This window comes from Camelina sativa, chromosome 14, assembly GCF_030686135.1.
Source record: "Camelina sativa cultivar CO46 ecotype springtype chromosome 14, ASM3068613v1".
Lineage (NCBI taxonomy): Eukaryota > Viridiplantae > Streptophyta > Magnoliopsida > Brassicales > Brassicaceae > Camelina > Camelina sativa.
Genome location: NC_141893.1, coordinates 15836900 through 15894289, shown reverse-complemented (window position 1 = coordinate 15894289; position 57390 = coordinate 15836900). Strand labels below are relative to the sequence as shown.

Genomic DNA, 57390 nt, shown 5'->3' with positions numbered 1-57390 from the left:
TTAAAGTAAAAACGTTATCACAGACATCATCAACATTCGAATGTACAGGAACAAAAATATAATTCATTAATTTGTAATGAGAGTTAACCGAATCGGGTAATTAATTTACCGTTCCGATTGACCTAATAATATTTAGTGTAGCTTGACATCGTTTTATATACTTTAAAGAGATTAGATAATAATAAGTAGCGGCGTTCTCTGAAAAAAAACTCATCCTAAGGTTAATTTTGTATCTTGTGGATAGTTTGTAATTTAATTTTCAAGTTTTGGAGTCGAAATCTTACTGTTTTGGAGATTTGTGTTTAGGAAAACATGTGATCATGTCGACTCCGGCTGATTCACGCTTTCAAGTGGCTCAACTAACTCCAATGGAAAGAAGAAGCATCTTGTATTCACCGTTTTAGAAATTCGATGACAATTGTTTTTTTTTTTGTTTTTTTCAGGGTTTTATCTTTTTTTGGCTTATTAGTTTTTGTTTTCTTTGGGTCTCTCTAAATAGAGTCGATTCGTCTGTGGTTTTTATTACTTCTTGGATACAGATTTCGAGATACTATGTGAGATTCAAAAAAATCAAATTCTCTGGGAACCGGGATAAAGTGAAGGCTGATGAGCCTTCATGCAACGTATGTCTGTATCATATTGCCTTGATTTTGTTCGATCTTTTACCATTGTTAAGTCATAATAAATTACAGTAATAGACGTTAAAGGTTTACATGTTTCTTTTCCAATCTTGTTTTAAGGATCAAAACAAGTTAGAGGTTAAAGAAAGTTTAGCTCTCGAGGCTGCAGAGGTTGCAAAGGAGGCTTTGAAGGATGACCATGATGCTGCATTCATGGATGTTATGGAAGAAGGCTAACACCTCGATACTTGAAGGAGGAGAAGACACAGAACATACAAATCTTGGAGGCGGCGGCTCATACATGTGCACGGTGCCAACATCATGAATGGTGTGGTTGAAAAAGTGTTATGGCAACACTAAAGGACAGTCGTACCCATAGTTCGAGCATCTTAGTTGAGAACTGTGTTTTTAATGGCGAGAGGCGAGGTGAGGCTACAAAAGTGTGGCTCTTGCCTTGAGCCTAGGCACCAATCGCTCCTCGCCTTTGCTGTATGAGGTGAGTCTACACAAAAAACCTTATAGGTTAGTCACTGATCCATTAGCTATATTAACACAATTTGTGAGTCTAAAATATAGATCATTTGGAACATATAGAAAGAGACAATCCAATAATAGTAAAACTGAGAATTGAAAACAAAACTAAGGAAAAGCCAATTCAACAAAGTTTTAAACTGAGAAATGAAAATAAAACAAAGAAACAACTAATCTAAACAAAATTTTAAACTTAATACTCTAAAAATCCATCTCATAATTCTCCTCATCATCATACTCAACATCTTCCACACCCGCTTGAGTGTCCTCATCTCCTCTGAAATCTTCTTCAATTTCATTCTCATCATCTTCATCAATCAGTCAGTGGAGTTGTAGATGACCTTTGAGATGGTCTTGGAGCTTGATTGGAGCATGATGCTATATTCTTCCCTTTCTCAGCTCTACTTACAGATTGTACTGATGCTTTTTGGGCTCTAGTAAGATGATTAGCCTCATTAGCTCCAGAAGCTTTGCTTACCACATCCCATGTTAAGTCACCATTTTCAAACACTAAATCATACTCAACAATAGACTCCTCATCCATTATTCCAACCAGCCACTCATTACAATCATCAATATCTTATAGGATGATCGGATCAATGGTGTCTTTCAGCTTGTAACGACGTTGTAAAGTGCGATTGTACTTAACAAACACCAAATCATTCAAACGTTCTTGAGCCAATTGATTCTTTTTCTTGGTATGGAGATGTTGAAACACGCTCCAGTTTCTCTCACAACCAGTTGCACTACATGTGAGACTAAGAACCTTTATGGCAAAGTCTCTAAGTGTTGGGGTAGATCCTCCATAAGAATATCACCACTCAACTGGTGCTTTTATTTTCCTTTGTCTTATCGTCATGGGTATCCCAAAGAGTCCTGAAGCATTTTTAAACAGCGTCAACTCTGTGTATATCTTATCTTGAGTTGCAATTTCAGGAACCAACTTTCCAATAACGTTGTAGAGACCTTTCACAACCTCTTCACAGTTCACCCCAGACTTTACATTATACTGAAATTTTAGATTCAAAAAGTAGCCAGCAGCATGCACAACCTCTTCGCAGTTCACCCCAAACTCTACATTATACTGAAATTTTGGATTCAAAAAGTAGCCAGCAACATGCAAAGGATGATGGAGTTGACAATCCCATCTTTTATCAATGATTGCAAATGCATCTTTGTACTGTTCGTCCTTCTCATTGAAGGTCCTAGCAATGACCTCTTTAGCCATATCCATCGCTTCATAAATTTACCCCATAGCCGGTTTTTTCTCTCCATCAACCAACCTAAGAACCTTAACTAGAGGCCCTGTCAACTTGAGTGCATACACCATGCTGTGCCAGAATCTGTCACTCATGATGAACTTTTTCACATTCATTGCTCCTAAATCCTTTGGCCACTTGGAATCATTTGTAACTTCTCAAGTTTTTCCTCTACTTGTGATACTGCGCAAGTGTGATGAATGATATAGCAAACCGAGTAACTGTTGGTCTATGTAGATTTGCTTGGTTTATGAATTTCCTCATCATATTCACAAGAAGTGTGACTATAGATGTAGTTGTTCATGTAGATGTAGTTGTTCATGTAGATGCAGTTCTTGATTACAGATTTCACCGAAGGAAGTTTTCCTATATCCTCCAACATGAGATCTATGCAATGGGATGCACAAGGAAGCCAATACATATGTGGTTGTTTCGTCATTAGCAATTGGCCTACAATAGTAATAAAACACAAAGACTTGTTAGTATCAATCTGAAAAAAAAATCAGAAAAAAAACATAACCTTATAAAGTAACAAACTCACCAACTTTTATATAGTTTGATGCATTGTCTGTTATCACTTGGACAACAGATTCCCCAACTTCTTCCACCATACGATCAAACTTATCAAACAACAAATTAGCATTTTCACATTTGTTGAAAAATCAATTGATTTGATGAAAATTGATCCCTTTGGCGAGTTAACAAGAAAGTTAATAATGTCCTTTTGGACATCATAATCATGCCATCCATCAGACATGATTGAACAACCTTTAGTTGACCATTCTGTTTTGTGCTCCACTATCAGATTTTCTGTTTCTTTTACTTCCTTCTTCAGTTCTTCAGAAAAGGAACCTGCAGCTCATACATAATTGGTGGTTTAAAATCATACCCATATTGACCAACTAACTCAAGAGTTTCTCTAAAACTATCAAAAGTAACTGCATTAAACGGAAGTCCTGCATCATAGAACCACCTTGCAATAGCAGCACATGCCTTGTCCCGAAGTTCCTTATTAGATTTTTCAAAAACTTCTTTTCTGTCATTTCTTCCTTTCAAGATATCATAAGGAGTTGAATGAACATACCTATTCATTGGACCCTTACGTTTCTTAGAAGGTGGCTGACTAGGGTGACCTTCATCCTCATCTTCACCTTCTACATCGTATATAGTGGCTTGTGGTGGCATCATTTGAGTAGTGGCTTTAACTTCAGCCTTGTTAAGCAGGAAAGTTTTCACTTCTTTCCTCACATTGTCATTAACTAGATTGCAAGCAGTAACATTCTTAAAACCACCAACGATATGCTGTTTTGCATGTTGAACTCCACCATTTGTGACTTTTTTACAAAAGATACACATAAAGCTACTATGTTTACCCGAAACTGGAGTCGTATATTTCCATACTGGATCTCTTGGCTTACTAGGATCAGACATGATGAGGAGTTTGAAGAAAGAATAGTAAGAATAAAGAGTAGGGAGAATGGAGAAAAAGCTAGTCGAAAAAAAGACTGGAGATGTGAGAAGAGGCTGGATACGTGAAAACTAGTCTATATGCAAGATTTCTAATAGGGTTTTTAATTTTTAGCAAGCAAATCACATATGCATATATTTCGGAACAGTATAAGACAAATAAATATAAACTTTTAACAATTCTCAATTGTCAAATAGTGTTTTTGCAGTGGTGACAATTTTTACCGCTTCAGTAATAATATTACTTCTGGATACGGCTTAAGAATTCCATGAGAGAATCAATTCAAAGTCTAGGAGCCTAGATAAGGTGAAGGATGAGCCTTTAGAGGTTCAACTTTTTTCACAGGTTAGCTTCTTGGAATTGAGAGTATGTTTGATTCTTCTAGTCCATAGTATGAGTATATTTCTAATGGTCAATGTTTTTGTCTGTACTAAACTTTTAACTGTTAACGATAGTATATGTAATCAGCTTTGATTACAGATGATGATTTAAAACACTTGATTTATGTATAGATGTTAAGCTAATTAAGATGAACAAAAGATTAGCAAAATGTGTATAGCTGTATTGTTGTGTGAAAGAGATTAATTAATCAAAGATTTGGTAGAGAGAGACTCATAATGTTTGTTTTTTCTCTTAGAGGTACTGTGTTTGTATTCTCTCTCTGTTCTGCTCCCACCATGTCTTTGCATGCACTTCCCCAAATCGTTCCCGGCTGTTAGATTTAACCAAAAAGCATATAGTCCAATTAGTTACCGTATGATTATCGAACAATCCAACCTAAATGCATAGTTTAGTAGATGTTTTTATTCATACCTGAATCTGACTCGACGTAGCTCTCTAGTCCCATCTGCTAATTGTCTGATGGTAATGTAAACACCGGGCTCGTCTTCTTCGATCCACTCAGCCTGCATTTCACTAGCATTGCTCATGGACGGTGGATCATCTCTGGAAGAAGTGGTGGTTCGTGCTGCATCCATTGGAGGTCCTCCTCCATGATAACTTCCTGGTCCATAGTTACTAGAGCCGCCATAGAAGTGATGCGGGACATTTCCTGGAGGTCTGAAGTTGTGTCTTGGAGTCCAGTCTTTGCTTTCTCTCGCTGAATCCATCTTAGAGTAAGTTGAATCTCTCTGTGACTGAAAAATAAACTTGTGTTACCTTCTTTGATGAATAAAAGACAAGATTCACAGAGGTTCTTGTCTGAAGAAAAAAGAAAGACCTGATCCTCGGATCTAGCAGGCGTTTGTAGAGCTTGGCGGTTAAATCTTTGTACATTGTAAAGCTCAACGATCTTGTCATAGTTCTCACCCCACCACCGTTGTGCTTGCCACTTATCGAACATCTCCCGGCTTTCAAAAGAAAACACAAGTAATGGTAAATTTCTATCTCATGTTTTAGCTGTAGAAGTCATGAAGTGAGATATATCTCTTAAGCACTTGGTGTCTCAAGCAATGTCCAACTAAACCCACCAACATACATATCGAAACAGGAGACAAGACATACTTAAGGAGAACACAGACATAGAGGTTGTTTTGAGTCGTTCAAATACCTGAAGCGGATCCGTTTGAGATCGTTTCCTCCAGTAGGAAGCGAAGCGAATGTAATATGAACACCAGGTTCTACCTGAGCCATCCACTCTTTAGGCCCTTCATCATCCAGTACCACATCACAAGACTGTGCAGAGATAGATTCCCGATTATTTCCACATATTGAGGTAAATTTTGAGTCTGACAGTCCAGCTGGATGGTGAGAAGAGTTTGTAAAGTCCCAAGCAGGAGTTGAACCAGCACTTCCACCCATGTAAGGATATGGAACACCTTCAGAAGCATTGTCATAATCCGGGAAATGTCTATGTCCTTTCTTTAAGGGGCTGCTAGAGGAACCAGTGCATGGCTTGCATTGTTTATAAGCACCAGAGAATTTTAAAGCCATATCTTTGATCTGCATAACATAATAGGCACCCAAAAAACACCAATTAGGCCTTTAACCATGACTAAGTATATTTTTTTTAGCCTAACGAAGTAAAAAGGAGGTCTAGTAATAGTATGATGATCATTCTTAAAAGACATAAAGCTATGAGATCTAACATATATATATAAAAGTACTTCATCTTGTCTTCTCAGTCTGCAAACACAATCATACCGGCCCACTTTTTTTAGTTTTGTTTTTTGTTCTTTTGATTTTACTAAAATAGTTACCCCACCCTCAAACCCTTTCTTTATTTCCTGTCTAGGTAAGTATCTACAAAAGCATGTATTTAGATCAGTCTTCATTAGCAATATTCATCAAAGCATGACCCCATCATAAGCTTTAATCAGCCACTACATAATCCTATAAATTTAAATTGTTTTCGTATAGTTGTTTTGACTTTCATGTCTAGTCACATAGGGGAGGAAACAAACACTGACATGAAAACTATTAAAAGAGAGATCTAGTGAAAGATTCCAAAGTGAAGTGAAGTTGCATCATTGTAAGATCTCTCAGTCGTAAAACAACAGTAACCTCTATCTATCCTTTGGTAAATAGAATCTCTAAGATAAAAGAAACGAATATGAGTCAATCTATGGACCGTACGTTACTTATATCTAAAGTTTGTTGTTTCACGAGCAAGGGAGAAAAAAAAGCAATAGAATAAAGTGAAAGAAAAAAAGCAGAGAAGGATCAACAAAGAAAGAAGATACTGAGATTGAGAGAGAGAGAGAGAGAGAGACCTGTATGGTTAGGCTTTTGACGGCTTCTTTAGTATTGGGAGTGGTGCCACCACGCGCTCCATGTTCAACTTCTTCACCTCCGTCTGCTTTGGTACAAGCTATACAAGAAAACATCTTTGCCCCTCTCTTTTTTCTTGTATGTGAGTTTCTCTCTGCCTTTTCAGCCCCTATAAAAACCAGAGTCTACTACTTAAAAAACACATCTCACAACCAAACCTCTACTACTCTACGCAAAATGAATAATTTTTTTTTTAAAAACGTAGAGTAGTGCTAAATCCACAATCCGACATTATAACACGGGTAGAGAGAGCTTATGTAATCATCATAGTACACATTTAAATAAATATAGGGAAACGATGAGAGTTGTCCTACAATAGTAACAAGACAATTGTAAACATTAGTTAGAGAAGTTGGAATATAAAAAGAGACCTTGGATTTTTAAAATTGTCGTTTTCTTATAACGCAACACACAAACAGAAAAGGACAAAGTTGTTGATGACATATCTCTCTAGTCAGGAAACAACTACTACTCATGTTATAAATAGAAAAATGAAACTTGATTGATAAATTGGTTGGTTAACTCTCATAAAGAACCAATGCTATAAATATCTCAAGAACTAAATCCATCTATGAAAAACAAAAAAAAAATGGAACCAATATATGTTTAAATTAGTGGAGTGATCTTGATAGAGACAAAAGTGTTAAAACTACAAGTTACACTTTTCTTTATTAAAAAAAAAAAGAAGAAGAAGTTATAATTAGAACCCAAAAAAAAAAGGGTTTGGGGATCAGAGGATAGGACCCCAGTGCAAGAAAAAAAAAATGTGCAAATCCAAACACCTGAAATGGTATATAAAACACATTATTTTACAAGTAATATAATATTCTAAAGAAGATCATAACAGAGACCAATGGTTCTTTATTCTACTTTAAATGTGGTGCAGCAAAGATCCGATCCCTCAACTAACAAAAAAGCTCTAAGTACAATTACATTTTAAATTTTTTTACAGTAGCCGAAATTTCTGACATTTTATCAAAAACTTAAATTATTATATGAGTCTACTCAAAATAATATGTTCTGATTCCCATCCCCGTGCTTAACACAATTTAGAACCGATGAATTAAAATAATAATAATAATAATAATTCGAATCAATGGAAAAGGAAAAATGAAATAAGTTTTTTAACAAGAAAAAGGAATATTGACAGTCACGTGTTAAGAAAAAGAAAAAGAGTTTTATTACCATATTTAGGGTTTATGAGTGATGATGGACCAATCTAAACCGTGTCGCGACATGAGAAGAGAAGAGCTCTATGTATATATATATATTCGAAAGTAAACAACAAAACAAAAATTGCAAAGACATTCACGAATCACGAAAAAAAATAAAAAAAACAACTCTGTTTTGATATATCAAAAGCAAAGGCAAACAAAAAAACTGATACAAAAGCCATTATTATTCTCACCTCAGAAAACGACTTCTTCTTCATGGAATATTTAAAAAAAAAATATTAAAAATCATTTCAATCAAAAATAAATACCCAAAACATTAAATCTTGATTAGAATGTAGAGTAGTACTAACCTTTTTTTTCGATATCTGATAAACAAAACAAGTTGATTGGAAGATTTATGTTTTGCTCTGTGGAAGGAAGGATTGGTCTATTTAGGACGCCGGCACGAGTGGGGTTCGGCTCTGTGTCTAAGCCTATAAATAGACCATCAATGGCTGCAGAGAGTAAAGAAAGAGAGAGAGATTAGTGTGTTGTGTTGTGTTACAGACAGTAGTTCTTGTAATAAATGAATACTAGAAAACAAAAGGACGTATACAATTTATGATTATTATTGTTTAGCAGCGTTTTATTTTCTCAAAAATAATAAAGTTAAAAGTAAAGGAACAAACAATAAATACCGGGAAATTTTTGAATTTATTTTTATTGAAATTGAAAGTTAACATTTTGTCCTGGAAAGTTTCTGATTGGGTTTAGTGAGAAAAAAATCTGAGGAAAAATATATGGAAACTTATTTGGTTTTTATCAGAGAGAAACGACGAATCGAATCTGTCAAAAAATCAAATCAATCAAAGTGTGTGACAGTGTAATTAAAAAAAAAAAACACTCTAAATCTTTCTTTTGTTTTTTTCCGGGAAAATTTTATGAAAAGATCGATCGGTAAAAATAAAATCAGTGACTAATCGTTTCTACAGAACAAGAAAAAACAAAACAGAAAAACAAAGTAACGAATCTCTCTGTTTTATTATTTTGCCAAGAAAATTTCTCATAACACCTCTGTGTAGTAGTACTGACCTGAACGTCTTCTTCTTCGTGTAAAAATGGAATCTGTATCTGAAGCTCCAAATCAAAATCTTTAGAAAGTAGAAACCTTCATCTTCTCGGAGATAAATAAATATGTAAAAAAACGAAAACGAACGAACGAACGAAACCGGGTTGAGAATTCGGGTTATCGGGTGACCCGGGAACTGCAACGGAGCTCCGAGTTTTTTTTGTTTTGTTGCGTTTCTTCTAACTAGGGAGGGACAAGAAAGAGAAGAGACAAAGAGGTTCGAAGAGTATTTATATTATCTATTTTTTAACGGCGTTAAATGTTTTAAAAAGACCGTGACTTAACGGAGTTTGTTTTTTTGGTGTGCCGATGAAAGGTTGGTCTCGGGGAGAGACGGCAGCGAGGGCCCATGTTGTCTACCCGGTGACGGAGATGGCTTACGTGTGCTGTAAGTTGCTTACGTGGCGGTTCACCATTGGTTTAAGACCAGCTGAAACCGGGTCGGGTTTTGGTCACGATATATTTGACAAGGCTTAGGGAACCGTCGCATCACCATTCGCTTTGCTTTGTTTTGTCATCTACATGTGTGTGTTGTTGTTGTGGGTTCTCTCGTCTCATCATCTCTCTCTCTCTCTCTCTCTCTCTCTCTCTCTCTTTTTTAGTTTTTAAGATTATTATATACATATTTTTTCATCGTTTTGTCTTGTTTTGGTTATGATCCATGTGTGTGTGACATATTTTTTTTATTTTGTTTTATCATGTTTCTACAAAATGAGTAAAGAAGCATACGCTTGTGATGAATATATAGAGAGAAACGATGAATCCATAGTGTGAAAGTGTTCCAAGTTGAAGTGTGTTTGCTTAGCTTAGATACTGTCCCCATCATGGATTAATGTTGGCATGGTGGATGAGAGAATTCAAGTATGGGATACATATACAACTATTTCTATTTATTTTCCACATGTGATGTGTTTTTTTTGTCATGTTTATTAGGCTAATGTTTATGGTACAGTTATGCATTGTAATGCTTTTTCGAGTGTTTCTTATTTATGTATTTTTCTTGATTGGTTAATCAAAACTTTCTCTAGCTAGTACACAAGAGCCATTTGCAAAATTGACGTTTAGTGATGTATTTTTTGCTATATCTCTCATATGTTATGTAATTTCAAAAATATATTAATTTGATACTTTCACTCAATTATGGGATTATGAAAAGGATCAAAATCTGTGAAATGAGTTTCTGGATAAGCATTCTTAATATTGGGGATAATGATGATTTATCTGGGATATAAAACAGTGATGGTGATTATGAACTGATCATCTAATGCAAAATACTAATCAAGAAATTACTTCAATTTCACTGAACGTTACAATTAACATAGCTAGCTAATCATAAAATTTTCGAGTAAAGTACACAATTGAACTGGAACTCTAAAATATATTTAAAAAGGCATATTAGTAAACAAACATAAAAGGTTAATCACCATGCATGAGAAGTTTCACATGTATAGCGTAAAAGTAAGTATGTATAGTTCGAATCGTTATAAAATTGTGAGATAATATGATGACGAACGAGCTTGGCTTTACTTAGTCGTGTTGTTCATCGATTTTTTTTTTCGTTCTTTTAGATAAAAATTGTAGAAAAAAAAAACTCACTTGATTCCGATAAAGATGCATGGTAAACTAAAACACAAACTTTTAATTATAAAATTACTAAATATTAGTAGGCATTAGGAGATCCTTCTCCAAAGTCTCATAGGTAGGCTTATGATATCGTTAACGTTAATTCGCGGTTAAGTAATAGGCATTACACTTCTCTGTAATAATATACAATTTATGATCACGTTAAATTTGTACATGAACTTGTGTAAATCCGTACACTAACTAAACTAATCTAGTTAATCCTTTTATATCAAATTTTGAATTACGCAAACACTGATTTAGCATCATAGTAAAAAAAATAATATCGTAGTCATTACTCATTAGTCAATTCCTCGAAAATTTTAACATAAAACCAAATAAATTTGTCAAGACTCAAGACCTACATAAAACTAATACACTATTTTATCAGAAAAAGAAACACATTAATGTAAATAATCAGTTTGATAATTTTAAAAATTGTTATTTTAGTTCGTGGTTGATATTTATTACATGGTCTGATAGTAAAATTATATAGAACGACGTTTTTTTTTTTGGATGGATCATTTAGCTAATTTTATGGTCAATTCGGTTTAAACCAAAGTTTGTTAGTTTGTCCTAATTAAGCAATTAAGTTTTGTATGTGAATCAAAACGAAAATTTAAAACACAATATTTAGTAGTGATTATTACTATACTTAATAAGTTGTAACAAGTACTAATATATATTTTACTAAAAGCATCTAACTATCTTTTTTATATGTATATTAATCGAACTGTAGTTCGATATATATGTTAATAGAAACATTGAAAAATATAAGGTGCAGTGTCTAAAAAAAGCATTTTAGTTTAAGTGCAACATGTTATTTTTTATTTTTTTTGGTAGTCTAAGTGCAACATGTTCGACGATGCTAAACTTTCTTAAAAAGAAATAAAATCAGAGATAAATATAAAATGTATCTCTTTAACCCAAAACGTTGGGGGTAGGAACTTGGCTTTATTCCTGGGGCTAACCTGTCTTTAAGCAAAGAATGCTTCGAACAGAGGGACAACAAAACTCCAAATAAAGATCCAAGACATATATATGATAATAACTGAAAAAAATTTAATCAGTTTCATATATATATATATATATATATTTATTTATTTATTAATGGAAAGTGGTTATTGTAAAAAACATTTTTGTGATTTAGGCTAATACCTTTGTATTTTTTTTAATCCTAACAAAACCTAAATTTATGATATTTTGGAAATGTTATGAATATCGTATAGGGTTCAAAACAAATATTTGTGGTATTTTCATTAATATATAGATCTTTTTAAGTCTAAAACATTTCTTATTATTAAAGAACTGCATCAATTTTGAATATATACTTTTTAAATTAGTCTTTTATATGAAGAAGAGATGTACGAGAGATCGGAAGATTTTGGAAACATATGGACTATATAAAAAAATTTTTAAAATTAATAAATTTTATACAAATTTTCCTAATGTTTATTATAGGCTTATAGCTAGTTAAATTTTAAATAATGTGTAAGAAAAGTATAGTAAATGTCCCCAAAACGACGTTTCCCATCTTGTCTTACATTATATTTTGTCTTTTGGAGTTGTTTTACTAATAAAATTTACAAACATGTTCTTCAGCTTTAGGGCTTTTATTTTATTTTTATATTCCTTTTAGACATCTTTTCACTGCATAGTTAGATAATTTTCCATTTATAGTTAGATCATATCCCATTTTTTTGTTTGGACAAACAGAAAATCATATCCCATTTATGTTTCAAAACTACCATCCAAATTTTAAATTTTCAATATATTTATACTACAATACGCTTTATATAGGTTATCCAAAACGATATTTTGCTAACCTCATACATTCTTTAATATAAGCAGTCTGCAAGTTCATATTGATATAATACAATATAATGAATAAATAAAGTAAGGACAATTTAAACACTTGATATGCTGAGCTTTCTTTAGAAACTAATCTGAATAACTAATTCTAAAATGATTTTTGTAACTGTAATAAATTTCTAAAACTTTAGGAATATTTTTTAAACATAAATCTTAAGAATCTCTATTAATTAAAATTTTTAAGTTTATTTAATAATTATATGGAGTGGACTTATATATTTTAGTTTGTAATTAAATTCTTTTACAGTAGTATTAAGTATTAACTAATGTTGCTCAGCTACTAGAACAATATTGAACGTTTACTCTAATTTAAAGGGTTTGTAATGAAGTCCACCAATTATGCATTTGAACCAATCAAACCAGATATATATATATATATATATATATATATATTCTGGTGCCTTTGGCAGTTCTTGATTGGGTTTGGTCTCAAAAACTTGCTTAGTTGACCGGAAGCGAGTGAGACACTATTGATTTGATAAAGTCATAAAACGTACAATGATTTAATAACTTTGACACTTTTCAATGATATTGTGAACGTTTGAATTGTGCACAAATGTAGTAAATAGCGGTGCTGCAAATTGTTGTACGTCCACAATGTTATATATTAAATGTAATGTTAGGATACTTCCAAATTTTTATTTAACTTCAACTACAAACTACAAAGTAAATTTGAGTGATGGACGTGACAATAGTGTGTACTGATATATATTAGTAAATGTGTCGCGACGACCGACAAACCAGTATTAATGTATAGATGTGTAACATCCAAAGCCTTAAACAATCAAGTTATCAAATGATCACCCGTTTTCATAAGTTTGGGAATGACTAAATAATATTAGTACATTAATTATCATAAATGTATACATGTGACAACAAGATATTGCACCCAAAAAAAAGTGACAACAAGACATGTAGAGTCTACTGATCTGTATTAGTCTTGTCTATTAGATAATTTTGATTTTTTTTTACTTTTAACACTGAAATGACTATGAATCAAACATTGTACTCTGTATGAAATTATGATTTCAATGTAGTTATAAAATCTTTTAGATGGAATAAACTAAAATATTAAACCAACTTAATCAAATAACCATAAGTCGATTGATGCACACTTTAGTTAGAAAATGACAATACCAATAAAATAAAATAGAAGTAAAAATATAGTCATCCATCAAGTCAAGCAGTCGTATTTTACCACAAAGCAATATATCAATTTTTGTTAGTTTGCCTATAATGTTTGTTTCTATCACGAACATGGACTATGGTGGACTGAATTTGGATAATGACACCATTAACTTGAAACTCTGTTCTTGGAGATATCATTTTAATGAGTTTGTACTTATAACCAGTTTGAAATTTTGATAAAGAGGAAAAGACCAGTTTCAAAACATGGGCAACGTACTTTCTTATGTCTCCCCTTTTCCTTTTAAGTACTAAAACAATGTTTAATTTGAACTGAAATCTTCTAAAGCAATGAGACTATAGTTTTATTTTATTTTACAATTTCAAAAATTCTAAGTACAGAAAATATAGTGAAAGTATTAAAGATAGAAATTTATCCGAAAATACATTATATAATTCTTTTTTTATCTTGTAATTTTTAATAAATTAATCGAAACTCAAAACAATGGACAAATTAAAAGTTATAATTTGTTGGGCTATGTATGAATGTATTATGTATATTACGCAGATTTCGTTTGGATAGCTACATACACCAACCTACACTTATAAATCGTGTTGATTATAAATTGATAAAGACCTTTTTTCATTTAAAACTTATATAATCGAAAAGAACAAGATTTAAAAACTTAAGATTTTGAAAATGAAACCACTTGAACTCCGATATTTACAATATTTGGATATGAAAATTAGTAGATTTAAGCAGTTATCAAATGAGTAATGAATAGTATAGTCCTACGTTAGAAAAGGTAAAAGCGTCATCAGGTGATCTTCTTTATCTCCCAATTCCTTTCCCTATTTCCCAGGTTTCCCTTAATCCTTTTCCTTTAATTTGGTTTTTCCTCATTTCTGTTTTAGGAAGTAAAGAAAACATACTCCTTGTTTACTAAGGAATAGAAGAAAATACAAAAAGAAAACAGTCAAAATAAAATCATCTCCCGTTCTCTTATGACTAGACAATCATAATACTAGATCCACGTCTTACAAATAAATTAGGTGTCCGTACATTCTTATTGAGAAGTGTTTGGAATTTTGCTGCCACTAATAACCAAAATCAGATAAAGTATAATAATTTCAAAACTATAACTTGGAAAAACTTTTTGCAACAAAACAACACAAAACATTAGGCTGGCCCTTATAAAGTTACCGAATCTACACTTTAGATTAACATGCATACACAAGTAACAACGATGGGTTCATCGTGTTTGATTTAACTTAAAACTTTTTGAACTTTTTTTTACTTCTATTTATTCTGTACTACTTCGATAGTGTTAGACTGTTAGTGTTACAGCTCGTTTAGATAACCAGAGAATAAAATTATAAATCCGAATAAACACTTGAGTGCGCTTTCTCGGACTGGTTCCTTACGTTACGTACCAACTGCATCAGACCGATCGTACAAGACTCAGGCCAAACTTTATATATGGTTATCTCACATTCCAAACCAGAATCAGAATTCCTCTAAACGGCTCAGTTATCGAACATATAGAACAAATACAAACCCAAACTTCCTCAGTTTAGAAAGGTTATCTCCTGAATTAAAGCCACATTTTGCCCAACAAAATCTTGATTCACATGTCTGCAACGGACCAGAGATAAGCCTCTATTTCTGTTGCTTTCTTCTCATTGGTCTTCTGAATCATTTTCTTCTCAGTTCCTGAACCATTACACCAGACAAAAATAACAGATCAGACAAATCACCTTCTAATGGAATGTATGAATGTGACTAATGAAAACAAATGTACCAGAGGATCTTACCGTTACTACGGTCGACCCCATCCCAGTGTCTACCCGGTTTAATTCCATACCGGTTTGTAGCAGCTTCTAGTCCTCTCGTCAACCAACTGTGTTTAGGCACAGCTTGTGGTATAATGAACCCAGATTCTTTCATCTTCTCATCGTCTCCTAGATCCACAAGAGTTGTCTCATGCCGCTTTTTCTGCCATATACAAAATTGGTAATACATTAGGATGTTACATTTTATGACAAGACAATCTTGGTTATTCATAATCATAGGTTTGTGGTAAGCAGAAGTAATTTCAATACCTTGACCAAATGAGCCATTGGATCTCCCCATCTAACTCTTTCTTTCATCATTTGATCAAGCTCGGGATCATCCCTGAAACGACAGATATAAAACCATATAAATAAACAACCAAGTACATAATAGCTCAACCTCGAGCTCAAAAAGAAGAATTAATAAAATACCTTGTCCGAGCAAATGGCTTCTCCTTCTCAAGCTCAAGTTCCTGTAGTCTAGCATCAGCTTCACGCATCTGAGCTAAACCTTTGCCCCATTCCAGTTTTATCTCCTACAAGAATTAGGCAATTACATTGGTAACTCTATTTGTCTCGGATTTAGATTACAATTATATGTTTTCAGGAGTAACGAGCAAACAGTACCTTTGGCTTCTCAATTACTTTTTTTTGCTTGGATTTAAGATATTCCTCCTTTGTTATACGCTTCCCTGCGATATCAAGAAGCATCAGGGAGTTAGGCATGAGATTATGGATTTATGCTACAGCTTATAATGACTAAAGATCTATAGTCCACCTGTGATCTTGTCACGGAACACTGCTTCTGCATTTTGACCAGTTAGCTCGGAATCCATATTTTTAAACCTGCACAGGAGTATAGTTTGTCAGAAAAATAGCAGCCTAAATTGTGCAGGCGAGAATCTTAAATCATCGTTACTGAAGACTGGTCTCTCTATGAATTCCCTATTACAAGACACAGAAAGACAAAATCTTAGCAACTTAGGAAGAAGTAGGCAACATCAAAATTCAGAAAACAGGAAACCACTCTTGCCCGATACTATTGAAACAACCCTGATGCCTATCACTTAAACACAGTCTAATAAAGCTTATTCTACTTTCTGATAATTACCTCAATTGTTCATCCTCCTTTTTCTTTCGATATTCACTTCCAATGTCTTTGCCACTAATCAGTCCGGTCTTTCGTTGCTCCTTAGCTGTTTGAGGAGGTGGCGATTCTCTGCGTGGTCTCCTTGGAGGAGAGCTATCAATATTGGAATTCCTGGACACATTTTCAGAAGAACGTCGAGAATCCGCAGTTTTTCTCTGAGGAGAAAGATCTGAGTCTCGAGAAGCCTTATTCCTGCGGGGAGGAGATAAATCAGCATTTGAGACAACAGATTTTGCAGGCCTTCTACCCGGCTCAGGTGATGGAGAATGATATCGTCTTCTTCGTGGAGGAGAAAGGTCATTGCTCTCCTTTTTAACATCTGCGACAGGTGAACCATGTAAATCCCTTTTCCTGCGAGGCGGAGATAAATCATCGTCCACCTCAACAGAATCAGAACGCCTTCTGCTAGAACCACGTGATGGAGAATGAACCTGTCTCCTGCGAGGAGGAGATAGATCTTCACTCAGATTTTTGAGGACTTTATCGTCTGGTTCAGGAGAAGGCGAGTCATTCCTAGCTTTTCTTTTGCGAGGTGGTGACATATCAGAATCATGTTTTCTGTTAGGTTCAGGTGAAGGCGTATTGTGACGTTTTCTCCGACGTGGTGGTGACATATCTGTTTCAGCTCTATCCGCAACCGCGCGTCTAGGCTCAGGCTCAGGAGAGGGTGAGTCATTACGAGTTCTTGGTCTACGTGGAGGAGAAATATCAGATGTTGTGTCCTCACGGCTTGGAGGTAATGTCACCCACCCACTCCCATCCTCAGCAATGGCATTATGAGCACGCCTTGCCTTAATTTCCTCCAACCTCCTCATTCTCTTAACTTCAATGTCTTCATCAACCACAGGTTTTTCCTCTTCACGAAACAAAACATGTCAGTTTGAATTGTTATTAGATCATAGAAGTGAAAGCATTGCAGGAAACAAGAAACAGTAAAAAGCAATTTACCTGCTGAATCATTTTCGCTTTCATCCTCTTCAGGATCAACCTGCTTCTGCCAAACTGGATCTTCATCCACAACTAAAACACCTTTGGCTTCAGGTTTAGCTGGCTTCTTCTTCTGCTTCTTCTTCTTCTTCTTCTTTTCTACAACATCACTACATTCATACTTCTTCAAGTAATCTTTTAAAGACTTGCCTCCTGCTCTTGCAGCAGCCATCTTTGACACTTTAAAGCCTAAAATACCAAAGATATAAATTCAATTCAGAAACCAGAGGCTCAACTCAAGCAGGAATCGAAAAGTTGACAGATGAATAACAACAATGGCACGCCTTCATCATCTTAAGAAAACAAATTGAACCAATCCAGAATCCACAATTAGTAGCAACACCAAATAAGCATCAATCAAGCCCTAGGTTACCACTATCTATCTAGCCGGGGGGGAAAAAAACCTGAGACTGAATCGAGAAACAACAATGCTTAGTCTCTTATATCGTCATCAAATTCACAAACCGTTGCATCTGCTCTAGAAGCGATTCTATAAAACCGAGAGAGCGAAACGAAGAGACATACATACATAGAATCGTAAAATTACCAACCTAATCGGAAAAACTAACGCCGGAGATGACCGTGAAAGTATCGGAAAACCCAACGCGAAAGGTTGAAGATTAGATAACTCGGGGGGGGGAGAGATCTTTCTAGGGCTTTTGGATCCCAAAAATCCCCTTGGAGACGACAAAGAGAGGAAAAGAAAAAGAAAAAAAAAAACAAGTTATGGCGGAAATTGAAATTTGAAGCAATTACAGGGATGCTTTTGTAATTTCCAAAATGGAGGTAGACTGGGGGGCATTTTAGTCTATTTGAATATATGCTGAGTCGGTCTTTAAAAAGCCCTTTATTGTCTCTGTAACTAAACCACAAAACCCAGAACCAATTAGGGTTTCTTCTTCTTCTTCCGTCACTCTTTTATATTCAGTCCGCCGCCACTTTTTGGTTCCTCTTTTATAAGCGCTCCATCGAGTTAATGGCGGTATCGTACAATGCATTAGCTCAGTCTTTACATACGAGAAGTAGCTGTTTCATCCCAATCAGATATACTAAGCAGAGAAGCAGATCCAATGTCGTATTCGCGTCTAATGATAATAAAAACATTGCTCTTCAAGCTAAGGTAAACTAGTGGATCAATCTTTTGTATAATCTGAACTTTATGATCTGTAATGGAATCGTGTTAAGCTCAAATTGTATGGATTAGGGGTTGGATTGAATATTGAACCAGACATTGTCAGGTGCTTACTCTTTGACATATGAGTAACTACTGTTACATGTCGGGTAGATAAAATAGAGAGAAAAGAAAAGCTTTTTTTGATGGTTTCCATTTTTTAGGTTTGGATATTCTCTTTTTTAGATGCTCATCGTTTGCTTAGTTGTCTGCATTTGGTGATGACTTGAGCTACATCTGTTCATCACATTTTATTAAAGCATCTGAAGTATGTTGTTCTGCAGTTAGTTCTATAGACACATTCTGAAGTTAACTTGTGTTCAGTTTAGAGAATAGTGAATGACACTTTGTTATTATGATTGGCCTTTGTGTTAATGTTTCTTGTATAATTTTAAAGTTGGGATCTTTTGTTGCCAGAGATGGTCAGGTTCCTACCCTTTGACATGTGGGTTTGGACTGTTACATCTCTGGTATAGCAAAGAGAGAGAAGGATAGGCTTTTTGATGGTTTCCATCTTTTGGTCGGGATTTCTCTTTTAAGGTGCTCATCGTTTGCTTGGTCATCTTTGTTCCGTGATGACTTGAGCTACATCTGTTCACCACATTTGATATTTTTACAAGGAAAACGTTTTGTCTTGGGGCTCTCAGGTTTAGGAGTCATGCTGCATTGATCTGTCAATGAACTTTAGATTCATGTGCTTACTCTTAATTTGTTGTTATTTGTTAGTCTATTTGTATTACATTCTGTATAGTTGAGATTTAGCCAGAGATGGTCAGGTTCCTACTCTTTGACAAGTGAGTTTGAACTGTTACATCTCTGGTAAAGAAAACAGAGAGAAGGAAGGGCCTTTTGATGGTTTCCATCTTTTTGTCTGGATTTCTCTCTGAAGGTGTTCATCGTTTGCTTGGTCGTCTGAATCTGTGATGGCATGGGCTACATCTGTCCTCCACAATTTAATAATCTCCATTGATACATTTCTCTTTTAGCTTCCAATTCTAGACCGATAATGCATTTACTGTTTGTATTATTAGAGGGGGGCTTGTCTGTTGCAATTGTGATCTTTTTATTACTGTCTCAGCAAGCATTGTTTATGCTTTCTGTTGTATCCCCTGGTGTTTATCATGGTTTCTGTTGTTTTCTTGGGTTAGGTAGATAACTTGTTGGACAGCATTAAATGGGATGACAAAGGATTAGCTGTGGCAATAGCACAAAACGTTGACACGGGAGCTGTACTAATGCAAGGCTTTGTTAATAGGGAGGCCCTCTCCACAACTATCAGTTCTCGGAAAGCTACATTCTTTAGTCGATCAAGATCAACCTTATGGACCAAGGGAGAGACATCCAATAACTTCATCAATATCCGCGACGTGTATATTGATTGCGATCGAGATTCGGTATGTTTGCTTTGACCGCTGATATGAATCAAAATAGTTGTCTTCTTCATAAACTCACTGGTTTGTATTTTCTCAGATTATTTACCTTGGAACACCTGATGGACCTACCTGCCACACAGGAGAAGAGACTTGCTACTACACATCTGTTTTCGATCAATTAAACAATGATGAGGTTTGTCTCTGTGGAGTTTTGTTTATTTACCTTTTCATGTGACAAGAGATTAATAGAAATCTGAATGAAATCAACTACTTCCTCTGACTGCATCACAGGCTTCAGGAAACAAGCTAGCTTTAACAACATTGTATTCGCTAGAATCAATCATTTCCAAGCGGAAAGAAGAATCAACAGTTCCTCAAGAAGGTAAACCGTCATGGACTCGACGGTTATTGACTGATGACGCTCTGCTTTGCTCAAAGATCAGGTATATTGTCGGTTATCTGTAATTGTATTTGAGCTTTTTGATCGTTATGAAGCTTATTGGGATTTTTTTTTGTTTCAGGGAAGAAGCTGATGAGTTATGCAGAACACTGGAGGATAATGAGGAAGTTTCAAGAACACCATCGGAGATGGCTGATGTGTTATACCACGCAATGGTGCTTCTATCTAAAAGGGATGTGAAGATGGAAGATGTTTTTGCAGTTCTTAGGAAACGCTTCTCTCAATCTGGAATCGAGGAGAAGCAAAACCGTACAAAGTGACTTTTTTTTATCGATTGACCGTTTACATGTATTTGCTAGAATTTTTGAAGTTACTGGTCATTGTGAAATTTTGTATTGTATGATTTGATATTTTTTTGTTATAAAATATATAAATGGTTCGTTTACTCATTTAACTTGGCCAAAAAAACACGACATAATTCTTCATGTGGTACGAAGTTAGTAGCCTCTATCACGTTTTGAGACCTTTCTACTGTGACCTGTCCAATATGTTTCAACCAACTCTGATCCAGTTACGTACCTCACAAGAACTCATAGAAATTAAACAAAACTCATAGGAACAAGGTAGTAGGAACGTTGTACTTGAACTGATTATGATTTTACTTTTTTGTTATATCATCTTCAAACAAAAACTGTCGACTTCTCTAACAAACCCTAAATATATCTAAATCGAGACTTTTTGCTAAAAGAGTTAAAACTCATAATCTAACTTCGTCGATGGGTCAAAGGTAGAAACAGAGGAGTCAGGGAGTTGACAGAAGCTTCCGTTGTCATGGTTATAGAGAAAGACTGAAACTTTGCTCTGATTTTGTTGAGTCAATGAAGGTGTCGATAAGTCTTTCTCTGTTACTGACACACCACCGCTCATCAATGATGGATCTGTTGTGAAGAAGCCGTCGGAAGACACCACAGAGTTCTGATCGGGTTCCGTCTGGTTCTGTAACCGAAGAATCTTATCTTGTAACACCCGTATAGAACTCTCTAACGAAGCCTCCATCTCCAAGACATTCTCAGAGAATTTGTAGTCCATGATATCAAAAGATGACTTCTTGTCTTTGAGGGTCTTCTTATTCAGAAAGAAAGAAAGGTTTGTGCTTTTCTTGCGTCTCTCTCTATCGTTGAGTTTGCTGAATCTCTCCGCCATGTCTCGAACCTTGGATTGATCTTCCGGCCATGTCCTGACGAGTTCTCCGTCACGGTCGTAGTATATAACACAGACTTCGACATCGCACAGGATGGAAAGCTCGGAGGCTTTCTTAAACATGGTCTGTTCTCTCAAAGCAAGATTTGTTGTCTTAGGTTGTTTCTTGAAACATCTTCGGTTTCTCACCGACAACAATTTCGTTGTTTTGTCCTTCGTCAACATTGTAGAACTAGAAGAAGCTTTGTTTACAGAGAGAAAAAGAAGAAGCTTTTTTTTGTTTTTGACAAAGAGAGAATAAAAAAAACTCTTTGAGAATTAGGGTAAAACACAACACGGTTCAGGTTATTATATAGATTTCGATTTCTATATATCTTTACTTAATTATAATTTCAATAAAATTAGATTTCCATATTTGAGGTTTAATTTCCTTTTTGTTTTTTTGAAGTGTATCTTCTCTTCATTAAATGATATGATATGATAATACACATTTATTAATCTAACCGTTGTAATTGTGATTTTCCTTTTCTCGTTTGTTTCTATTTTACTATATCAATCAAAAATGAAGTTTTTATTCAATTATATACAAAATGTACAAATGTATTTAATATATGTCTTAAAAAATAATATTCATAATACTACGGTGCAACTACAATTAAAATGTGTAAGAAAAGTGTAAATAAAAAACTGATAAGTAATCTAGAAAGAAAAGTGTAAGATCTGACCTAATTTTTTTGATAGATAATTTTATATTGTCCTATATATTAATTTTATTGTCATCATCTAAAAGTAATAGTTAACAAAAAATAGTTTTATATATGATAAGTCAATTTTAAAATAATTTACTAAAACAATATCACAAAACAAATATCTTATACTATAAGTTTAACTAGTTTGTATAAAAATTCATGAAAATAAAAGTGTGTGAAATTTAATATATTTTTATTTTCTATACATTGTCTCTACTTCTAATCATTTTAATATAAATAGTATTATTAGCAATAAATAAAATTTTGAAATTATTGTTTTATGTTATATCATAGGGTGATAAAGCAATTATGTTATGATACCATTATGTTTTTTTAGTACATATAATTTAATCACAATCAAAATATAACTTATAAATTACTATTAAATACAAATTTGAGTTGTGTCTCTAATACAAATATATGATTATTGAATATAATGTGAGGTTTTTATATATTAGAAAATCTTTTATATTAAATTAGTCTATCATAAATTAATTTGGTTTCAATTTTTACTTTGAAATGTATGAAACCATTTTATAGTAATAGGACAGTTAGTTACAGCAAAGTTAATTAATTTTTGTATGTTTGTTAAATAATTATGATAAATTAATTAATTTATAGTTTTTTGGGAAAAAAATCTGATAAGTATTCTAAGAAAAAAAAGTGTAATACCTTACTTTGATAGATAAATTATGTTTTCCTATATATTAATTTTATTTTCATATCTAAAAGTAATAGTTAACAGCATATAATTTTATAATATGACAAGTCAATTTTAAATTAATTTATTAAAACGATACCCCAAAACATATACTCCCTCCGTTTCATAATATAGGATGTTTCCAATTTTCTATACAACTTTTAGATTAAATTTATATTTTATATTATGCAGACTTGTTTATGATTGATTAAACTTTTTAACAGTAACTATTTCTTAATATGCGTGTTTTCACTAAAACATCCTATATTTTGAAACAGATGGAGTATCTTATACTCTAAGTCTAATTAACTTTTTATAATAATTCATGAAAATAAAAGTGTGTCAAATTTAATAAACATATTTTTTTTCTTCTATAAATTGTCTCTATTTCTAATCTTTTTAAAATAAACAGTATAATTAACAATAAATTAAATTTGAAACTATTGTTTTCTAATTTTTCTTGGGGGAAATAAAACAATTATGGTATGATACCATTTTGTTTTAGTGCATATATTTTAAAGACAGTCAAACTGTAACTTATATAATACAATTAAATACAAATTTGAGTTGTGTCTTTAATACATTATATATGATTATTGAATATAATATGATTTATAAATATATATATATATTGAAAAAATTTATATGTTTATAAATTAGTCTATCATAAGTTAATTTGGTTTCAGTTTTTACTTTAAAAGTATGAAACCATTTTCTATTTTTATTTGGTTTCAGTATTTTTTTTTTTAGGTTCTATGATGTATGATTTCATTATGAAATATATTAGATGCTAAAACAAAAAAATGGAAGGAAGATATTTTTGTAGCAATGTTGAAATTCAAAAAGCAAACTATACAAAACTTATTTTTTTAACAAACTGTACATCATATAAAATACAAATAAAAAAGTAAAAAAAAAAATAGAATGTTAAATTTAAAATTAATAAAAATGACATGTGTCACAAATATAGAGTGCCAAATGTTTATGTATGAAATATAAAATGAAGTTTTTATTCAATTATATATGAAATGTACAAATGTAATTTAATATATGTCTTAAAAAATAATATTCATAATACTACGGTGCAACTACAATTTAGATGTGTAAGAAAAGTGTAAATAAAAAACTGATAAGTAGTCTAGAAAGAAAAGTGTAATATCTTACATAATTTTTTGATAGATAATTTTATGTTGTCCTATATATTGATTTTATTGTCATCATCTAAAAGTAATAGTTAACAAAAAATAGTTTTATATATGATAAGTCAATTTTAAAATAATTTACTAAAACGATATCACAAAACAAATATCTTATATTATAAGTTTAACCAGTTTGTATAAAAATTTATGAAAATAAAAGTGTGTGAAATTTAATATATTTTTATTTTCTATATATTGTCTCTACTTCTAATCATTTTAATATAAATAGTATGATTAACAATAAATTAAAAATTGAAATTATTGTTTTTTGTTATATCATAGGGTGATAAAGCAATTATGTTATGATACCATTATGTTTTTTTAGTACATATAATTTAAACACAATCAAAATATAACTTATAAATTACTATTAAATACAAATTTGAGTTGTGTCTTTAATACAAATATATGATTATTGAATATAATGTGAGGTTTTTATATATTAGAAAATCTTTTATATTAAATTAGTCTATCATAAATTAATTTGGTTTCAGTTTTTACTTTGAAATTTATGAAACCATTTTATAGTAATAGGACAATTAGTTACAGACATATTAAATTTGAAATATGTCAAATTTAATAAACATATTTTTTTCTTCTATAAATTGTCTCTATTTCTAATCATTTTAAAATAAATAGTATAATTAACAATAAATTAATTTTGAAACTATTGTTTTCTATTATTTCTTGGGGGAGATAAAACAATTATGTTATGATACCATTTTGTTTTAGTACATATGTTTTAAAGACAGTCAAACTGTAACTTATATAATACTATTAAATACAAATTTGAGTTGTGTCTTTAATACATTATATATGATATTGCATATAATATGATTTATATATATATTTGAGAAATCTTCTATATTTATAAATAGTCTAACATAAGTTAATTTGGTTTCAGTTTTTACTTTAAAAGTATGAAACCATTTTTTTTTTTTATTTGGTTTCAGTTTGTTTATATTTTTTAGTTGGGTTGATCAGTAATTTTGTTTAGGTTCTATGATGTATGATTTTATTATGAAATATATTAGATGCTTAAACTAAAGAATGGAAGGAAGATATTTTTGTAACAATGTAGAAATTCAAAAAGCAAACTATACAAAAATTATATTTTTATAACAAACTATACATCATATAAAATACAAATAAAATAAGGAAAAAAAATAGAATGTAAAATTTAAAATTAATAAAAATGATATGTGTCACAAATATAGAGTGCAAATATCACATTGTTAGGCAAAGTTAGAAAAAAAACTTCTCTTATTATATAAGATATATATCAGTCTCTATATATAATTGATCAGAGAAAACAAAAGAAACCCTAAATCGCTCTCAATCATTCGCTCTCTCGATCATCATCTCACATTCATCAGCAGCGACGAAACTCTTCTCTCTCTTTTGTGTTCAAATTCACTAACGCTTCTGTCTTTGCAGGTTTTATTTGATTGATTAATCTCTTTTGTCTATCAGCGACGAAACTAAACTCTTGTCTCTGTGTTCGAATTCACTAACGCTTCTTTCTTTGCAGGCTTTATTTGATTGATTAGTCTCTCGTCGACGAAACTCTTCTCTCTTTGTGTTGGAATTTACTAACGCTTCTTTCTCTGCAGGGTTTTATTTGGTTATCTCTCATCGACGAAACTCAACTTTTCTCTTTGTGTTCGAATTGACTAACGCTTCTTTCCCTGCAGGCTTTATTTGTTTAGTTCTCATCGACGAAACTCAACTCAACTCTTCGAATTGACTAACGCTTCTGTCTTTGCAGGCTTTGTTTGATTAAGTCTCTAATTTCGTTTCTTTTGAGTGTGTTTGGTAATGACGAATATGACAGGTTGGTGTACAACTAAAGAGCACTTTCTCCCTAGGAAGCGATCCAAGGGAAATTTTGATAGGTTTATACCAAATAGGGCTGCGATGGACTTTGACTACGCTCATTACGCTCTAATGGAAGGAGGAAGAAAAGTTAAGGCTGAAGTAACTTCACCATCAAGAAAAGCCTACATAGAAGGATTAGCTGAAACAATGAATATGAACAGAAGCCGGATTCTCGCTTTCAGAGACAAACCTCAAGCTCTGCTTTCTAGTAGTATTACCTCTGCTTCTTCTGATCCTCACCAACAACAACCTAGATTCGTAAAGCCTCGTAGATACATTCGTCAGAATTGTGAGAGAACCTTAGACCTACCTGACTTAGCCGATGACTTCTACCTTAACTTGTTGGACTGGAGCAGTGCTAATGTTCTAGCCGTGGCTTTGGGAGACACTGTATACTTGCGGAATGCATCCACTGATCTTACTTCTGAGCTTGTGACCGTTGATGAAGAGGAGGGACCTGTCACAAGCATTAACTGGACGCAAGATGGTAAATCTCTTGCAGTTGGTCTTCACAACTCTCAAGTGCAGCTGTGGGATTCTTCTGATCGTAGAATGATAAGAACATTGCAAGGTGGTCACCAGTCAAGAGTTGGATCATTGGCATGGAACAATCACATTCTAACAACTGGAGGAATGGATGGACGGGTCCTCAACAATGATGTGCGGATGAGATCATCCATTGTGGCAACTTACGTGGGTCACACTGATGAGGTTTGTGGTCTCAAGTGGTCGTTATCAGGACAACAACTAGCAAGTGGGGGTAACGACAATGTGGTACACGTATGGGATCGTTCCTTAGCCTCCTCCTCCTACAACTCAACTAGGCAATGGCTGCATAGGTTTGAGGAACATAGAGCTGCTGTGAAAGCTCTTGCGTGGTGCCCTTTCCAATCGAGTTTGCTTGCAACTGGTGGTGGTGGTGGCAGAGATCAGACGATTAAGTTTTGGAATACACTCACTGGGGCTTGCTTGAATTCAGTTGACACCGGCTCTCAAGTTTCTTCACTGCTATGGAGCAAAAACGAAAGAGAATTGCTTAGCTCACATGGGTATACACAGAATCAGCTTACACTTTGGAAGTACCCATCCATGGTGAAAATGGTTGAACTCACTGGTCATACATCACGAGTTCTTTATGTGGCACAGAGTCCGGATGGGTGTACCGTGGCTTCAGTAGCAGCAGACGAGACTCTCAGGATTTGGAATGTTTTTGGTGTACCAGGGATCGTCAAGAAAGCTGTTCCAAAGGTAGCTCCACAACCATTTTCTCATGTTAATCATATTCGTTGAAACTGTGAAGACTCTTTTTGACACTTGACATCAAACAATGAGGCACAGATTCTGAGTATTAGTTAGTGTTGTTGTCAATTATTTTAGGCAGTGTTATTAGATCTCCAAATATAGCCTTAGTTTTGTCTTCTTCTTTTTTTTTGGACAATTCACATAAAGTTTTGACTAAAATCTATATAAGAAAAGTAAACAAGATTTTAAGCACAAGTTTTAGTGTGTTGACATTTGGGACCTCTTCCACTCTTTGAGCTCTCTCACACTCTCTTCTCTTATGCTCTGTTTCTATCCTCTGTTTTAACAGAAGAATGTTTCACTCTTGTGTTTGTTTTGTGTTCTTCGATAAAACACAAAACGTTTTAGAAAGAGACAAAGAGAGAAACTTTAAAGACCAAAAGTTTTGAGTCCCTAAAAGTATTTTTGTGCTGGAGTTTTGAGGTTAAATAGTCACTAGTATAATTAAAAAATATAATATCAATTTAAAGGACCAAAAAAAAGTAAGAGTAAATTGTTTATAGCTATATCTTGGATTCAAAGGACCAGCTCCTTTGGTCTCTGTAAAACTGCCATAGAGAAACACTATGATTACCAGTTTTTAAAAACTTTGATACAGTGGCCTCATCAAGAGGCTTGGTTAGACGAAAACCATAGCTTTTTCTGGCAAACCAGAATCTTCTCGCTTTTGACTGCATACTCAGTCTCCTCTCTCCTGCAACTCCATCTCATCCCCTTGGCCAATGTTGTGATTGCATCCATGAAATAACTAGATTCTCGGAATATAACATATCCACTCGGTCGCAAGATCCGGTCCATCTCTAGCAAAACGTACTTCATCTCACACCTGTTCACAATATAGTTCAAGAAACACTTCAATACCAAAAAAGCCAAATCGTAACAACTCAAACTTAAACCATACCAAATTGAACAATAGTAAATTTTGTACCTGTGACTCTCTAAGGTAAAAAGGCTGTCAAGGTGAAGAAGATCATATGTTCTTGGATATGTCGAGAAAGCTTCGCACCTGCAAATTTAGTAACAGGTTAATAATATCACAAAGACCAAATAACGAAAACAGAGTGTTTTTTGAACAAAATGAAAACTTACCAGTCGTGGTAAGTTCCGATGAGACCGCGATCAAAGACAACAGGCAGTGAGTTTGCGCTGTACGAGGAGACAACATTCATGACCCAAACAGGATCCTCGATGAGAGCCGCAGCAAAACCTCCATAGACAGTGTTCATGTCCATAACATTCCTTATCTTGTCTGTCCCAAGACCTGGTAAAATTTTCTTGTAATGCTTAACTCTATTCTTCCATTTACCATCATCGTGTTTCAAACCACTCGCACTCCCTCCATGTACATCACCGATTCTCTCAGGCGCAACGTTTAACCTCTCAGGCCATTTTGGGATTGACCCGAGACCAGAGTTCTTGACTTTAGAGGTCGGGCCAACCACGCAGGGACGAAGTGGAGTGTACCAAGCAGAGTCAGGTTCTATGCTGTCGTCACATTTGGGAGGGTAAGCTTCCATGTTCTTTGCGATTTTGTCGTAGCAAGATTTGTCTGAAAGCTTCTGCCACACGGCTATGTCGTCTTTTTGGGCGTACTTCTTGAAACACATGGAAGTTAGAAGTGTCTGAAGCTTGTTGTAGTCAGATTTCTGATCTTCCATGGTTGTGTTCCATCCACGCCATCTTCTGTTATAGTTCACGGGTGGACCAGAAAGAATCCAGAAACCTCCTGGTCGAACTATACGATGAATCTCAAGCAAATAGATTCCACCTGTAAGATCAGAGATCACATTTTTCTTAGTTCCAAATGTTTGAGATAAATGGATTATACACCAGTCACAAGAACTCAGATGCATTAGTAGATATCACTATGGAGTATTCAAAATAACATTTCTTGTAGTTTTTGAGCAATTGATACTTACCAAATTCTGTCCAGGGAATAAGACATCTTGAGCAATGAGCCATATCAAATGCATTTGAAGGGAAAGGGAGGCGTTGCGTAGAGATAATGCCGAGAATCGCAGGAATCCCACGTTCAAGAGCAAACTGAACCTGAGCTTCATGGTTATCTCTTGGAGCAAGAGAGAGTGATAGAATGCCACGGTCCAAAAGATCTCCTCCCCAGCTAGCAACCTACATAAGAAGAAACCACGGAACATTATAAACCAGAACAGATTAGAAAAGATTTCGAGTAGTTGGAAGAGAGACTAACCCCACAGCCAGTATCAATGGCGGTCCTGACTGTTCCATCTTTCATTCCGGGAATCAGATCTTGCATCAAATCAACATAGTGACTAACTCCACGAGGAAACATGGTACCACCACCGGGGAAATGGAACTTGTCCCCTTCTTTCTGAAGCCAATGCTGGTTTGATTTTTGTTTATTGATCCAATCATAAGGCACGTTCCTATACCAACACTGTTCTCGGCTCTTAGGCCATCTTATAGGTGGTTTATACCCGTCTGGTGGTGGGATTAAACACTCGCTTTTTTCATAAACCGCAGGACAATGACGCTCCAAGAAACTTAAACGATGTGTACCATATTTTTTCCACCTCTGAGAGAACAAGAAACACAAACAATAGTTCAATTATATGCAACTAAAAAGTGAAATATAAATAAGTTGAGAGTGGAAGTGATGTTACCTTTGGATCAGTGCACGGGGTGTAATCTTGGAACTCTGATCCGCATTCAGGGAAAGAAACGGATTTGACTTGAATAGGAGAAACCGTAGGTTCCTTAGGAGAAGCTACAGCTTTTGTAGTGGTGGTTCTTGTGACATCTTTGACTTCGATCTTGTGTCTCTCTGAGCAAAATATACCACCAAGATAGAAGGAGAAACCGCAAAATGCGATAAACAGAATCGTTAGTGACAAGATCCTCGAAGAACCCTTTTCAGGTTGTGAAGATTGCTTCCCGCTCTTCATAACTTCAATTACACCAAAAGATGTAACCAAACCCCACCTACAGAGTCAGATGCAACCAAGTATATATAATCAGATCATATAACAAAGGTGCCAAACACTAAGCAGATCAACTGAAGAACAGAAACATGACTTTGTTAAGGAAGTGGAAGCCTAACTGGAAGACTTAAACGGGCTGGATCAGAAACTAAAAGTTTGGATCTTTGATCAAATACAATAAACAAGATTTAAGATTTAGAACAAATGGATCTGAAATTAGACACTTTCCAACACAGTGTAAGTTCTGTTTCATGTACATGATTTATGGGTCCCCAAAAGTAAAGGCATCACCCCTAAAGCATCCCACTAGCTAAGTCAAAAAAAGTTGAATTTTGAAGACATCAGACGCAACTACTCCTTTGTTTTAACGCTAAAAATATAAGTCTTTAAGTCTCAACATCAACAACAACTATGGACTTTTATCATTTCTCCCGAAGATCGAAACTTTGCAACCAAAAAAAAAAATCCAGTTTGAGAAAATTTAAGGGAAAAATAAAAAAGAGAGTTCTGAAGCAAACTCATCGAAGGATCAGATCTTCAAATGATTCAGAAGTGCCCATTAACAAAAACAAGTCTTACATAAACAATGGTTACAGCTCTCAAGCTCTAAAGAAATGGATCTGAGACACATAGAAAGAAAAAGAAAAAAAAAAATAGAGGAAACTTAGATTAACTTACAGTGTTTTTTTTGGGAGGAAGAGAAGAACAAGAGTTGAAATTTCTGGGAAAAATCTGTGGGAGATAACAGGAGTTGAAGTAGGTAAAAGATAAGAAATTAGAGGAGTCCTAAGATGAAGGGAGAAGAAGAGATCTCCGTAGATCTCTCTAACACACACTCTCAAGTCTGTGTTTTTGGTTTTTTTTGGACAACAAGTGATTGATACTTATCAGACAGATAGAGAAAGGTTTTATATATTTTTAAAAATATCTTTCTTTCTTTCTTTCTTTCTACCCCTGTTGAATCTCTCTCATTCGCTTTCCTTCGTTCCCATCTTCTTACTACTCTCTCTCTCTCTCTCACTAGATTTTTTGGATTTCTTTATTAGTGTATTAATTTTTTCCTGATTTTTTTTAATCTGTTTTGGTATATTTTTGCTACAGAGATAAAAGTGTTTCCCTTTACTGTAATTTAGACAAATTATTAAATGTCTTTCATCTCTACTTTTTCTGTTTCTCACTTTCCCATTCGGTATGTGAGACGATATTGATGAAGGGATATGAAAGTTGTTGTCACAGTAGCGCGACTACTACAACAAATGAACAACGCGTGAACGGGAAAATCAAAAAGTATATAACATTTTAGTTCAACTCCAATGGGTTTACTAAAAACACCATTTTGGTGTAAGTTTTGCTTCAAAACCTCTACAGCCATAAGCGTTATTCACTTGTTGTCTTAGTAATTTAATTGATAAATTAAATAATGGGAGTATAAATAATTTAAATTTTTTAATTTAATATTAATATGTAATGTTATTTTGTAATATTAATATTGATGTAATTATATAGTAATATGTATTAAATAATAATTTTTTTTTTAAATTATAGCATAATAATCAATATTAAATTTTTATATGATATTTGGTGAAATGTCATAATTTTTTGTATTTTTATTTTAATTAATATGAAAATGTATTTTATTTATAAAAAAAATATCAACATTAATACAAAAATTGATGATAAATTCATTATATTGGAAACATAAAAATTTAAATTTAAACGCTAACAAACATAAAAACTATTAAAATATATAAAAGTAAATAATATATAGTAAATTAGTAAAAGATATTCATTTTTTTAGTGTTGTAACTGAAGAAAACAAAATTGTGGTGTTAAAATTACAATAAAAAATGGTGTATAGCGATGATGATGTCAAAAAAAAAAATCACTATTATGTATGAGGGGAGCTACACTATTGTTTTTAAATGAGTATTCTCCGGAATTATATTTTTATAATTATCTAAAATAGTACATTGATAAATTTGTGGCAAAGTTTTCAAAGATGACTACTTTTCTTACCACGTCTACTTATTACATGAGATTCTTTTTTTTTTTTCGTTTGAATGATATTTTTTATAAACTTGAAGAAACCAACGTTTGACTAAAAAAACAAATGATCGAAAATCAAGGAAAGATATTATCGGTTTCAAAAACCGCCTGTAACCAAAAGAGGTAGCCTTGAGCTACGTACGATTGTGATCGATTATCCCTGGTGAGACTTCTTGCTATAAGTGAGACTCCAAGGTTAGCCTTCCTTTCTTCCATTACTACCTTCCAGGCTGGAATGAGTTCTAAAGCCTGTAGTAAGAGTTCCGATTGTACTTTAAAGTTTGGCCATGCAGCAGGACGTAAAACAGCACCTACTAAAGCCTTTGATTCCATTGCAAAAACTACTCTCCAAACCCCTAAGCTCTTTATGCTTTCCAACGTCCAAAGGATGCTTCTAGTCTCTGCTTCTTCCTTTGAATTAATATCGTTCAAAGTGCTTCTACTATGGAGCAGGGTTGTACCTTCCGAGTTTCTCAAGACCCAAGCTGCACCACAAGTTGCTTTAACGCTATCCCAAGAAGAGCCTATATTGCACTTGAGCCACAGTTTTTCCGGGGTCTCCATCGTATTGCCTTGGTTTGGTATGCCTTTTGCGTCCTATTCTCCTCTTGAGTGTCTGCTTCTTGTGCCAGGAACCATTCACCTGCATCGTTGCTAATCTTCTTTACCAGGTCAGGGACAAAGAAAGTTTTACCCTCGAAAATCAAATTGTTACGGTTTTTCCAGAGTAGCCAAATTATCCATGGGAAGGTTCTTCTGGTAACAAGAGGTATCGAGGGATTTTTGGAGAGCTCCAGGACCAAATGGACGTTTTGGTAGATAGAGTTCATGTCGAACCCGTTTTCCGGGAGGGGGAACCCTGAGAGTGCCCAGATCTGTCTAGCCAGTGAACACACGAAGAGCATGTGGTTTATAGATTCTCCTTCCATACTGCATGTTTGACAACGCGGGTCTATTTTCATTCCTCTAGAGTTCGACCGTTCTACCACAGGAACTGCACCACTTACTGTCTTCCACAAAAAAAATTTAATTTTGGATGGGGCAAGAGTCTTCCATATCCGGTCTATGATTCCATTTAAGGAGGGTTGCATCGTAGCTAAGAGTATCTAGTCTTTTTTATACACTTGACAAGCCAACCAATAACCTGATTTGACACTATAGTCTCCCGACTTGTTGTGTTTCCAAACCAGGAAATCTGAAGAGGAAGTTACCGGTTTAGAAGACCGAATCAGTTGCACATATCTAGGGAAAAAATGCTCATGTAAAGATTCCAAATCCCAATATTTCGTGACTGGATCAATCAGATCCATCACTTTTAGCTCCAGGTCGACCAAGATGTTTTTCATGAATGGAGCCCGCATTTTATCATCCTCTAACCAAAGAGTGGTCCAGACATTTAAGGAGGATCCGTTTCCCACTCTTTGTTTGAGTCCTTTTTCTAACAACTCTCTTCCAAATAGAATACTTCTCCAGGCAAATGACGGCCTAGTACCACCAGTCGCTGTCAGGAAAACATTGTCCTGGTAATACCTGCTTTTCATTAGGCGAGAGAAGAGTGAGTCCGGGAATTGTATTAATCTCTAGGCCTGTTTTGCTAAAAAGGCTTGGTTAAACAATTCAATGTCTTTAAATCCCAGTCCTCCTTGATCCTTAGACAAACACATTCTCTCCCAAGCTATCCAGTGAATTTTCCTTTGATTCTCGACAGAACTCCACCAAAAAGAAGACATTGCACTTGATAGGGACTCGCAAGTAGATTTGGGTAGCTTGAAGCACGACATAGCAAAGACAGGCATTGCCATTACTACTGTCTTCAGTAGGATCTTTTTGCCTCCTTGAGATAACTTTCTTGCAAACCAACCCGAGAGTCTATCCTTACAATTCTTATGGATATATTCTAACATATCCTTTTTTGATCCACTGAAGCATTCTGGGAGACCAAGATACGTACCCGCACCACCTTCTTTTGTGATACCAAAGGATGCTTTGACTGAATTCTTGACACCTTCTTCCACCTTGTTTCCAAAAGTGATAGAAGATTTGTCCAGGTTGATGACTTGTCTTGTGGCTTCTCCATATATCTTCAATATGTCTTTTATTACTCCACATTGATCAGCAATCGCTTTGCAAACAAAGAGAGTATCATCTGCAAAAAGCAAATGATGGATTGCAGGACCCTCATCCGAGAAACTCATACCATTTAGATGACCTTTGATTTCTGCTTGGTTCAAGAGATGTGTGAGGCCTTCGCAAAGGACAAATAGAAAAGGGGAGAGGGGGTCTCCTTGTCTCAGGCCACGTTGAGGAATAACCAGACCATGTGGTTGTCCGTTTATTAGGACCGAGTAAGTGACTGTGGTGACGCATTTCATGATCAACCCAACCCATTCTGTGTTAAAACCGAGAGCGAGCAGTAGGAACTGAAGATAGCTCCATTCGACTCTGTCAAAAGCTTTGGACATGTCTGTTTTGATTGCCATGTACTCCTTTGATATTGATTTATGCGTTCGCAGGGCATGGACCACTTCGTGTGCAATCAGAATATTATCTAATATCAGTCTATCCTCCACAAAAGCTGACTGATTAGGTGAGACCAAGGTTGAGAGCAGAGGTTTCAGTCTTGACAGTAGAATCTTGGAGATAGTCTTGTACATCACGGAGCAAAGACTTATGGGCCTCAAGTCTGACATGAGAACTGAATTCAGTTTTTTTGGAATTAGACAAATGTGGGTGAAATTCCACTCTTTCTGGAAATTTCCTTCTTCAAAAAAGCTGAGAACCTCTAATGTTAACTGTGGACAAACTATTTCCCAGTATTGTTGAAAAAAGAGAGCTGTCATGCCATCGGCCCCTGGTGCATTGGATGCTTTTACCGCAAATACCGCTAGTCTAATCTCTTCTTTTGTTACTTTTGATGATAGGGTCTCATTCATTTCTGGGGTAACTCTGGGGATGAAATCCTCGAAAAACTCTGTAGGGTTGTCCGGATACGAGGAAGTGAAAAGCTTTTGAAAATAAGAGGCCGCAATATCTCCTTTTGAAGCTTCCGCCGAATGCACTATCCCATTAGAATCCATGAGTTTATCCACTTCATTCCTGTTTCTGTCAGCTTTGACCGATGCATGAAAGTATTTAGTGTTCTTGTCACCTGAGTTATGCCACTTTCTTCTAGACTTTTGTTTCCATAAGTTCTCTTCTTCTCTGTGAGCTAACACCAATTCTTTCTACAGGGAGGCCATACGAGAAATTGATGGAAATCTGGCAGCATGTTCCACCTCAATATTCCCTTGGATCAGGTTGATTTTTTCTTTAGCATTCGTATTGTTACCCTTTTTCCAGTTACTCAAAGCTTTCCTACATCTTCTTAGACGTTCTGACATCGATTGACCAAAAACTGAGGAAGAAGCAGACCAAGCTTGCTGTACTGACTCCAGAACCAACGGTTGATGTAACATCCTCTTGTCAAAACGAAAGGATCCTCTGTAAAAGTCTTAAGAGTTGAAAAAGTTTAATAATATTAACCTATGGTCTGATCCTTTCTTCTCCAAAAATTTCTGATTGGCTTCTAGGAAAGTCTTAAACCATTTCTTATTACCGAAACATCTATCAAGTTTGTATTATATGTATGTAGAGGTTCTAATATAGCAATTTCAATCATAATGAATGATTAAGTCTTTAGTGAGACTTCTGTGAAGTAACCCATCTCGTCATCATTGATGTTTGGAACCTCCACCAGTGGGAGAGTTAAGGGGACCATATGTATTTGTCCCTCTTTTTTTAAAACTATTTCTTTCTCATCTATATATATTTTTTCTTTCATTTATCTCTAAAGATTAATCACTAAACTACATTGAGTAAATTAGACAAGTCACAAGTGATATTGATAGGTTTGTACTTATAAATTTAATAATAGTATACAAATCAAGTGAAGTAAGTATTTTTAGTTACCATAATTTTTGTAGTTTAGGTCGGTATATCAAATCAATCTAGTTTTATTGGTAAAAATAAAATAAAAAATCAATCTAGCTTCCAGGATTTTTCTTCTTTATTTTTCTTTCTCCTAAAGTAGTAGTATTGTATTATTATGAAACAAGCTATTTTAATAATTTTAGTGCTGGAAAAAAAAGGTCGAGAGATCTAATATAACTCTAAAGCGAAAAAGAAAAATAATACGTGCATCGGTGCATGTGATATTATAATTCAGAGAGAGCAACCATTTGTAAGTTAACACGTAACCCAACACAAAGCTTGAGACTCTTTGACGACACGGATACGCATTTTCATGAACGATGCAATTTTGTAATCTTCTTCTTCATTCAGCGTCAATCAGTAGTGATGCTCTTGTTTATTTTCCGAGGCTTTCAAACCAAAACAAAAAAGATTCATTTGGTTAATAAAATTAAAATATTAAATATGTCGGCTGAGGAATAAAAGAGCACCGACAGAAGAATGCATCTGCCTTTATTCTTTGCTTTGGAATTCTTAATAACAAAAACTGTGCTCTCTCTCTCTCTCTCGATCTTGACCTCGAGTCACAGGTTCATATTCACTTCTTGAAATAGTTCAAAGTATTTTCCAATTTGCAGTAATAATAATACTTTGAAAATAATCACAAGTACTACAGTATATAAGTTTTAGTGGAACGTATGTGACTTTGTTGAATCATTGGAAATTAGTCCAAACGTACTAACGTAGATATCATAATAATAACGACGGAGACATATACATGGGTCCTGTTATAAAAAAGATAAGCAAAAAAGTTTGATGCGGACATATTTACACTCAAGTAAGCATCTACAATGACATATGATTATGGATGATTATAACTGGTGGCTTAGGCCTTGAATGGTTGGTTGGTATACGCTGGAACCGACTACAGTCGAATCAGTTTGCTATTTTTTTTACTATAATTCACATAATTGTCTAATGTACTCTATATCAGCTCTGCTTCATTTTCGGACCAATAAAACACACATTAATATGCAGTGAACAATAACTGCATACCAAAATATTACTATCCATTTGCAGTTTTTGGTATGTTTTAAAAGTGTTGTATACTCTAGTATGGAGTTTAACATATCAAAATGTTAGAACGCATTGTTTAGTATAGTGTACCTGCCAATCATTCAAAGCCTTAATGACAAATAACTGCGTTCAAAATACAAAAAAAAATCGTATTTTAAACTCCTGATTAAATTGGTTAAATTGTGAGCATAAACATGGTATAATTAGTTGTATTAGTTGTATATTTTCATAAATAAATACAATTATTATGTTTGTTTTGACATCACAATTATTATGTATGCAATTACAAAATACAAACAAAATATATCATTTTTGTCATTTGTAAATAATGTAAATACAAAAGTTATGTGTCTTTAGTTTATTTTTTTTTGGGGGCCAATTTCTTTAGTTTACAAATGCAAGCACTGTTATAATATTAGTCTGTATCAACATGAATCCCAAAATACATAATTCCATCAAGAGGGGTAATGTAAAAACCGGACCAAAAAGATCTGGTTACATACACATCAATGACCATTATTGGTTCTGTGATAAATAAACCTGGGGAAGAGTTCGTGTACTGTCGTTCGTTATCAATCAACTGTCGTAGTAACATGACGATGTGCTTAAAGTTTCAAACTTTCCCACATGGGTGTGTTAGCATTTTCACCATTTGACTTTGTTGTACACAGATTAGTAGTTACTGACCAAACACTTTTATGTTTGAGTTTGGCTAAAAGGGAATCAAATCATATATAAGTATTAGTTTCTTCTCCTTGGACTTTACATTGAACAACATCGTATTGATTCCTCTGTAAACCAGATATATATGTATGTAAAGAGAGCTCATCGGTGACTCACTGATGCATCTCGAAAACCCATCTGACTGCATTGTTTTGAGCTGAGGGACGAGAGGTACGAATCTTGATGATTGATGATAAGGGATCCTGAAAATAACACAACCCATAAGCTGTTTAACATATGTGATGATGATACGTTTCTGTAAGAGTTCAATGAATCCTGAAATATCGAAGCAAGGATCCTGATATGAACAAAAAAGCGATGATATTTCTTGTAACCATTTTTACCTGGGAAATAGTAGAAATGAAGCACACTCACTCCTTTAATCACGCATCGGTTTGTCATGTACCCAGAGACCTTTCCTCATTAACCATTTTGGCGGATTATATTCTGAAAGGGCTCGTTGCAGCAAATCATCTGGTTTGACCCCGTTTCTTAGCATATGTTCATACAACAATGCAGCTTCAACGAGTCTTCCAACCTTGCAGCAACCACGGATAAGAATTCCGTAGGCAACAACATCAGGCAATAACTTAGAATCTATAGCTTGATGGAAGATATTGTTTGCTTCATCCACTCTTCCTCGTTTGCAAAGACCATCGATGATGATGCTATAGCTTATTATGCTTGGAGAAATACCTTTCTCTTGCATATCCTCAAAAAGCTTGAAAGAACCTTCAATATCTACGGACTTTGAAAACCAATCCATTAGACAACCGTATGTGACAACATTCGGGTTAGGACCCTTTTCCGCCATTATGGAGAATATCCTTATAGCATCATCCATACCATTATTTTTACAGAGCGCATGGATAAGTATAGTCAAAGTAACGGAGTTGGGTCCAAAAGGGGTACATTTTAGCATCTCGAAGATCCTCGCTGCTTCATCTAACCTTCTCAAAGAACAGAAGCCACATATCATTGTGTTATATGTCACAATATCAGGCTCCATTTTTCCTTCGAGAAGATTTTTGAAGTACTTAGAAGCATCCTCCACACGGTGACTTTTGAAAAGCAAATTGACGACGACATTACATACTGCAATATCCGCATAGATTTGATTCCTCTGCATAAGATCAAAAAGCTGAAGCCCAATGGTTGGCTTCATATGCTTGCAGAATGCATCCATTAGGGTACAGAATGCTACAGCATCAGGTTCCAAACCCATTTTGAACATCCGGAAAAATAGAAATAATGCTTCTTCCAATCTACCCTCCATCACACACCCCCTCATAAGCGTAGTGAATGTGGCTACATCAGGTTTTATACCATATATCCCAATCAATCTAAACACCTTCAAAGCCTCTTCAAAACGATTTAACTTATACCAGCCATTTATCAAGGAATTAAAAACTACAACATTGGGCTGGACAGACTGGCGTAGAGTCTTTACAGAGAATCTCAAAGCATGGAGCATAAGCCCTTGCTTACAAAGGCCATCCACAAGCACACCATAAATGACATCATCAGGCGTATAACCCATCTTTATCATATCCTCATACAAAGCGAACCCGGATCTCAAGTTCCCACACTTGCAAAGACCATCAATGAGACTACTATAAGTGACAACAGATGGCTCCAGACCACGTTTCCAGATATGACCATATATACCAAAAGCCTCATCAATTCTACCATCCGGGCACAAGCCTTTTATGAGAATGGTGTAGGTGACGACATTAGGGGAAATCCCTTGACACAACATTCTCTTGTACACATCAAACGCTGTAGTTATATCCCCGACTTTTACATATACATCAATTATTGAACTGAAAACAACGACGTCCAACTTCATGCCTTTATGTAAGGCCTGCAAGAAATGTTTATGACCCATTCCTAACATCCCTGCTTTGAAGTATCCATCAATTACAGTACTGTAAGCAATCAAATCTGGCGCTATACCCTTCTGTTCCATAACTTTAAAAAGCTCAGACGCTCTATCCATTTCACCTCTTTTGCAGAACCCATTAATCAACGTACAAAAAGTCACCACATTAGGTACCGGACCACATTCAACCACCAAACGTAACATCCTAGAAGCTACCTCTATCTGATCAACCGAAAGACCCTTTAAAATCTTATTACAAGAAACTATATCAACACGAAAACCTCTCTCCATCACTAGCCGGTGAAACTCTAAAGCCTTTGTAATCTCTCCTTTGCAGAAAAGAGCATCCATTACAAATCCATGAGCACTCACACCATAAGGCACGATTCCTCTACATAACTTATCAAAATGATCAGCTATTAAGTCAACACGAGCACCATCAATCAAAGAATTTAGCAACCTATACACAGTCTCATCCGATATAACTACACCCAATTGAATACTATACACAAATATCTTCATAGCTTCATCAACCATACCATATTTACAACAACAATCCATCAAAAACCTGCAAACATCTCCATGTCTCAAACAAACCTCCATTGAACTATCCTTAATCGAACCCAGAACGTGAAAATCCTTCCCACGGTTAACAACCATTTCATCGAACACCTTATCTGCAACATCGAACATCCCATTCCGGATCAAAACATGAGCAATGGTATAAAAAGAAGGATCCTTCCCAGAAATCTCTGCCCATCGAAAATACTCTACCGCAGAACTGGGTTCCGATTCAAGCGAAAGAAGGACCAAATTCGTCTCGTTTCGTTGCAAATTTAGGCTGTAGTCAGAATCTAACAAGTTAAAGTTTCCTTCTTTGATTGCTTTAGATACACCGGCGGCGAGGGCTTTAACAGAATGAGACGAAAACACACGAGTGTTTAGCTTCACGAACACAGAGTAAAACGGCGGGAAAATCTTGCGTAATCGTAAAGACGATGAAGACAAACGAAACATCTTTTCACAGAGTTCCCATCGCCGCGGAAACAGAGCGACTCTGTTCTTTTTTTTTTAAATTTTATAACTAATTTGAAAATTGACTTAACATAATATAATACGGGCTTTTTAAGTGAACCGGCCCAATAGAATTATTTAATGAAATCGACGTCGTCCTACGTCGATCGTTAAACCCTAATTACATTACATAGCCGCCGTGTAAAAGACCCGGTTTATCTCAACCCGAACCAATTGAATAAAAACTATGGGCTTTATTGGTTCAGCCCAATAAGCCTGATGAGAGTTCGTTTCTTTATTTAATGGAATCGATTCTTAGTCTTAAAACCCTAATTCAATGCTTTTGTATCCACAGCTGAGCTATCTCAATCTCCGGCGCCGCATCAGCGCCGGCGTCTCTGATTTATTTGCTATATCGATGCTTCCGTGTTTAGGTTTTGCTTTATCTGGGATAATATCCTAAAGCTGTAGTAAAGTTTGATGCTTTTTGTTGTTTTTGGTTCCAGTTTTCATGTGTTTGGGGTTAAGAGAATGATGAGATTTTGCACTATGTATCGAAGGCTATGTCAATCACTATGGCATAGTCTTTGAATAAAAAAAGTGCAGAAATAGAGAGCTGTTAAATCAGCAAGCGGCCAGACAACCGTCGGGATAGATCCACAGGTAAAGCGGATTTTTTCATCTGCTTTCAGCTACTAAATCTATCTTACATTTAATTTTCGAACATGAAGAATCTCATTTTTTTTTTGAATTTTTGATACTTGAAGTTGGTTTGTGTTGTTGTTATTGCACCTTGAATTGAAAAGGTCATGCTTCGTTCTGGTGGCATGGCTATTTTCGAGGATGCGTAAAGTGATTGCTGTTAAGTCAGTAAGCGGCCAGACAACCGTTGGGATAGATCCACAGGTGTTGCGTTTTCTCTCTCCGCTCTCTGCCTACTAAATCTATCCCACATTTTAATGTGTTTCTTTATGGATTCAAGTTTCCTGGTTAAAGCTTTGATTCTTTTGTTAAAGTGTTTGGAGTTGGGCATTAGATGTGTATCCGTGGGCTGCACCTCTCCTAGAGATTAGTCTCGAGCCCTTCTATAGATCTGAGAATTTACCCTGAGTTATCAAAAAAAAAAAAAAAAAAAACATCCAATTGAAAAGAAACAATGATAGAAGAAGTTGAAGATATATTGACAGAGGTGGATGGGGGTTCAGTTGTAAAAGAAAATAAAATTCGTCTGTCGAAAGTAATGTTGGAGAAAGAAAGATCTCAATATCTCTAACTAAGAAATAGAAGTCGGAAGTAATGGCGATGATTTGTTTCTCTCCTCCACCAAGAAACATTTAGGACTTGAATCACACTTTGAAATAGAGTTGGTGTGTCTCAGAACTTGAGAAATCTGAACATTAGCTGAGTTATATTATTTCAATTAACATCTATGTGACATTAAAAAATGTTGAATACAATAGCTTTAGAATTCATAGTTATTTCATATACTGTTAGTTTCAAATATTAAGCGATAAATATCAAACAACTTCAAATTTTAGAAGCTGACTTTTTTTTATCCTTATGAAAGGTAGGTCCACCCACAATAGTATTAGTATTGTTAATTTGTATTCTTTCCTCATTTCCGGATGTTGGCTTTGGAGCTAATGGAGAGACGACTAGGGTGTTGTAAAATACCATTTTATTAAGAATGTTTAAAAACTGTTAGAAGCAACAAAATAAATAAATTATTAGACCACAAAAACGAAGAAATCATTAGAAGCAAAAAAAAATATAATTTTGGAGCCAAAACTGCAATAACATATGCGTTATTTGGTAAAAAAATTACTATAAAATTAATGAATTATATTTTTCATTCACAAATATCCAAAATTCAGTTGTATGAAGGAGCCTATTTGAGTGTACTACTTTCTCTTGGAAGAGGATTATAAAATAAGGTCCAAACACGAAATTAAAATAAAAGATTTGAAGTTTTCTGTGGTAATAAATTAAATGACTGACCATAGTAATACCATGGACATGGTACATTTGCTAGATCTGCTACATCAGTATGGTTCGAAAGGTCAAATCAAACCAACTCAAGAGTACACGATAACTACCACAGATCCGTACATAGTATTTGCTCTTTGAACACGTGAACAGATTTTATAACGTTTTGTCCTTGCCCAATTTATCAAATATTTTTGCCTCAAATACTTTTTTTTTTTCTAATTCATTTACAAAATATGTAATGTTTATACAAAAAAAAAAATGGTTACCACTTACCATAGTCCATAGTCTAAACCTAAAAAGGTAAACCAAACTAAATAAAATAAAAAGCATTAATGAAGAGCTTTGGTCTCTCTCAATTTTTAGCAATTAGCAACCAATTAAGATTCGTAGTTCGATTTTAAAGACTAGTCAAATACTAATATACACCAACAACAATGACAACAACACTAAATTCCAGATTCCAGATTCCAGATCCATCTTTGTGATTCTTTGTTTTGCACATTTTGTTTTTTAAAAAAGCCACTTCGATGACACGAGGCGAAAACTAAATATATAAATAAAATTCTATTTCATTCTTTTGAAATCTGGGTTTTATTCGACAGAGAGAGGGGTTTGTTTTGTTTTCTTCTTCAACCATCTCTGAATCGTTTCCAAAGCTTTATTAACCCAACAGACGACGGAGATCTCAAGAAGATCCTCGACTCGATTCTCTCACGGTTCGTGCTTCTTCACTTCTCGTTAAAGATTTAATCTTTATTCATCGTTGATCAAGACATCAATCTCTGTTTCTTGATGAATGATCCAGTTCAAAGATCTTTACTTTTAAGTTCCTTCTCGTTTCTTTTTCGATTTTGTTGATGTATATTAAAGATACCCATCTGAGAAAAGTAAAAAAAAAAGTCTCCTTTTTTTGCTTTACCAAGTATGATGAACCCTAGATTCAGAACTGTAGCAAATTTGAGTTAATCTATATAAAGGTTGTTGCAGATATCAAAAATACTTAATTGGGGATGATGTGGAGAGTTCTAATCCGTTTAAAATCTGGATGACGTTATGCAGAAGCGGAGGATCATCACTGTGGATCACTCGGCGTCTATTGAGATGAGAGAGTACAGTAGCAGCAACGATGACGTTCCTTACTCAAGTGTCCGCCGTGATGACGATGATGAGGTTCCGTCGTCACCTAAAGCTACTGACAAGATTCGGAAAGTTTCGATGTTGCCGCTTGTGTTCCTCATATTCTATGAAGTCTCAGGAGGTCCTTTTGGTGTTGAAGACAGTGTGAATGCAGCTGGACCATTGTTAGCTCTACTAGGGTTTGTGATCTTCCCTTTCATTTGGAGTATCCCTGAGGCTTTGATCACTGCTGAGATGGGTACAATGTTTCCAGAGAATGGTGGTTATGTTGTGTGGGTTTCTTCTGCTTTGGGACCATTCTGGGGGTTTCAGCAAGGTTGGATGAAATGGCTGAGTGGTGTTATTGACAACGCGTTGTATCCTGTTCTGTTTCTTGATTACTTGAAATCTGGAATCCCTGCTTTAGGTAGCGGTTTGCCTAGAGTTGCAGCCATCTTGGTGTTGACTATCTTGTTGACGTATCTCAACTACAGGGGACTAACTATAGTTGGTTGGGTTGCTGTGCTTATGGGGGTTTTCTCAATCCTTCCCTTTGCTGTGATGGGTTTGATTTCTATTCCGCAGATAGAGCCATCGAGGTGGCTTGTGATGGACTTAGGGAATGTGAACTGGAACTTGTATCTGAAGACGCTTTTCTGGAATCTTAACTATTGGGATTCGATCAGCACACTAGCTGGTGAAGTGGAGAACCCGAACAAGACGCTTCCAAAGGCTTTGTATTATGGTGTGATCTTAGTTGCTTGTTCTTACATCTTCCCTCTTTTGACTGGAACCGGGGCAATCCCGCTAGAGCGTGAGAAATGGACAGATGGGTATTTCTCTGATGTGGCCAAAGCTCTTGGTGGAGCGTGGTTGAGATGGTGGGTTCAAGCGGCTGCAGCTACATCAAACATGGGAATGTTTCTAGCCGAGATGAGTAGTGACTCTTTTCAGCTTCTTGGAATGGCTGAGCGCGGTATGCTTCCTAAGTTCTTTGCCAAAAGGTCACGCTACGGGACACCTTTACTAGGGATTCTGTTTTCAGCGTCAGGCGTTGTGCTCTTGTCTTGGCTAAGCTTTCAAGAGATTGTAGCTGCAGAGAACTTACTCTACTGCGTTGGTATGATCTTGGAGTTCATAGCTTTTGTAAGGATGAGAACGAAATACCCTGCTGCATCAAGACCGTACAAGATACCTATAGGAACCGTAGGTTCGATCCTCATGTGTGTTCCTCCAACGTTACTAATCTGTGCTGTTGTAGCACTCTCGTCTCTAAAAGTAGCTGCAGTAAGCTTTGTGATGCTACTCGTAGGTTTCATAATGCATCCTTTTCTGAACCATATGGATCGCAAGAGATGGGTCAAATTCTCCATCAGTTCTGACTTACCGGACCTTCAGCAGCAAACTCGGGAGTATGAAGAAACTCTGTTACGATAAAGAGTGTTCTTTGTTCATTCCCACAACTATGTTTTAAAGTACAGAGCTTGTAAGCGATAGACTAAAGCTCTGTACTCTGTTCATTCACAGCTTGTTCTAAAGTTGTTAGTTTTTTTTTCTTTCTCGTAAAGTTAGTTTACGTTACATACGGTTTTAATAAACTTGTGCAATGTGTTTGTATCTCCCTTTCATTTTTTTTTGGTCTTTGCCATTATTGATTTGTGTAAAACAAGGTTTAGCAAATCTTGGATATCTAGATAAGATTTCATCTCTAATGATTGGAAAGATAGAAAACAAGTATCAGTCTTTCTCACGAAAGCAGGAACACAAGTGTCTCAGTTGAATTGATCGGAATCATCACCTAGGACTTGTCAATGTGATATGGACAATTTCAAAACAGAGAACCACAGTTTCTTAAATCTTTTACAAGATATGACCAACTATATATGTTGCATGGAAACTTTTTTTGAGGTGCGTTTCCCGTTTCGGAAACGGAAACTCGTGGAAACTCAGAAACACGTTTCCTAAAAATCCCAGTTTGGAAACACGATGGAAACTCCATTTCTGTTTTGGAAACACGTTGGAAACCCCATTTCTGTTTTGGAAACGCGAAGGAAACTCTTTTTTATAATTTTGAAATTTAATAAATAAATAATATAATTTCAACTCTTAAATAATATGTTACCTGTCTATGATCAACTCTGCAATAAATAATATAATTTCAACACAAATAGTCTATGATCAACTCTGCAATAATATGTTACAGTTTTTAATTAAACTATTTAATATTTATGTTTTGAATTTGTGTTGTTTCAGAATTTTTTTTTATTATGATTTTTATGTTTAGGGATTTATTATATCTATATTATATATATAGATATATATATATATACATGTTTCCTATACGTTTCCATTACCTATTTTTCAAAAAAACCCGTTTCCCGTTTCCGAAACGTTTCGTTTCCGCGTTTCCGTTTCCGTTTCCATGCAACATAGCCAACTATAACGATATGGTTGAGTTTTGTTTTCTTCTTAAAGCATAGCTCAATCTCTGCTACTCTTCAGACGACGAAGATCTTGAGACCACCCTCGATTCTTTCACGGTTCGTACTGCTTAACCTCTCGTAAAAGTTTTAGACTTTCGTATCAAGGATTCAAGAGTTTGTAAAATTGTTTTAAGCTTTATTCTAGTTTATGTTTGTTGATATATTCAGAAGGGAAGGGTTATGAGGGACTATAACATGAATGACTTTGCTTAGGCTGATCTTCAAGAATCAAGATGATGATTGATGTTTCTCTGCCTGAAGCAGCAACCAATTCGATTCAAAAAGTTTCATTGCTACCACTAGTTTTCCTCATATTCTACGAAGTCTCAGGAGGTCCTTTTGGTGCTGAAGGACGTAGTTGAACGCAGCAGGACCACTGTTAGCTCTTTTAGGGTTTATCATCTTCCCTTTCATTTGGTGTATCCCTGAGGCACTAATCACTGCTGAGATGAGCATAATGTTCCAATAAACGGCGGTTTTGTGGTTTGGGTCTCCTCTGCTTTAGAACCCTTTTGGGGGTTTCAAGTAGGTTGGATGAAATGGCTTTTTGTTCTATATCCTCTTCCACGTTATTTGGAGATTTTTGAACGGAAGGGATTTGATAACTAAACCTGAACTTGGTTAATCGTGATCCGGTTTTTCCTGTTTTGACACAATACAAATGTCTGAACAAAAGATCACAAGAATCAGCCAGACCCAATTGAATATATCTAAACCTAAAATTTTAATTTTTGAAATCTTTATCTCAAAAATTTAAAACTTTGGTTGTATTCATAAGATTTAGAGTACTACAGACCGATTCTTGGTTCGGTTCGGGTAAAACCTGAAAACCTAGTGATATCCAAAAACACCCGAGAGGCCGAAACTACCACAAAAGTACGAAACATTATTTCTTGATTTAGTTTGGTTTTGAGTCTTTTGGCCATGTTTTTGTGTTTTTACTGTACTTTTGGTTAATCGGAAGTTTTGGTTACTTTTTGGTTAATCGGATTTTGAAGAATCTTTGCTACGTTAGGAGTATTTGGCTACTTGCAAGGAAAACACAAAGCATGGAACCACATTGCGCTGGCCAAAAAAAAAAAAAAAGGATTCGATTGCCATACAAATTGTATCTATTTGTGGTTTGTTTTGTACCTTTTTGTTCAAATTACTTTATTCTCTGTTTAAGATCACAAACACAAGAAGATGTGTACGTAATTGTTGTATCATTCATTTTTTGTTTTGTTTTCGAATTAAACCCATACTGAATCATTTTCGAAACTTGTAACTAATACTCCTCCGTTTCATTTTTTTAAGTGATATTTAAGGTTTCTACATATAAATTTTTTTTGTTTACATAAAAACACCGTTAAATCAAGAGAAATACCCTAAAATATCACTAAAACAAGTTTTATGGATAAATATATCACACATTCCATAAATTTCCAAAAATATTACTATTTAACACATTAAAATATTTAAAATTAATTTTTATAATTTTTTTCTTCACGTTTGGGTTCTCAATTTCACATTTAGGGTATACTTTTTGAGGGGTAGGGTTAGTATTTTGAATTAAAGATTTAATTTTAAAACATTAATTGGTGCTATTTTTAAAATTTTATAGATGTTTTGCTAATTTTAGAAAAAAACTTATTTTGGTGCTATTTTTGAGAATTTCTCACAAATAAATGAATTCATCCAATAAGAAAACATAATGTAAATATGAATGATTAAAAGATACATTTAATTTTTGCATAAAAAATTAAAAACATTCAAAAGACAATTTTTTTTCCTTTTAAAATATCGTTTAAAATGAAATGGAGGGAACTAATGAGCCTATGATTGGAGAGGCCCATTTGAAATGAAAAGGCCGAGTAAGTAATACCAATTTCATTTGTAGATCTAACGTTTCATGTGATCGAGACGAAGAAGAAACTAAACTACAGAGTAAAAAAACCCTAAACCCCCAAAATTTGCGAGTACGAGAGAAGAAAAATGAATGGTGTATCTCGTCATCTTCGAGGTTCTTCACTTCCTTCGTTGATTCGCGGCTATGTTGGAGGAATCAATTCGGTCCGGCGATTTTCGTCTCAATCTGATGGCTTCTCTGGTTCGTTATTACCCCTAAACCTTACGATGATTTGGAGGACGCCATTTTGCCTTCACTTTTGAGTTATGGCTCAAATCGATGATTAGATCAAGAAATTAGGAATTCGTAGTTTTGGATTCGGCGTTATAGGTTGTTTTTACCACTGTTAGTAAGTGTGATTCGCCATCATTTTCGTGATTTGGGGGTTCGTTCGATTCGCTTTTTGGATTATACCAGTTCCTAAGATTGAATCGATGTACAGTATTATGCTTGTCTCGGTGTTGACCTAATGATCAGCTTCTTATGGCTCTTGAACAATTTGCTGAATTGAGAAATTAGGCCATAGTTTGAAATTTTGGATGGATGTAGCGAGATTTATGGAACTTTGTATTGAAAAAACCATGGAATTATGCAGGGGGGGGGGGGGGGGATTAAATTGTATCTGGATTGATTTGATTTGTCTCCCATGAATTCTTTGCACAGGGGGAAGATTCAGAGAGCAAGGGCCAGTTCCGGGAGACTCTGAAAATAACAACTCAGGCGTACCAAACACGGGAAGATTTGGTTCCCCTTCGGATCCTAACCCTTCGCCTATGAGAACTTTCGGTGATTTGAAAGCTGGCATGTTAAACAGGGGAGGAAACGGTTTCTCTGCTCCTAATGCTCCTCCTACTTTCAAAAATCCACTGAGAACAAGGTTACCAAACACCTTACCAGATCAGTTCAGTCAGACGAATCCAGGTTTGTCAAACACGGGAGGAAGCAGATTCTCAGCTCCTAGCTACGAGAATTTCATTCAATCTTCGCTTCTCAAGGAGAATTCTCCAGGCGAAGAGAAGTCAAGTGACATGGAATTTATCAGAGAAGTAATAACAGAAGATGAAGGACGGAGAACCTCAGTGCTATTCTCTCATTTCCATCGCCCAAACCTTGAAACGAATGCTGACATCATACACATCAAGATGCTGCGGAACAACACTTTTGTTACGGTAACAGATTCCAAAGGAAACATCAAACTGAAAGCAACGTCTGGTAGTTTGCCTGATCTTAAAGGTGGAAGGAAGATGACGAATTACACAGCTGATGCGACTGCTGAAAACATTGGGAGAAGAGCTAAGGCTATGGGACTGAAGAATGTGGTGGTTAAGGTCAATGGATTTACGCATTTTGGGAAGAAGAAGAAAGCCATTATTGCGTTTAGAGATGGATTCACCAACTCTAGGTCTGATATGAATCCGATAGTGTACATCGAGGACACCACTAGGAAAGCTCATAATGGTTGCAGGTTACCAAGGAAACGTCGGGTGTGAAAAGTAAACGTGTGGCATGTCGTCTCTTTGTTATATTCTATGGTCTCTGTTGAAACCATTTTGTTTTGCAAATTTGTCTCTTTTGTTGGTTGTGTTTCTCGTCTAAGATCCGAAGAAAATCGGGTATGAACCAATGGGATTTGATTAATAAACCTGAACTTGGTTCTATATTCACTTCCACGTTATCTGAGATTTTTGAACCAAAGGGATTTGATAAATAAACCTTCACAATAGAGGAAGTAGGCACGGATGTGGTACTACAAGACATATTGGTGGTACAAGAGTTTGAGTGTGTATTGGGACCACTGACCAGATTACCACCGGCACGATCAGATCCGTTCACCATCGAATTGGAACCAGGTACTGCCTTGATATCTAAGGCCCCATACCGAATAGCACCAGCAGAGATGGCTGAACTAAAGAAACAGTTGAGTGAGTTGATGGAGAAGGGATTTGTGGGACCCAGCAGTTCTCCATGGGGTGCGACGTTTCTCTTTGTGAAGAAGAAGGATGGAACCTTTTGACTTTGCATCGACTACCAAGGATTGAATAAGGTAACGGTGAAAAATAGGTACCCATTGCCAAGGATCGATGAGTTGTTGGACCAACTCCGGGGAGCGACATACTTATCAAAGATTGATTTGGCTTCAGGCTATCACCAGATTCCTATTGAGGAATCAGACATTCGAAAGACGCCCTTTCGGACAAGGTACGACCACTACGAATTTGTGGTCATGCCTTTCGGGTTAACTAACGCCCCTGCAGCTTTCATGAAGCTCATGAACAATGTGTTCCGTGAGTATCTGGATGAATTCGTGATTGTCTTTATAGACAACATCTTGGTTTACTCGAAGAGTAAGGAGGAGCCTGGTACACATTTGAGAAAGGTGTTGGGACGATTGAAGGAGCAGAGGTGTTAGCAAGTGCAACTTTTGGAAAAGAGAGATTGGATTCTTAGGCCATATGGTATCGGACAAAGGAGTTTCAGTCGACCAAGAAAAGATTCGGTCCATAGCAAAATGGCCAAGACCGAGAAACGCCTTAGAAATAAGAAGTTTCCTAGGGCTGGCCGGGTACTACCAATGATTCGTGAAAGGATTCGCAAACATGGCTCAACCGCTGACCAGACTGACGGGGAAAGACAAACCGTACGTATGGTCGGCCGAGTGCGAGCAGAGTTTCTCGAAGCTAAAGGACATGCTTACGAGTACTCCAGTTCTAGCGTTACCGGAACCGGATGAACCGTATGTGGTGTACACTGACGGGTCTAGTCGGGGACTAGGATGCGTACTGATGCAGAATTGTAGATTGATTGCTTATGCCTCTTGACAATTAAGGAAGCATGAAGCAAACTACCCAACCCACGACTTGGAAATGGCAGCTGTGGTGTTTGCGCTAAAAATTTGGAGATCGTACTTGTACGGTGGGAAAGTGCATATATACACGTACCACAAGAGTTTAAAGTATATCTTTACGCAACCGGAATTGAACCTACGACAGCGGAAATGGATGGAGCTAGTCGCGGACTACGACCTTGAGATCAATTACCATCCGGGTAAAGCAAATTTAGTAGCAAACACCTTAAGTCGGAAAAAGGCTAGCCACAAGTGTTGAGAAGGACATGGAAAGTTTGGTAGGGATGATCGGAACCTTGCGGTTAAATGCGTTGACGGATCAGTTGGAACCACTAGGCCTTGGGGCCGCGGACCAAGCAGATTTATTAACTAGGGTGCGGTTCGCACAAGAGAAAGAAGATGAGCTAATACGACAGTCCAAACTGGAAAGGACCGAGTATGAAACTTTGAAAAACGGTACTATCTTGATAAAGGGCCGTGTGTGCATCCCTATGGACAAGGGTTTGGGAACCGAAATCCTTAAGGAAGCGCACCAGTCCAAACTGTCTATCCATCCCAGATCGACAAAGATGTATCAGGATTTGAAAAGATATTACCATTGGTCGGGCATGAAGATAGATGTAGCCAACTGGGTCGCGGCTTGTCCGACGTGTCAACGGGTCAAGGCCGAGAACCAGGTACCGGGTGAACTATTGCAAAGTCTGCCGATGCCCGAATGGAAATAGGACATAACCATGGATTTCTTCACAAGTTTTCCGACCTGTGACAAGAAAGACGCCATATGGGTAATCATGGATCGTCTAACCAAGTCAGCACACTTCTTAGCCGTAAATAAGAAGGACGGGGCGGAGAAGCTGGCTGAGATATACGTACAGGAAATCTTACGACTGCATGGGATACGTTGGGTCTGTGGAAAGCATTACAAAAGCGTTTTGGGACGCTGTTGCATATGAGCACGGCCAATCACCCGCAAACGGATGGATAATCTTGCGAGCTAGTGTATTGGATTAAGGTGATAACTGGATGAGATACTTGCCGTTAGCTGAGTTCGCCTACAATAACAGCTTCCATGCAAGTATGGGCATGTCACCGTACGAGGCTTTGTATGGTAGACCCTGCCGTAAACCCTTATGTTAGACACAAGTGGGGGAGTGGAGTGTGTATGGTTGAGATTTTGTGGACGAGACGACGAAAAAGATTAAGGTCTTGAAGATAAAGATGAAAGAAGCCTTTCACAAACAAAAGAGTTATGCAGATAAGCAGCATAGGGAATTGGAATTCCAAGTTGAGTACATGGTGTACCTTAAAACTGTGACGTACAAGGGTAAAGATCGGGTGGCGCTGAACACTAAGTTGACTCCACGGTACATGGGCCCGTACCGAATCCTGGAAAGGATCGGGACAATGGCGTATAAGCTGGAATAGCCGCCGGCCATGTCAGCCTTCCATCTAGTGTTTCACGTTTCGATGTTAAGAAAATGCATAACGAATCCGGAGAATGTGATCCCGAACCTCCACCTGATCTACAAGCGAATATGACTATCATTGGACGACCGGTCCGGATAGTTGGCACTATGATGAGGGGTCCGCATAAGAAGAAGAAAGTTAAACTGATTCAGGTTGTTTGGGATTGAGAAGGAGTGGAGGAAACAACCTGGGAACCTGAAGAAGTCATGAAGGTGAACTTCAAAAAGTGGTTCGATAAGAGGGAACTTTTCCGAAAAGAGAGCAAGCTTTCGAGAACGAATCAATCCTAAGTGGGGGATAATTGTAACGACCCGCTCCCGAAGGACCGTCGGTACGGTACCAGGGTTGATAGCGGTTTGGTACCAGGGTCGATAGAGGTACGGTACCAGGGTCAATAGAGGTACGGTACCAGGGTCGATAGCGGTATTATATCAGGGTCGATAATGTAACAATACGGTATCAGAGATGGTAGCGATACAATACTCAGGGACGGTAACAATACGATATCAGAGACGGTAGCAATACGGTACTCAGGGATGATAACGATACATACTCAGAGACGAAAGTGGTACTGTATGAGAAACGGTAGCGATACAATACTTAAAGACGGTAGCGATACAGTACTCAGGGACGGTAGCGAGACGATATCGGGACGATATCCAGACGAGTATCGGGAAGATATCAGGACGGTGTGGAGATGACGCACCGTACGGACCATGGTACATGCAGACTTTGGCCATGAGTTTGATAGACTAAGGGGGTCTGAATGGAAATAAGGAGTTCGAGACTACTGAACTAGTGAACATATGTTTGAATTGAAGAAACGGAATCCTCAACTTCATGTAGATGATGCTGACATACAAGTTTTTGGATAACATGGGATGTTTCGGTATTTTGTCTAAGTGAGAGTCTGAGTGAGAGTGATAGTGATAGCGATAGTGAAAGTGAGAGTGACAGTGAAGTGGGTACTGTCGGATAAGGTTGCATCGGTGAACGATGGAACGAGCCGATGGACAAGGCTGGATCGACTTGACTATTGGCCGATGGATGGCCCGGGAACTCGGAATCTCTGCGGAGTTTTAAGCCGACTCATGGGGATAAAAACCCGAGAGAAATGGAAACTCGCGGAAAAGGCAAAGTTGATTGGATAAGGATTGTAGCGAAAAATAAGGGAACTTAGGGGGCGATAGGGCCTTTTGTTTTGAGGAGACTCAAGGCGGTTTGGTCGACCCTATATATAGGATAAAACCCTTAAATTCTCTAGAGTTTTCGCATAGACATTCGAGAGCCGCCGTGATAACAAGATTTTCACACAGGGTATCAATTCCCTATGCAGTTGTAGTACAAAGGGTTATCAATCCAAATGGTTGTGATGCTAACAGATAAGATATGATCAGAACCGAGCAAGTCAAGCCAAGCAATAGTGGGGATTTTATCTAGCAACCTAAAAGAAACAAAAAGATAATAAAACAAGAACCACACGACCTAAGCACTTGATGCAAGCATTCGAGTACCGGATCGAATGGATAATCGGATAATATAAGTAATCAAGAACACAAAGATGAACAGCTCGAAGGTATACACGAAGCTGGTGATCGAGTACCAGTTCGCGTAAGGGATCGAGTTATAAAATAAAACTAAACAATCAAGATAAGAAAGCTCCTAAGGATGGGGTAATTGACTCATAAGTGTTCATGACCAATTTGGGATGTCCTACATGCCTCAAACAAATATTCCCTAGACAATGAATCTCTTATATCTTGCTAAAACATTCTCGTGATAGAAACAATCAACCTTGGTCACTCCCCTACCCAACTCTCGTTGGAGAAACATGACCAAGCAAGCATTACAAACCGATTCATTATTGTCAATAAACTCCTTACACATCTAATCTCTTAGGCTAAGTGAGTAAATATCTAGCATTGATTGATTCAATCATTTCAACAACATCTCTCGATGGCAAAACACCCTAGATCTAGTCTCAACCTCTCGGTCTGAAAATAGCATTAAGAACATCAATCTAGAAGGGAATTTGTACAAAATAAACATTCAAGTTAAGATATCCTAACCGATCAAGAACACATATTTGTCTATCCCATCCCTAGAAACTTTATTTCACTACTCAGATCTCATGGTAGAAAGCATAGAAACACAAATGAATGAAAATTGCATTGTATTGAAAATAAGATAAAAGTAGTAGAGTATGGAATCGAAAACTACAAAGAACAACAAAAGAAACAAAATCGAATCTAACTAAGTGGAAAAAGTGTTTGAGTCGCTCAATCTCTCTCTCAGAAGCTCTCGCTCTCTGTTCTGAGTGTCTGCAGCGTGCTAGGGCAAGAGGAAGAAGAGGGGGGGGGGGGTTATATATGGAAACCCTTTTAACCTAGCTGCTCAGTCCTGCCCGAGGGTCTGCTCGAGGCGGTGCACGAGGATCAAGTCGGGTAGTTCCTCGGGTAGGTATTCGGGTTGTTCTTCCTGCTCTTAGATCCTCTTTGCTCGGGTTGAGGTTCATACTGTTCTTCTTGCACAATCGTTCCTTCGGGTACATGCTCGGGTTTGACCTCTTTTTCCCCCATTTTAGGCTCTAAAGCACTTGTTTTCATCCAAAATGCACAAATGCAACAATGCAGCACCCTAAATGGCCTAAATGCAAATTCCTACAGTTAATGACCTAAAAATCTAAGGTTAGAGTATATATAATGCAAAATATGGACAAAAAGGGTGTCTAAAACATGTAAATTTGAGAGTTATCACATCCCCAAACTTACATCTTGCTAGTCCTCTAGCAAGGAAGTAGGAGGATGAGGTTTAAAAATGGGGACTCAAGCTATAGTCCTTCAAGATAGTTTAACGGTGCTAAGATCAATCAACATACTTACATATATTTTTCTATGCTTATCACCATGCATCGATCTAGTTCATCCTCCAACTATTAGTAAAGACTTGCAATTCCAAAGAACATCTCTTTCACATTCATTAAAGTGTTTGGCGAATTCTTGCAAATGGAAAGTGAATCAAGCTCAATTGGTTTCAAGGGTAAGGCCTCTTTGGTAGGTAGGTTTCAAACAATATCTTTGGGTGGCTTACTCTCAAAAAGAAGGAATGCCAGACAGTTGTGAAAACTATCTAAGACTAAGAACAATTTGGGCATACAAAGCTTAGCTCTTCATAATCTATCCTTTTCTCATTCACTTTCTTTATATCCAACACCTTAGAATAAAACTGCCTACAACCTTGATTTTAACTCCTTTTTTTTTTTACAATCCCTAAGGTTTTAACTTTGAACAACTAGCTCTCTCTTACAACAAATTTCTTGTTTCTTTGCTATACTTCTATTTTTTTTGTTTTTTTTTTTTTTTTTTTTTTTTGTTTTTTTTTTCTAGGAGGCTATAGCAAGACTTTTCTCTCTTTTTTTTACTTAGAGACTTAGAGCTAATTAAAATGAACCTTAGGGACTTTCTTCTTTAGTTTTTCTTTTATTCCTCAACCCAACCCCACATAAACATGCTAACCACCTGTCTTTCAAAAAATAATTCTATTAGCTAGTCCAATTGATTCTAAACTTAGCTAAGACAAGAGCTAGTTCTTTGTCGTTCTCAATACTCTCAAGATTTCACAACCTATAGCACAATGAAAAGGCCTCACTCAACAATTCACAACAAGGCTTGAAAGAAAGGTTTGGGTTCAAGGGTAAGGAAAACAATTCGGGTTAAACGAAAAGATTGGCAAAAATGGAGTGTTAACCCGAGTTTAGAGTTACCATGAGCAAGCATTCAAATTCCATAAGCAAGATAATTTAAGTTCAGGTTAAGTTTCACACAAGTGGATGAAGCTTTCAAAAGACACAACGTTTTAAACAAAGATTTTTCATTTTTTTCCAAAGATTGATCTAGCAACAATGAACTGTGATTAAGGGCTATAGCATAAATCCTAAGTTTGGACTTTAAACAAGATGGTTTTAATCATTGTCCCCTAAAATGCATATGCAACAATTCTATATGAAGCAATCTAGACTCAATCCTAATATGTAAATACAACTACCTGAACACTCTTTTTTTTTTGTTATATTTTTTAAAATTTTAAAAATTTTTGGGGGTTTTTTTTTTAAGCAAATGGATGCAGAATCAAATGAATAAAACTATTATGCAAAAATTTGAAATAAGAAAATAAGAAAATAAAACACAATGTTAAATACGTTCTCAGGCCCTCCCCCAAACTTAATTACCCAGTCCCTTGTGTAAAGAAAAGTCTGAAAAAGAAGTCTGAGAATCACACAAAATGAGACAAAATAAAATGAAATGGTATAAACAATGGTTTGGATGAAAGTGGTACCTCATGTGTTGGTGAAGAAGGAGGTTGTGGCAGCCTCCATGCTCGCCAAAGTGTATCCAGGATCATCACCGGCTTCAGCAGGCGCCGGGATTTGCTCATCAGAGAGCTCGGTTATGTGCACGGACAAC

At 35.8% G+C, this 57390-nt stretch overlaps 7 protein-coding genes, 2 long non-coding RNA genes, 2 other non-coding genes and 3 pseudogenes across 16 annotated transcripts; 8 read left to right on the top strand and 6 right to left on the bottom strand.

Moving 5' to 3' along the window:
- Positions 1–1352: 1352 nt before the first annotated feature.
- On the bottom strand, positions 1353–3841 carry LOC147928279 (uncharacterized; annotated as a pseudogene).
- A 521-nt stretch (positions 3842–4362) lies between these two features.
- Positions 4363–9134, bottom strand: LOC104741792 (protein BREVIS RADIX-like). Of its 2 annotated transcripts, none has more exons than XM_010462710.3 (7): positions 8894–9134; positions 8173–8316; positions 6590–6756; positions 5428–5819; positions 5098–5227; positions 4692–5014; positions 4363–4590 (listed from the first exon to the last, which is right to left on the bottom strand). In XM_010462710.3, exons 3-7 carry the CDS (start codon positions 6701–6703, stop codon positions 4512–4514), a joined length of 1038 nt encoding a protein of 345 aa, XP_010461012.1. In that variant the 5' UTR covers positions 6704–6756; positions 8173–8316; positions 8894–9134; the 3' UTR covers positions 4363–4511. The 2 variants fall into 2 exon arrangements, with proteins under 2 accessions (XP_010461012.1, XP_019091446.1); XM_019235901.2 differs by having other exon boundaries at positions 8056–8316; positions 8894–9125.
- A 5765-nt stretch (positions 9135–14899) lies between these two features.
- On the bottom strand, positions 14900–18271 carry LOC104741791 (uncharacterized). Its single transcript, XM_010462709.3, has 9 exons — positions 18069–18271; positions 17479–17706; positions 16492–17386; positions 16159–16226; positions 16008–16072; positions 15813–15916; positions 15651–15723; positions 15363–15543; positions 14900–15261 (listed from the first exon to the last, which is right to left on the bottom strand). Exons 2-9 carry the CDS (start codon positions 17687–17689, stop codon positions 15176–15178), a joined length of 1683 nt encoding a protein of 560 aa, XP_010461011.2. The 5' UTR covers positions 17690–17706; positions 18069–18271; the 3' UTR covers positions 14900–15175.
- A 93-nt stretch (positions 18272–18364) lies between these two features.
- Positions 18365–20910, top strand: LOC104741789 (histidine biosynthesis bifunctional protein hisIE, chloroplastic). 2 transcript variants are annotated; one of them, XM_019235333.2, is made up of 5 exons: positions 18365–18637; positions 19841–20082; positions 20159–20254; positions 20353–20504; positions 20583–20910. In XM_019235333.2, exons 2-5 carry the CDS (start codon positions 19924–19926, stop codon positions 20779–20781), a joined length of 606 nt encoding a protein of 201 aa, XP_019090878.1. In that variant the 5' UTR covers positions 18365–18637; positions 19841–19923; the 3' UTR covers positions 20782–20910. The 2 variants fall into 2 exon arrangements, with proteins under 2 accessions (XP_019090878.1, XP_010461010.1); XM_010462708.2 differs by having other exon boundaries at positions 18367–18637; positions 19837–20082.
- A 301-nt stretch (positions 20911–21211) lies between these two features.
- LOC104743711 (agamous-like MADS-box protein AGL53 pseudogene) lies at positions 21212–21934 on the bottom strand (annotated as a pseudogene).
- Positions 21935–26211: 4277 nt separating this feature from the next.
- LOC104741788 (cell division cycle 20.1, cofactor of APC complex pseudogene) lies at positions 26212–27507 on the top strand (annotated as a pseudogene).
- A 398-nt stretch (positions 27508–27905) lies between these two features.
- On the bottom strand, positions 27906–31711 carry LOC104741787 (putative methyltransferase PMT20). Of its 2 annotated transcripts, none has more exons than XM_010462706.3 (7): positions 31128–31711; positions 30132–30450; positions 29699–30043; positions 29409–29619; positions 28579–29257; positions 28418–28495; positions 27906–28315 (listed from the first exon to the last, which is right to left on the bottom strand). In XM_010462706.3, exons 2-7 carry the CDS (start codon positions 30411–30413, stop codon positions 28096–28098), a joined length of 1815 nt encoding a protein of 604 aa, XP_010461008.1. In that variant the 5' UTR covers positions 30414–30450; positions 31128–31711; the 3' UTR covers positions 27906–28095. The 2 variants fall into 2 exon arrangements, with proteins under 2 accessions (XP_010461008.1, XP_010461009.1); XM_010462707.3 differs by lacking the exon at positions 31128–31711 and adding an exon at positions 30569–31076.
- A 6503-nt stretch (positions 31712–38214) lies between these two features.
- On the bottom strand, positions 38215–41223 carry LOC104741786 (uncharacterized). Its single transcript, XM_087483176.1, has 2 exons — positions 38588–41223; positions 38215–38446 (listed from the first exon to the last, which is right to left on the bottom strand). Exon 1 carries the CDS (start codon positions 41140–41142, stop codon positions 38623–38625), a length of 2520 nt encoding a protein of 839 aa, XP_087339302.1. The 5' UTR covers positions 41143–41223; the 3' UTR covers positions 38215–38446; positions 38588–38622.
- A 244-nt stretch (positions 41224–41467) lies between these two features.
- On the top strand, positions 41468–42154 carry LOC104741785 (uncharacterized). The gene is made up of 2 exons (XR_760374.3): positions 41468–41802; positions 41907–42154. It is a non-coding gene; the product is annotated as an uncharacterized LOC104741785 (long non-coding RNA).
- Positions 41682–41853, top strand: LOC147928278 (small nucleolar RNA snoR143). The gene has a single exon (XR_015581219.1). It is a non-coding gene; the product is annotated as a small nucleolar RNA snoR143 (small nucleolar RNA).
- Positions 41926–42096, top strand: LOC147928277 (small nucleolar RNA snoR143). The gene has a single exon (XR_015581220.1). It is a non-coding gene; the product is annotated as a small nucleolar RNA snoR143 (small nucleolar RNA).
- A 1276-nt stretch (positions 42155–43430) lies between the features above and the next one.
- Positions 43431–45956, top strand: LOC109124799 (putative polyamine transporter At1g31830). Of its 3 annotated transcripts, none has more exons than XM_087486406.1 (2): positions 43431–43844; positions 44188–45956. In XM_087486406.1, the coding sequence occupies exon 2, from the start codon at positions 44230–44232 to the stop codon at positions 45679–45681; it is 1452 nt and encodes a 483-aa protein (XP_087342532.1). In that variant the 5' UTR covers positions 43431–43844; positions 44188–44229; the 3' UTR covers positions 45682–45956. The 3 variants fall into 3 exon arrangements, with proteins under 3 accessions (XP_087342532.1, XP_087342530.1, XP_087342531.1); XM_087486404.1 differs by having other exon boundaries at positions 44116–45956; XM_087486405.1 differs by having other exon boundaries at positions 43517–43844; positions 44106–45956.
- A 659-nt stretch (positions 45957–46615) lies between these two features.
- LOC147928276 (uncharacterized) lies at positions 46616–47352 on the top strand. The gene is made up of 2 exons (XR_015580992.1): positions 46616–46784; positions 46896–47352. It is a non-coding gene; the product is annotated as an uncharacterized LOC147928276 (long non-coding RNA).
- Positions 47353–48578: 1226 nt separating this feature from the next.
- Positions 48579–50273, top strand: LOC104741783 (small ribosomal subunit protein uS11m). Its single transcript, XM_010462700.3, has 2 exons — positions 48579–48816; positions 49279–50273. Exons 1-2 carry the CDS (start codon positions 48702–48704, stop codon positions 50103–50105), a joined length of 942 nt encoding a protein of 313 aa, XP_010461002.1. The 5' UTR covers positions 48579–48701; the 3' UTR covers positions 50106–50273.
- The last annotated feature ends 7117 nt before the right edge of the window (positions 50274–57390 follow it).

Coding starts and splice junctions, on each gene's coding strand:
- LOC104741792 (XM_010462710.3), bottom strand. CDS start 6,703: ATGTTTTCTTGTATAGCTTGTACCAAAGCAGACGGAGGTGAAGAAGTT. Junction 5,820..6,589: donor TCAAAAGCCTAACCATACAG/GTCTCTCTCTCT, acceptor TATGTTATGCAG/ATCAAAGATATGGCTTTAAA. Junction 5,228..5,427: donor CTCAAACGGATCCGCTTCAG/GTATTTGAACGA, acceptor TTCTTTTGAAAG/CCGGGAGATGTTCGATAAGT.
- LOC104741791 (XM_010462709.3), bottom strand. CDS start 17,689: ATGGCTGCTGCAAGAGCAGGAGGCAAGTCTTTAAAAGATTACTTGAAG. Junction 16,227..16,491: donor AAGGAGGATGAACAATTGAG/GTAATTATCAGA, acceptor ACTCCTGTGCAG/GTTTAAAAATATGGATTCCG. Junction 15,917..16,007: donor AAGTAATTGAGAAGCCAAAG/GTACTGTTTGCT, acceptor TAATTCTTGTAG/GAGATAAAACTGGAATGGGG.
- LOC104741789 (XM_010462708.2), top strand. CDS start 18,494: ATGGCGGTATCGTACAATGCATTAGCTCAGTCTTTACATACGAGAAGT. Junction 18,638..19,836: donor ACATTGCTCTTCAAGCTAAG/GTAAACTAGTGG, acceptor TTCTTGGGTTAG/GTAGATAACTTGTTGGACAG. Junction 20,255..20,352: donor ATCAATTAAACAATGATGAG/GTTTGTCTCTGT, acceptor ACTGCATCACAG/GCTTCAGGAAACAAGCTAGC.
- LOC104741787 (XM_010462706.3), bottom strand. CDS start 30,413: ATGAAGAGCGGGAAGCAATCTTCACAACCTGAAAAGGGTTCTTCGAGG. Junction 30,044..30,131: donor CCCCGTGCACTGATCCAAAG/GTAACATCACTT, acceptor TTGTTCTCTCAG/AGGTGGAAAAAATATGGTAC. Junction 28,496..28,578: donor ATCGGAACTTACCACGACTG/GTAAGTTTTCAT, acceptor CTAAATTTGCAG/GTGCGAAGCTTTCTCGACAT.
- LOC104741786 (XM_087483176.1), bottom strand. CDS start 41,142: ATGTTTCGTTTGTCTTCATCGTCTTTACGATTACGCAAGATTTTCCCG.
- LOC109124799 (XM_087486404.1), top strand. CDS start 44,182: ATGCAGAAGCGGAGGATCATCACTGTGGATCACTCGGCGTCTATTGAG.
- LOC104741783 (XM_010462700.3), top strand. CDS start 48,702: ATGAATGGTGTATCTCGTCATCTTCGAGGTTCTTCACTTCCTTCGTTG. Junction 48,817..49,278: donor TCAATCTGATGGCTTCTCTG/GTTCGTTATTAC, acceptor TTCTTTGCACAG/GGGGAAGATTCAGAGAGCAA.